General features: G+C 39.2%; 1 protein-coding gene and 6 gene segments (V, D, J or C); all 7 read right to left on the reverse strand.

The window, feature by feature from the left end:
• Nucleotides 1-2,213: 2,213 nt before the first annotated feature.
• LOC120549443 lies at nucleotides 2,214-3,254 on the reverse strand. The segment is given in 2 exon segments: nucleotides 2,214-2,705; nucleotides 3,103-3,254. Coding segments are annotated over 2 exon segments (447 nt in total).
• A 2,522-nt stretch (nucleotides 3,255-5,776) lies between these two features.
• On the reverse strand, nucleotides 5,777-6,480 carry LOC120549444. The segment is given in 2 exon segments: nucleotides 5,777-6,328; nucleotides 6,409-6,480. Coding segments are annotated over 2 exon segments (397 nt in total).
• Nucleotides 6,481-14,571: 8,091 nt separating this feature from the next.
• On the reverse strand, nucleotides 14,572-28,074 carry LOC120548900 (immunoglobulin lambda-1 light chain-like). The gene is made up of 8 exons (XM_039785410.1): nucleotides 28,027-28,074; nucleotides 27,771-27,858; nucleotides 27,276-27,603; nucleotides 17,302-17,360; nucleotides 15,521-15,871; nucleotides 15,379-15,405; nucleotides 14,989-15,095; nucleotides 14,572-14,881 (listed from the first exon to the last, which is right to left on the reverse strand). The coding sequence occupies exons 1-8, from the start codon at nucleotides 28,072-28,074 to the stop codon at nucleotides 14,840-14,842; spliced, it is 1,050 nt and encodes a 349-aa protein (XP_039641344.1). The 3' UTR covers nucleotides 14,572-14,839.
• Nucleotides 28,075-41,450: 13,376 nt separating this feature from the next.
• LOC120549445 lies at nucleotides 41,451-42,761 on the reverse strand. The segment is given in 3 exon segments: nucleotides 41,451-41,552; nucleotides 42,023-42,341; nucleotides 42,447-42,761. Coding segments are annotated over 3 exon segments (372 nt in total).
• A 17-nt stretch (nucleotides 42,762-42,778) lies between these two features.
• LOC120549447 lies at nucleotides 42,779-43,574 on the reverse strand. The segment is given in 3 exon segments: nucleotides 42,779-43,119; nucleotides 43,208-43,254; nucleotides 43,430-43,574. Coding segments are annotated over 2 exon segments (360 nt in total).
• A 6,993-nt stretch (nucleotides 43,575-50,567) lies between these two features.
• Nucleotides 50,568-51,383, reverse strand: LOC120549440. The segment is given in 2 exon segments: nucleotides 50,568-51,117; nucleotides 51,236-51,383. Coding segments are annotated over 2 exon segments (459 nt in total).
• Nucleotides 51,384-69,271: 17,888 nt separating this feature from the next.
• Nucleotides 69,272-69,929, reverse strand: LOC120549441. The segment is given in 2 exon segments: nucleotides 69,272-69,738; nucleotides 69,844-69,929. Coding segments are annotated over 2 exon segments (456 nt in total).
• Nucleotides 69,930-72,089: the final 2,160 nt, after the last annotated feature.

Genomic DNA, 72,089 nt, shown 5'->3' on the forward strand with positions numbered 1-72,089 from the left:
GAAAACTGTCCTTTCTCTACCAATGCTTTCTTTGGATCGGTTTGTGCAAAATTATTCAGCCCCCTTAAGTTAATACTTTGTAGCGCCACCTTTTGCTGCGATTACAGCTGTAAGTCGCTTGGGGTATGTCTCTATCAGTTTTGCACATCGAGAGACTGACATTTTTGCCCATTCCTCCTTGCAAAACAGCTCGAGCTCAGTGAGGTTGGATGGAGAGCGTTTGTGAACAGCAGTTTTCAGTTCTTTCCACAGATTCTAGATTGGATTCAGGTCTGGACTTTGACTTGGCCATTCTAACACCTGGATATGTTTATTTGTGAACCATTCCATTGTAGATTTTGCTTTATGTTTTGGATCATTGTCTTGTTGGAAGACAAATCTCCGTCCCAGTCTCAGGTCTTTTGCAGACTCTTTTGCAGTTTTCTTCCAGAATGGTCCTGTATTTGGCTCCATCCATCTTCCCATCAATTTTAACCATCTTCCCTGTCCCTGCTGAAGAAAAGCAGGCCCAAACCATGATGCTGCCACCACCATGTTTGACAGTGGGGATGGTGTGTTCAGGGTGATGAGCTGTGTTGCTTTTACGCCAAACATAACGTTTTGCATTGTTGCCAAAAAGTTCGATTTTGGTTTCATCTGACCACAGCACCTTCTTCCACATGTTTGGTGTGTCTCCCAGGTGGCTTTTGGCAAACTTTAAACGACACTTTTTATGCATATCTTTAAGAAATGGCTTTCTTCTTGCCACTCTTCCATAAAGGCCAGATTTGTGCAGTATACGACTGATTGTTGTCCTATGGACAGAGTCTCCCAGCTCAGCTGTAGATCTCTGCAGTTCATCCAGAGTGATCATGGGCCTCTTGGCTGCATCTCTGATCAGTCTTCTCATTGTATGAGCTGAAAGTTTAGAGGGACGGCCGGGTCTTCGTAGATTTGTAGTGGTCTGATACTCCTTCCATTTCAATATTATCGCTTGCACAGTGCTCCTTGGGATGTTTTAAAGCTTGGGAAATCTTTTTGTATCCAAATCCGGCTTTAAACCTTCTCCACAACAGTATCTCGGACCTGCCTGGTGTGTTCCTTGTTCTTCATGATGCTCTCTGCGCTTTACACGGACCTCTGAGACTATCACAGAGCAGGTGCATTTATACGGAGACTTGATTACACACAGCTGGATTCTATTTATCATCATTAGTCATTTAGGTCAACATTGGATCATTCAGAGATCCTCACTGAACTTCTGGAGAGAGTTTGCTGCACTTAAAGTAAAGGGGCTGAATAATTTTGCACGCCCACTTTTTCAGTTTTTTATTTGTTAAAGTTTGAAATAGCCAATGAATTTCGTTCCACTTCATAATTGGGACCCACTTGTTGTTGATTCTTCACAAAAAATTACAGTTTTATATCTTTATGTTTGAGGCCTGAAATGTGGCAAAAGGTCGAAACGTTCAAGGGGGCCGAATACTTTCGCAAGGCACTGTATTTTCGCCACTATATAATGCAGATATGACAATCATTCGCACCTCTTTATATCTTTTCTAAAAAGGCCCTCCTATCAGAAAATGAAGGTGGGCGTTGTCATAGTGCATCCTCCTGTTCGAAGTAAAAAAAAAAAAGCATAAAACCCAAGGGCTACTCCATTATGGAAAAAATGAAAATGTTGGTCAATATTGAAATCCCAATTATTTAATGTGATTACTCACTGACTTTTGGAAAGGCGTTGCAATTATTGAACTTAAAAAAACTTCAAACCGTTAAACAAATCAACAGTAAAAAAAAAAAAAAACACCTTAAACTGTGAAATTTCCCCAAATACTTTTTTTTTTTTATTTAACTTTTTGAATTCCCCTTCAGAACACAATAAGAAAAATAAGAGTTTACTTGCAAAACGTTATGTTCAAAATAATCAGTTTTTTTCAATTACATTGTTAGTTGATCAATAGGAGTCAAAATCTGATTAATTGCACAGCCCTAGTATCAGGGGTAAAAAAAAATACACAGACACTTAATGAAAGGATCTATATATCTCAATATAAATAAATGAAACCTATGGCAAAGACCTGAAATGAACAAGCGATGCATTTTTTTTTATATTGATCAATTCAACTTTCTTTATTAAAGCCCAGATGTGAACATACAAGTTCATTTTCATTTATGTGTTGTATTTTTTTCCCACAGTTTGTCAAAAAGAAACTGTCACACGCATCAAGAGATGTGTGGAGAAACACTGCACCCTAACGACGAAAGAAGAATCTAGCTGTCTCAAAGCGAGCCAGCTGTCTTGATATCAGTCATTCACAATGTGGTTTATTTGTCGTTCATGTGGTAAATTGTGTGCTTGTGTAACCGGCTGCACCAGAGAGGGTTTTTGTTAAAGACGTTGGGGTTAATGCAGCACTGTGCTTTACTGGCAGCACAGAAATACACCGCGCTGTCCTCGGATCCACTCAGCTTTGGGATATGAAGACTTGCCAGGCTTCCTCCGTTACCACTCACTTCATACGTGTCTTTGAATGGAGCTTCAACAACTGCAGAAGTGAATTGTACGTAGCCAACTAGGACCATGTCATTTTTCCCAGCAGACTGTTTATACCACTGGATCATATTAAAATTAGTGTTTGAATGGCTGCAGTTCATCACGACGACTTCTCCAGCATGTTTGATCACGGCAGTAGGAGTCTGATGAACACGGTTCTGTGGGAGTTCTGCAGGAGACATTTAAAACAAGTGACGAAAATATACTTCAATGAAAATATTGGTCATTTTTGCATGCAACTAGGACTACAGTTGAAAATTAGCCGACTGGCTAACACTGCCGCATTTACAGAAATGTTGATTAATGTGCATTGTCCTAATCAAATAAATCTAAACACACATACAGTGTGTCATGGATGTAGTGGAAATAAGTCCAATAGTGCAAGGATAAAGTCTAGAGACCAGCATTAAATATGGACAATATAAGAGAATAATGTAGACATAGTAATATACAAACTATAGTAGTGCAAGGATAAAGTTAAAAAAATAAAAAAACGCATTGAATATGGGCATTATAAGGGAATAAAGTAGACCGTAGGATAGACCCAAATCAACAGTCAATATTACCTGTTAAACAGAACGGTAGAGCTGCTAAATGTACGAGGAGTCTAATCATGATCCTTAACGCAGATAAAAACAAAACTATAATGACGACTGCAAACTGAGTAGAGCTGCCTGGATGTAAAGGAGGAGGAGGAGGAGGAGAGGCCGACTTTATGAGCTGTTACGTCTTCGTCTTACGTGATTTTGTACAGTATCCTGCTGTGTTGGCTCACACAGGTATCCTGATGATATCAATGGTGATTTCCTGCCACAGGCTGCAGTAAGATGCAGGTGTGCTCTTTCTTTAGTGTTGAGTTTACGTGGCTGATTATCAGAGAGGGTTTTTGTAAAAGGAAGATTGAAATTGAGTCACTGTGTCTACTAGCTGCGCAGTAATACACGCCGCTGTCTTCTGGCTGTCTGAGTTTCAGTACCTCAAGTTGAGATTTCACTGAGCCATCTCCAGTCACACTGAAATGCAGTTTGAATGGCTCCTCAAGGACTGGGTTAGTATAATGAATATATCCAATGAGTTTAAGGCCAGAGTCAGCCGTCTGCTGCTGGTACCACAATATTACATCGTATGTACTGACTGAATGGTTGCAACTGATGTTTGCTGAACCACGAGGACTTCCTAGAATTGATGATGGAGCCTGATGGACGTTAGTGCTCTGTGAATGACCTGCATTTAAAGAGAGAAAAAACATTAAGAAAACAAACTGTTGCAAAAAAAACTTTTAGCTAAGAGTTTGAATTGAAACCTACAGGAGAGCCAGAGAAGCAGCAGAGTGATCCTGCTGATGTTTCTGATCATGATGTGTTAATCTTCCTCGGTCTCTGCATCGACTGGCAGACTGAACAGACGTTATGGGATTAACTTTGAGGGGAGGAGACAGAATTTGGTTATTTTAAGGCATCACTGTATTATACCATATACCCACTTAATGCCCAATGACACGCAACAACATACTTTCCATTATATTTTGAATTGTCATCTGTGTTTTTCTTCTTCACGTGGGCTAAATGAAGGTATTTGCACGGTAAATTGGTGCATAAAAGTGTATCCAAATACAGGAAATGAAGTTGTTGATGCTAAAAACTTCCCTAAGGGAGGACACCCAGACCCCCCAAACCCCCCCAAAAAAAAAAAAAAAAAAAAAAAAAAAAAAAAAATATGAACTATACCCCCGTATGTTATAATAAAAGGTGATCGGATAACGTTTTTTTCCAAAAAAACATTTACTGGTGCCCACTTCTGAAATGTGAGGACTTTGTGCTGTTTTTATATTACATGTTATATCAGTGTAACTTGAATGTGTTTTTAATAAGCACATACAAGGTGTCACCTTTTGCATTGGGGATTGTTGATTGGGGATTTTCAACTAAATGATTAATTGATTAATCGGGTGTACTTATAGTAGTATTTTCTCATCGAAGGGTTTGAAATGTTCTTAATGTTGAACTTGCAGTGTGTCTTACAAGGGGCCCTTTCCCTTTTCTGTAACTTGGTATTAGTTATTTTTGTCTTTTTCATGCTGTATCTCATTTTGTTTTTCCACTTTTATCACTTTCATTAGTGTCTGTAATCTTGAATCCAGTATGTTAAGCAGCTCATTGTAATTTGATCATTTCAGGCAGATTGCCCCACTGAGTGATGTGTGTCTGTTTTTTGTAGATCTTGACACAGGTTCTGTCTGCAACACAGTGTGCAAGCTGATGCCACAGAAATGCACTCCACTGTCACCCTAGTTCACATTTGTTAATGTGGAAGATTCACTCTCAGCTTGTCCGGGCTAAAATCCTCAAAGTCTGGCTGCCTGGCGATCAGTTTCCTCCCTTTCCTCTGGCAACTGTTGATACCAGTACATCTGATAGTATTTGCTATGAATATCCCGACTGCAGTTCATCTGAGCAGACTGGCCCCTCTGTACCGATCCCTGTGGACTGGTGTACTTCCATTGCTACCTGGAACCAAAACCATAAACCAAACCAAACATCAAAACTAATTCAAAGATGTTAGCAAAAGTATAAAACCTGAAGCACAGAACAGAAACATAGAGAAAATGAGGGCTGAGATCATTTTGATCTGCTGAACAGATGTGACAGATGACAGTGAGGCATTCAACTAGCTGATCTCAGCATCACATCATCCATCCTGTCACATGATAGGGCTATCTGTAAGAAGGTGCATCATCATAACTGTCAGACAACACACACTTGGGATACTTGACAATTCACACTGTCTACTGTAATCGGTCTACATTTATCTCAATTAACATTTGTTGGTAGTCAAACAGTGTATTGAACTGTGCTTGGGTCCTGTTGCTGTGACGTGCAAGTCCCTAGCTTTGGCAGTAGACACAGAGGGAATGGTAGTTTATACAGAACACGTTTTTTATTCTAGATTCTGATTACAGTACAGTCCTTGTAACCATCGAACAGTGGTTCAATGTAGTTCTGCCATGCATGAAAAGGCAAATAGAAATGTCTACAGAAAATAAAGAGAAACCTAATACATGCAGTAAGAAGTGTACACAACTTGACTGTAATTCCAAAGGATGATGATGATAATGAAATCAGCTCAGCACTGAATTAGATACTTGAAATGACTGTTCAGTAGTAGTACAATTATGTTAATTTCACATTTACTGTGACATTATTACTGCTGTAAAAAAAAATATATATATTTAATGTTGCTACTCTCCAGTGTAAAAGCCATGAATTACACTGAATACTGACCAAAAATCTTAACACAGTCTACGTGTCTAGAGCTCCCCCTACAGATAAAGACAGTCTTTTATTCATTGTGACGAATATTAGGATCCAGCCGTAGATTGTACTTGAGGTCCCCCTACAGTACAGCAGATAAATAGACTCACTAATAGAGCCAACGGTGCTCTGGGGTTTTTGTTCAGCTGTTGAATGTGTCTGTATCACTGTGTTCACTCACAGCACAGAAATACAAGCCTTTATCTTCTGGCTTCAGATTGTTCACTGTGAATGTCCCATTCTCAGCTTCAGTCTTGGTGGCTGAGAATTTCTCTTTGCTGAACTCTCCAAAATCATGATCTTTCTTTGGCAGTTGTTGTGAAAACTACTAGTTTCATTGTTTCTCCTGGCAGCTGTCTGTACCAGTACATCTGGAAGTAGCCAGCACCCTTGGTGTGACTGCAGCTTATTGTTGCACTGTCGGTCGTGTTTTTCCAGAGTCTGTCCGGAGTCTGGGTGACATCACTTCCATCAGTTAGACCTGTGTGTTTTACAGTAAAAAGTTACCATAAGTGGACATTTGTTCTCTGAAATAAACTTGCAGATATTAAAGTACTTAACCTTGTATGCAGAGCAGTGATATTAAAAAGCTGAGGCGTCCATGTTTGATAATGTCCATGTTCTAAAACTGAGAGTGTCCTATACTGTCTGTCTGTCGGTGTGGTGACAGAGATATGAAGAGCTGCAGGTGGGAGTGTCTCTGCAGAGTGTGACCTTCTCTGATCCTGTTAGCTGCTCTATCAAAACCCACGTGGTGAATCAAAGTGTAACTGAGTATTTGTGGTCCTTGAGGTCCCCCTACAGTACAGCAGATAAATAGACTCACTAATAGAGCCAGTGGTGCTCTGGGGTTTTTGTTCATCTGTTGAATGTGTCTGTATCACTGTGTTTACTCACAGCACAGAAATACAAGCCTTTATCTTCTGGCTCCAGATTCTTCACTGTGAATGTCCCACTCTCAGCGTTAGTCTTGGTGGCTGAGAATTTCTCTTTGCTGAAATCTCCAAAATCATGATTGTTGTTAATGGCATCAATTGTTGTGAACACTATTACTTTCATTGTCTCCTGGCAGCTGTCTGTACCAGTACATCTGGTAGTACTGAGCACCCTTGGTGTGGCTGCAGTTCATTGTCGCACTGTCCTCCTGTTGTTTCCAGTTTCCAAAGTATGGAGGTCTGGGTGACATCACTCCCATCAGTTAGACCTGTGTGTTTAACAATAAAAGGGTCCATAGTGAACTTTTGTTCTTGGATTCTACTTCTATTCTCTGACATCACATCTACAGCAAAAACATGAAAATAAGTGTATATAAATGTTAGAATTTGATTGCAAGTTACCTGCAGTCCAGAGCACAAAGACTGACAATGTGAGCAGGCCTCGTTTAATGAGATTATCCATGTTCTGCAGGACAGGAGCTACCAGACTCTCATATGGTTGATACATAGAGCTGCAGGTGGGAGTGTCGCTGTATGTGTGATGTCATCCTGTTAGCTGTATAAAAGTACAAAGTATAGATGGTGGTATAAGTGGTACGGAGGATCCCCCTACAGTACGTTACATACTTTCACTTGCATACTGATCAGTATCACTGAGAAGCTGAAGAGTCTAGTTGGATACATTTTATGAAGACAAGACCAACTAGACTCTTCATCTTCTCAGTGTTACTGATAACACTAGATTCAAGTTGGACTGACATAACTAAAAAGTGCAGCAAAATTATAAAAAGTCTGTTTATTACCTAAATCTAGGGGGTTGGGGACAAATCGATACAGCACAGTATTGCAATATTCTTTTGTGTCAACACTGTATCGATACATGGACGCCAAGTATCAATCTTTTATTATATAAATTGGACAGGAGAATTGCATTTTGCAGCAATAACATTGAAGTAAGATAAACACAGAAATTTATCTTATTAGATAACAATGTTAAAGTTTTCCTTTAGGGACATCATTTGTGTTCTGTGACTTTCTTTCAGATCCTACAACTCCTGAACAATAATACATGAATGTAATATTCAAATGCTTAAACAATCTACAATTTCACACCGTGACACAAAGAATGTGTGTTGTCAGTAGTTTTATCCTCAGTGGGTCACACTTGTGTCTTAACAGTAAATGTAATCTTCAAAGCCGCAGGTGTTCAAGCGTCTGAACATGATGTCTCTCTGCAGACAGACTAAGGAGAGTTTTTGTATTGACTTGAGGGGAATCTGCAGCACTGTGCCGACTGGCAGCGCAGAAATACACACCGTTGTCATTTAATGACAGATCAGAAACGCTGAGGCGGGAATGTGAACTGCCAACTCCATCAAAGCTGATTTTTCCTTTCACGTCGTCCTCGAGATTTACAAAATTTATATTCAGATATCCCAGAAGCTTTAGAGCTCCTTGTTCTTCCTGTTTGTACCAGAGAATTTGATCATAATTTGTTATGCTGTGTGAACAGTTGATCTCACTGGCAACCGATTCATTATTTCTCTTAATGATGAAAGATGGCGTTTGGAAGACACTGTTAATGTGAGAGGCACCTGTGGGGGGAAAAAAACACATTTTAGTTATTAAAGTCATTACATAACATTTTACTTTGATTGCTGTATTTTCTCTCACCCTTAATCCACGGCAGATAAGAGAAGCAAAACATGAAGAGCATTAACATCATGTTGAAGACGACGTGACGCTCTGTCACCTTTCTGTTCAGGTCCTGTCAGCTCAGCGCCTGCAGAAAAGAGCACGTCACGGTTACATGATGATGAACAGGGGAGGTGTCTGTTATCTACATCACAGCTATCTTCATTAGCACTGTGTTGATACGGTCTATCAGAGTGCAAGATGTTATCCCCGTTTTGTTTGTTGAAGTATGTCTCCCCCTGCTGGTGTGGAACAAAGTGTTGGTGCGTTCAGTTAGTGAAAGCTTTGTGCAGTTTGACCATAAAACATTTGGTACCACTTTACTTGACGGTATCTACATAAGAGTGACATGACACTGTCATGACACATTTATGACACCTGAACCCTAACCATAACTTGTCATGACAAAACCAAATGACACACAAAAGAAGCGTTATGTCATAAATGTTTGACTTGTTTAATGTTTAGGACACGTTCATGACAGTGTCATGTCACTCTTATGTAGATACCTTCAAGTAAAGTGTAACCAAAAGTCTTTCCCTTGAACAGAAATAAAAACAATATAACATGTACTACGATAGAGAAACTTAAAATGCACGCTTGATTGGTCTGTTGTGTTAGCTCTTTAATATATGAAGAAAAAAACCCTCTAATAGACAATTCAATGTCTTATCCTCTGGAAATGACCTGGAGAATATCTTATTTAGATTTTTATATATTAAGTGTATACTCGATATGCAGTTTTAAAGTATGCCTTAGTAAGTGGCATCTTAAGTCCGATCGTGATTCAAAGGCATACTACTTGAAATCAACTTCCCTGGTTTGGCCCCTGATTGTGTTTTATAGCTGTGACTGTCTGCTGTGTTGCAGGTTTATCCAGCAGATGGCACCCAGACAGTCTGCAGACTGCTGTCTGTCTGTCTGCACGCACCGCCTCCACTCAGCAGTGGCAGGAGCAGAGACAGCTGGAGCTTGCTTATGGTTATAAGTTACGCATTATAAATGTGGTTTGGATTACTTTATTTGGCTTACTTTATCAATTAAATGCAATTTCCTTTTGATTTGATTAGTAACTAATTGAATTAAACATTTTACCTCAGTAATACAACTAAATACAATTAAATTCATTTTGTTATTTAATAACATAATTTCATTACCCGTAACTAGTCACTCCTCAACCTTGCATACATTTTGTTCCAAAATATAGATAATGATGATAATGATGAGTAAATCTCATCAGTGTCAGTGAGCCAATAAGCACGTAGTATTCTTGTTTTATCTTTTAATTTTTTAATTCTTGAAATTGTTTCCGAAATTTGAAGTAGCCTTGATTGAGCCACAGAGTGGAGCACTGCAGCGCTTGCATATGGCTCTGTGGTTTCCAGGTGTTTTTGTTGGAATTGGTTCTTCAAAATGTAGTACTAGTACAGATGACCTTTTTAGAAACTGCTATTATTTTCCATGTCACTGTTATTACAGGTGTGAAATCTATAAACGTGTGTAATCTGAAGTTGTAAGGGACTTCTGAAACTTAAAGTCCAGTGTTGACCATCAAATTGTGTAGAAAAGAAGCTTTCAAACAAATGTCCACCTCAAATTGTTTGGCGACCATTTAAAATACTTGGTTAAAGTAAAGCATTCTGGGAAATGGAGACATTTCCTGTTGACACGAATATCATTCATAGAATATGTATTGCAATCATATCAGATATATACTGTAAAGCTTTATTGTTAAACACATCACTTAAATTATGTATATGAATTTCTTAGAATTTTTATTAAATTGCAATTCTAGATCCTGGTTTTGACATCAATTGTGTGTGTGTGTGTGTGTGTGTGTGTCATACTAACACTTTTCAGCCAAGTATAAAGACAGTTGAAGTGAAATTTAGATGGATTAAAGGTGTGCAAAGTCCCAGTGAAGAGCTGAGCCTGACTAACTGAGTGGGAGCCCCACTCATAGACTGTATAAAAACTTCTACTGTGTGTGAGCATTGTACCGCAACTAGGCATGGGACTTTAAACCTACATTTTTATAAATGTTGTATTGTATTTATTGTATTGTATTAGGCGGGTGTGAGCACTGTAATTTCCATTTTTATGGATGAAATAAACTTGACTTGACTTGGGCCAGTTACCGGTTTCAAGGTAAAAAAAAAAGTCGGTTTCAAAACCACCACAACAAGTTTTTTGAGTCTTCCAGGACAGTAAGTGCAGTTTAGAAATCCCTCTCCCTGCCATTGTGCAGTGTGTTTCAAAATAAATACTCCCCGGCACGGTTATTTTTTGCTATAACCCTAACCATAACCGCCCAGACTGGGGGGGGGGGGGCTGCATAAATTAGCCAGCAGCTAGTGGCTTAACACCACAAAACACCACAGTAAATTTCCGCCTGCATGTATGTTTAAGAAATGTGTGTGTGTGTGTATATATATATATATATATATATATATATATATATATATATATATATATATATATATATATATATACAAATTCCGAAACTGAAAATCGAATACCTACCCATCGAATAAATATTCAGATCCAGCCCTACTGATGCTAAAGGGATTTTGGACTAAACTGTTTAATGTGATGAAGCCAATATTAAACATTTTAAAATAAGTGATCATTCACTGAACCTGGCCTACTGAACCTCTTGTGTTTTCTAGATACTTCTTACTAGATATGATTTTCACATCCAAATCCAGTGAATCTTCACTTGTGACATTACTCCATATCTGCTGTACTGTTTGAACCACTTTTTTATTTAATTTTTAATTAATGTCATTTCTCTGACACGGGGTTGTACTTGATGCAGATTGTCATACAGGGATTTTATCTTTTTATTATTATTTAGCTTGATATAATTATTTGTAATAAAAAACCTGTGTTGGCTTGAATTACAGCATGAATCCTACACATGACAGCACAGGGGTCATTCAACATGACAGTCTCATTCAGCTGCTTAAAAGTAAATATGTGGTGTTTTCTTTGTATCTAGTTACTGAAAGTTATAACCCATACCACTGAAAAATAGTTAATCAAATCTCCATCTTAAAGTGACAAAAACATCGGAAAAAGCGACAAAAACATCGAAAAGGTGTAAGAGTCGACCAAAACTAACGACCAAAAATAAGTTTTGAATTTAAAATTTTGACCCAGAAAAACTAAACGTTGCATGGTCGACGGGAAGACAACCCAAGGGTTAACCACTGCTAATAATGCATACAGCAGGTGTGCCAGACGATAGTATCAGATGATGTCACATATATAGTTATGTTTTTTCAACCTTAGAATCTTTCATAATGTGACGAAATGATTCTACTATTCAGGTTTTCAGTCTTTTTATTGATATACTATATCATCACATGGTTGCTCGCAAGACCACTCTATCAAAACTCGACACCCTTTACCACTCCGCTATCAGGTTTGCAACAAATGCCCCCTTCAATACACACCACTGCACCCTATATTCATCTGTCAACTGGCCCTCCCTTCACACTCACCGTAAGAGTCACTGGTTCACTTTCATTTACAAGACCCTTCTTGGCTGATCACCTCCTAACTTGGGTCACCTGCTGCAGCCAAAGTCTGTTACGTACAATACCCGGTCCTCGCTTCATCTTCAGTTAAGCATTCCCAAAACCAATTCTGCCTCTGGTCTCGCATCTTTTCTCTGCCATTCGCAACTGGAACGCTCCGCAAAAGATTCTCAAACTGTACAAACTAATTTCCATTTCATCCTTCAGAACCACCATATCATCCTTGTTAACCATTTATATGCAGTTGCTTCACTATCATTTTCCCAGCTAAATATTTGAATTGTTCCTTCCTCTCCTACTCACCCATGTACCTGTGCGCTTATCTCGTTACAAGTGTTTGTTTTCTGTGCAGTACTTCAAATTGTATTTTATGTCATTTCTAAACTGTATGTATTTCTAATGTATTTATCATCTAGCCCTCCTTCCCTTTCCCTAAGTGGCCCTAAATGCCACTTGTCAGGCCACCATTGTAAATAAGAACCTGTTCTAGTGACTGATGAAATCACTTCACCCTCATGTCTATAGATGCACCTTTATTTACTTGGTTTAGTATCTATTTATAGTGACATTTATTTATTTTTTATTAAAAGCAGTTGATTAAAACTGAAAACCTGCCTCTTCTATCAACATGATGGCCCAGTCTGGATGCTGAGTTTTCATCCTGCGGTCTTCAGCTCAGCTGTTTAAGTCAAATACAGAATCCTATTATGAAAATGTACAAAATTTGGCATTTCATTAAACTATATGGTATATGAACTTTTTTGTTAGCATGGTTTGACAGAGTGTGAAATTGTAATTTCGATAAAGGATGGAAAACAAGAAACTTCTGTAATCAGGATTTGAGGAGGAGAAAGAGTATAGCTGACTAGCCGATGTCAGATGGCGTGGTTTGTTTGCCTTTGTTGTTTTTTTTTATGAGGGCTTGATTGAGCACAAACATGTTTTTTAAAGGAAACAAATGGAGACAATGTTCCTCAGTTTTTCTGTCCCACAGGGGTCTTTACTAATAAAAAACAAATCTAAATTTGGATGGGAAACAGTTTAGACAGAAGCATTTATCAAATGGCCATGCTTCAATTATTGTAGAGCTTGATTCACATGCAGATTATTTATAGAGATTACAATGAACATTTTTATGATTTTATTCATTAATTAATGGTGATAATTGTCCTTAGTCTGTTACTACAACAACCATGAATACAAAAGACAGTGATTGCATATTAAATGTTGGCAAAAAAAAAATATCTGCAATATAAATGCAGTTATGAGATTATATTTGATTAAATGCATTATTTGATCTCGGAGCTATAATAATCCAAATTCTACTAAAAATCTTAGTTTTTTTTTTTAGTTCCTTGGTTCATGGAAAGTTGTCTTTCGGTTATTACTTTGAATAAAAAACAGAATTGATGAATTGGTAGAGAAATGCAAGGATTATATAGACAACATGAGCCTCTTTCATCTTAGGTTCCAGTTGCAGGAAGTCTAAAACTTAACTCAGGTAAAATGGCTGCCATGAGGTTCCATACTGAATTGGCAAGTCAGAACTACATGTCACATCTACGGTTTTATATCTATGGCAACAGCATTCATTTTATCTCTTATCAACTGCAACATAAAACCATCCAAATGTATTTCTGCCCCAGATGGAAGTTAAACAGCTGTTGCATGAGATATAGGACACATTTGTGTGTGTTTGTGTAGCTTCAGTTGACCCAGAAATGTAAGTTTAGCCAGCGGTTTGCTCGGAGCCTTGCAGTGCGGGGGGGGCGTTGGTGCAGAGCTGCAGCTGCACTCTGCAGCCGGAGGTTGCGGTGAAGAGGAAGGTTGCACCTTCATCACTTCTCAGCAGCGAGACGGCTCTGCAGGCTGCTCTGTGACCACATCCTCTCCTCTGCTGTCGCTCTCTGCTCCTCTTCTCGCTTTCAACCCCCCCCAACAACAGCTCTGACCTTCTTCTGTACACAGACCAGAACGTCTGCTTCCTGTTGTCATGTGGTCGGCTCACACTCTTCCATTTACTCTCCTGATGACGGCGTTTGAACTAAAGGAAGAACTGCTTTATTTATGTAGAGAATGTAAATTGTCGTAAGATTCTCGCACTCATTATAAAGTGAAAAAAAGATAGATATGACTTACCGTATCAGTCAGACCAATACTGTAAATAAACCCAGTTTAACAAGTTCAAATGATTTCTTACAAAGAAAAGAACAGCTTGGTTGATGGAATTGAATCAAATGTCACTGGGGAAACTTTAGTCACCTCTCAGTTTGCTTAATGGAAAATGTTAAGACCCAAATGAACCTGCTGATGAGGTTTCCCTGAGCTGAGATGTTTCAACATGATGTAGCTGAGAAATGACTGATTTCTCAGAAAAGATGCAGATAGGCGAGCAGCTAAAAATACCTGACAGTCTGTGGAAAAAGTGATGTTCACTGCTGTATGTAATCTTTGTCATTTTTAGGACGGATTGCCAAAGTCAAGTCATTTAGTCTTTTAGCAGACACTTGGGGGCAAAAGTTTAAAGGAAAAATGAAACGTGATTGACAAAATCCTCTGACATACTTTTATTGAGTAGAAAATGAAGCATCAAATAGTTCACGACCACAAACATACAAGAGATTATAAAATGATCTACACCAAACTTACTTCCATGCCAGTTTTGGCGTTAAAAAGTAACGAGAATATGCTCCTCTATTGGTAGCAGAATTTGGTTGGCTTATTTATATATGAATGCAAATATGTTGTGACGTACACAGTTGTGGAAATATAACCATATAATATGTTCTACAAATGTTATTTACAGAAACTAAGGTTGGCTCAGACCTCAGCTCTCAGTTGTTCCGTTTTCCGGGCTGATCTCTGCAACAGACAGAAAAGACACAATGTCACAAGCTCTTTTTGTTACACGTTAGTTCACATATTACATTATACAGCCGAGTTTTGGTTTTGGTTTTATGTCAACAAACCTGAAGCTTCCACACCAGAAAGGCCACAAAGGCTCCATAGAGGCTGCTCTTGACGATTAGAAGAGCGTAGGAGAGTTTGGCCGTCTGTGAGATCTTCAGATAATACTCTGCAGAAAGTTCAAACATTTACATACAGTTAAGTGACATGAAGAGGAAACGGCCGGTGCACTTTGTGGAGATCTAACAAGGAACCAAACACTAAACAGTAGAACCGATGCATTGAGGTGTACAGAATCACAGAATGTTTAGATACTTTATTCATCCCGAGGGAAATTGTAGGCATCCAGTAGCTTAGACAACCATAAGACAGCATACACACATACACACATATATCTCACATACATAAAAATCACTCACAGAAATGTAAAGAGTTAAAGACTAAAGACTTACCTCTTGTCATGACGTTTTCACCTTTACCTGATGATGGAAGAATAAGAAATGGATTAGATGAGGACAGATAATCATTTTCCCCAAAACAAAAAGATTCAGATTAGACAATTTCTGAGTTCCAAAAGAACCAAAAAGAACAGACCTTGAACACCCACAACTGTATCTTCATGACTGGTTGTTGCTGTTCCATCGAAGAACTTGACGATGCAGGTGAAACTTTTGCCGGGTGTGAACCAGTCTTCTACAGAGACACTCAGCCTGCTGGTGATTCTGTAAAACTTGTTGCCTTCCCGCAGGGCATCGTTATCAGTCGCCACACCGTTGGTTTCATTAATCCCGTTGACCTTCCATTCAACACTGACATGGTCTGGGTAGAATCCACTGGCCACACAAACGATGGTCTTCTTCCTCGAATCGTCTTTCTGCTTTTGACACTCCTTTTCTGAAGGTGGAAGCACTTTCACTGTTGGTTCGGTGATTTCAAGGTTTGGTTCTGCAAAAATAAAGGACACAAATCATTAAATTAGAGCTGCACAGTCCAAATCCTGGAGATCTACCATGAAAAATGACCAATTTCAGATCTAATAAGAAAAGAAACATGGTTGTTGCAGGTTTTTGTTCTCGTATTACCAACTCTTCTTTTCATTTAAATGTTTGTTTTTATGACGTTATCATACCAAGACTAGACACTGTCAGTCCCTCTCCAAAATCAGCAGAATCATTGACTCGCATGTAAAGAACAGCTGACATGAACTAGCTTGGTTTTTTTTTTACTTTATTTGTGAGTTTTTGTTTTTACTAACCAGCACACATACAGTGAAATCACAATCACCATTTATCTCACAGATGTTTTGACTCAAAGTTTTTTTCTTTTTTCCCCTTCACTTCTCGCGGTGTTGCAAATGAGACACCATTTGCTGTTGTGAACAAGTTTAGTGCAAAATGCCAAATTCCCCAGCTCTAAGCTGATTCATGAACTATACCAACAAAGTCTAGCGCTCGGACCAAATGTAGCGGTTATTGGTCATACAATTTAAAAGATTTATCCTGTGAGATAAATTTGACATTTTCTGTGCCACTTTTGACAGCAAACCTACTCAGCAATCACTGAATAAAACATAGTATTTACTTCACAATAATTTTGCAGATTTAGGTCCAATAAATCTAAGGAGCAACCATTTCTGCTCATGATTTTAGTCATTTTCTTACCCAACACTGTCAGTCTGGTGCCACTGCCAAAGTAAGCAGGATCGTAGTTGTTCACACTGATACGAGGCTACAGAAAAACTGCTCAACCTCTCACCACTGACAGCTGTACACTGACTTTGGGCTCTTTTTTTTTTTTTCAACAAAAGAATTTAACCGTGCACACAAAACTCCTGAAGAAATGCTTTAACCGAATTCAAACTTGACAGTATAATACTGCTGATTTAAGATCCATTTAAGAGCATATGATTTAAAAAGAAAATAACATAACTGGTAGCACTCATAACTTGACATCATTTTCTATGATATTAATGATGATATTTTGATAATGTATGTCAGTAGATATGGAATCATCTTTACTGTCTTACCTAAAACGGTGAGTTTAGTTCCAGCTCCAAAGTAAGCCTCTGACTGGGAACTCACAGTGTCTGACAGCTCTGATAAGAACTGTCTGTGAGAGTAATAATCTGGGCGTAGAGCCAAATGTTTTCTAGCTGCAGCACTTTGACTGGAGAACGTAGACTAGGATTGTTTTTACTGGCACAAACTGTCTTCTGCATCAACTTATTTCACACATTTTAAAATGAGCACACTCTCTCTGTTCACTGCCATCAAATAAAATGTCTATTAAATATATTCTTAATTATTGCCCATAATCTTAGCATAAAAACAAGCTGAGAATCGTGCCCTGAGCGGTTTTGTTGCAGGTTTTCTTACCTAAAACAGTGAGTTTAGTTCCAGCTCCAAAGAAAGCCTCGTTGTAGGAGCACAGAGACCTTCAGCTGGAACAAAACTCTTCCTACTGCCTCTCTTCATCTGGGCCACTTTCAAATTACTCCAACTTTCTCTCTTTCTCTGACATTTAAAGACTTTACTTAGAATCTACTTTAGTTTACAGAAGAGTCTGATCTCCCTTCGGTAACTTTTGCTTCTTAAACATCCACGTGCTTTTGTGACTATTGTACGATCATTTCAACGAGCAATAATCAGCATGCTACAGTATAAACAGGTTCAATCATGGTTTATCAATGGCGGTTGGGAGTCTGTAGAGCCTTAGAGTATCTTTACAGTGTCCGAAACATCTTAACAAAATCATAACTGAACAATATTTAAGATTTTCTTACCTAAAACAGTTAACTTTGTTCCTCCACCAAAATAGCCCCCTCTGCACCCCCACCAGAGTCACAGTGCACCTCCATCAGTGCCTGGCAAAATATGCTGCTTCTACTTTCTATCTTTGCTTTTTTAGTTTTGTACTAAATGTACAGTAACTTTCCTTTTAAAACCAACACCTAAATGAATAAATACAATAGGAGCATCTCTTTTACCAAGGTACCTTACCCAGAACAGTCAGTTTAGTTCCCTGGCCGAAATAGGCTTCACGCTGACACAGCGTTGAAACTTAAGAACAAAAAGCTCTGAGCACTGAGCAGCACCTAAATCAAAGGAACTCACTATAATGGAGTGCTGTGCAATTCTTAAAATGAATTACAATTTTATATTTTCATTTGATTTCTTACCTAAAACAGTTAACTTTGTTCCTCCACCAAAGTAAGCCTCTGCAGCCTGGTTCACAGTGCACCTGATCAGTGCTCAAACCAGCCCAACATACTGCTTTCACGTTTATCTGTGTTTTATGCCCCCAACGTCTCCTTCAAAGGCAGCGCTGCCTGGAAGGCACTAGGATTAGGCAAGGGTTAGGGTTAAGGTTAGGGTTAGGTAAAGTCAATGGTCGCAGCGCTGCCTGGAAGGAGACGGGGACTTACAACACCATTGAGCTGCTTTTACTTTGAATCTTTATTTTCTAGTTCGGTAATGAATTTACTAACTTCCCTATTTTTTTTAATAAGTTACAATACAAACCTCTTAATTAGCAATGTTACCCTTTCAATTGATTTGATATCTTACCTAAAACAGTTAACTTTGTTCCTCCACCGAAGTAAGCTTCATTCCCACCAGAGTCACAGTGTACTCCATCAGTGCTCAAACCAGCCCAACACGCTGCTCTTACTTTGACTCTTCAGTTTCTAGTTTTGTAATAAATGTAACTTTCCTTTCCTGCACTATACCCTGCGTTTTCATGCAATGTAAAACCGTTTCTCTCAGCGACCAACCTTTTATGTTTTTACTTTGCTTACAGGCTTACATGTGAAGACATTTTGAGCGCTTACTTACCCAGAACAGTCAGTTTAGTTCCCTGGCCGAAATAGGCTTCGTACTGACACAGCGTTTAAACTTGAGGACAAAAAGCTCTGAGCAGAGCTTTCAAAAGGTTGGTGCAGTACAGCAGGTTTGTTAAAGAACTATTCCACTCACAATGCTTTTTATATTTGTTCTAATTCTTATCTTACCATAAACTTTAGCCTGTATATGCAGTATATCTTTTCTTACCTAGAACAGTTAACTTTGTTCCTCCACCAAAGTAAGCCACTGTAGTCTGGATCACAGTGCACCTGATCAGTGCTCAAACCAGCCCAACATGCTGCTTTTACTTAGCTTCTTTGGTAAATTAGACTTAAGTACAGTAAGAAACACTCTCATTCCAGTGCTATTTTCATTTGATTTCTTACCTAAAACAGTTAACTTTGTTCCTCCACCGAAATAAGCTTCATTAACACCAGAGTCACAGTGTACTCCATCAGTGCTCAAACCAGCCCAACACGCTGCTTTTACTGAGCTTCTTTGCTTTGTAGTCTTGTAATAAATGTAACTTTCCTTTTTTAAACCAACACCTAAAGCCTGTTTTCACAAGTTGTATGCAACACAAACATCTCACTCATCACCCTCTTAGACTTTATGTTAACTTACCCAGAACAGTCAGTTTAGTTCCCTGGCCGAAATAGGCTTCGTACTGACACAGCGTTGACTTAAGAACAAAAAGCTCTGAGCACTGAGCAGCACCTAAATCAAATGAACTCACTAGAGTAGAGTGCTGTGCATTTCTTAAAATTAATTACAATTTTATTTTTTCATTTGATATCTTACCTAAAACGGTTAACTTTGTTCCTCCACCGAAGTAAGCTTCATAACCAGAGTCACAGTGTACTCCATCAGTGCTCAAACCAGCCCAACAGGCTGCTTTTACTTTGAATCTTTGCTTTTTAGTTTTGCAACTTTAAGGTTTATCGCAAGTTGTATGCAACACAAACATCTCACTCATCACCCTCTTAGACTTTATGTTAACTTACCCAGAACAGTCAGTTTAGTTCCCTGGCCGAAATAGGCTTCGTACTGACACAGCGTTGAAACTTAAGAACAAAAAGCTCTGAGCAGAACTAAAACTAGACTTAAGTGCTGTACATTCTTTAAAGAAACACTACAATTACAATGCTTTTATTTTTTTTCCTCATTTATTTTCTTACCTTGAACAGTTAACTTTGTTCCTCCACCAAAGTAAGCCTCTGTAGTCTGGGTCACAGTGTACTCCATCAGTGCTCAAAACAGTCCAACATGCTGCTTTTACTTTGACTCTTTAGTAAACTAGACTTAAGTACAGTAAGAAACACTCTAATTCCAGTGCTATTTTCACGTGATTTGGTTTCTTACCTAAAACAGTTAACTTTGTTCCTCCACCGAAGAAAGCTTCATAAGAACCAGAGTCACAGTGTACTCCATCAGTGCTCAAACCAGCCCAACATGCTGCTTTTACTGAGCTTTTCTTTTCTTTTTTACATTTAGTTGCTTTTAAGTGTTTAATGTATCAAATATCACTTTTTGCTGTAATGCAGTCTGGTTTTTACAAGATTAATGTAACACAAACTTTCCCCTCAACAACCAACCTGCTTGTGTATGTTGAACTTCTGCTACAGGAGAATGAATGTGAAGATTTTTGGATGTCTTACTTACCGAGAACAGTCAGTTTGGTTCCCTGACCAAAGTAGGCTTCAGAATTGGCACAGCGCTACAGCTTAATATCAAAAAGCACGGAGCTCAACTTAAACTATGAAGAGCCAAGTACATTATGATTCTTATTGAACCACACACATCATACAGCTAATGTTCAGGTTTAACCATCCTTGACTTACCCAAAACGGTCAGTTTGGTTCCTTTTCCAAAGTAAGCTTCGTTTGTGTTGTCACAGTGCAGAGAACTGAGCATGAAACTCTCTCCTCTTTCTCTACCAGAATTCTCTTTAGAAAGTTTTAACTGTTTATACTAAGACTCTAAAGCAATGTAACAATTATAAAAACAAAGTAATAAACAGAAATATTTACCTAAAATAGTCAGTTTGGTTCCTTTTCCAAAGTAAGCTTCGTTTGCATTGTCACAGTGCAGAATTACTGAGCATGAAACTCAAGTCTTTCTCTACCAGAATTATCTTTGGAAGGTTTTTACCAATACTTCTCTTCATACCAAAACTCGTAAAGCAAGGTGACATTTATAAAAACAAAGAAATAAACTGAAATATTACCTAAAACTGTCAGTTTGGTTCCTTTTCCGAAGAAAGCGGGTTCATTGTAGGTCACAGTGTTCTGTCTTCAGCTCAATATTTCAACTTTTTCATATTAAGAGTTTCTACCTTCACTTTCATACCAACATGTCTACTATTGTAAGTTGGTTGCAGTGAACTAAAGCAGTGAGAGATGTTACTTACCTAAAACAGTGAGTTTTGTTCCCTTTCCAAAGTAAGCTTCAGATCCAGTGTCACACTGAATATCTCCTCTACCAAAAAGTCTCAAAACGTTCCATAATCAGCATGTTGAGACACAGTGTAATAATCCAGGGGATGAAGAAGGTTTAAACATGCAGGATACGCCTCATAATGTCCAATTATGTTCGTTTTTGTCGAGGCGAGTGGACGAAGCATCCCAATGCTCCACATTTGAATTAAAAGTAATTACAAAAAAAACATTTTTTTTCCAGCAGATTTTCTGCATAAACATGGACTTTTCAATGCCGAAGTGTGCTGCCTTCAGATTATTGATTTTTCTGCTCTCCCAGCTGTCCCAGGGAGCATGTAGCAGTCTAAACAATGGCTGTTAATGGGAGGAGGTTTTTGTACAGCGGCTCTATGGGATTGTATCACCGTGGCCCCCTGTCCCCACGATGAAAAAGCATCATACAAAAAACGCAAGTCTCTTTGGTTGTCTCCCCTCTCCCCCCCCCAGCCAGCGTCTCCATATCTCAGCCTCCATCTCTCTCTGTGTGAGAGCAGCTGTACAGCTCGGGCTGGCTGACTCCAACCTGACTGCTGCTATTTCTGTGACTGCTAAGAAAAGAAGCAGAACAGAGGGAAGGAAAAGGGAAACTGGTCTTTGTTTGTAGCTGTTCAGAGGGAGTGACATCTCAGCTGGTCACACCTCTTTATCCACCCATGTTCCCTGAGTAACATTCACTACTTCACACTGTAATCATGTGTAGCCTAGTTGATATTGACGACGTTTCATTTCCGGGATTGTTCAGATGCCACTGGAAATTCCGCCGGATGTCCCTCATTTTGGCTGGATGTCTGTCACCTTCCTCTTTCTTTGTGTTGGCGTTCTAAACTCCGGTGGATTTCTGAGGACTATGGTTAACTGCTCCTCAGATCTCTGCAGGGTAAATCCAGACAGCTAGCTAGACTATCTGTCCAATCTGAGTTTTCTGTTGCACGACTAAAACAACTTCTGAACGCACATGTTCCACCAAAACAAGTTCCTTCCCGAGTTTATTCTGCAGTGGCACCCTTGCTCTGTCCGGCTCTTAGCTCTGCCCAAGACAATTATGATTAATTAAAAGAAATGCCAATAAACCAGAGCACGTTTTTCTCCCATCCCGGAATCTTGTGTGGACTAGCCAGACCCTCCTCCGCAGCGATGTGGAGGAAGGTCCGCCAAAGTGACACTATGTAGCCTACTGTGTCGCTCGTCGTGATGAACCCATGAATAATTATTACCTGACTCTGCGGTGCCCCTCAGCTCTACAGTATGATGAATTTTAGTGTTTTTAAGCTCAAGTTTTGGTTTTACAGTGCCACCATCAGTATTTTTGTTTCCAGCTGCGGGCGGCTATTTTCAGTAAAAAATCCCTGATAGATCTGGTTGAGCGTGCGCCCCATGTACAAAGGCTTAGTCCTCGCTGCAGCGGCTGGGGGTTCAAATCGGACCTGTGGCCTTTTGCTGCATGTCGTTCCCTCTCTCTCTCCCCTTTCCTGTCATCAGCTATCCTCTCAAATAAAGTCCCAAAATGCCAAAAAAAAAAATTATCTTAAAGCTATAGTGCGTAGTTTTTCATTTCCATGAGGAATTCTGTAGACCTTTTTGACGGCAGACATGTTGACATGTTATAGTAAGAAAAGCACAGGTGTATTCAAACCCATTACTGATGGCTGCATTCCACTTAGGAGAGGTCCTGGTGTTGTGCACGCTGACTCACTGAAATAGCTCACTGGGAAACTTGATGGAATTGAGCCATCATTAAGGTTATCACTTTCAGCTGAGCTATGACAAGTCAAAATGTCTGCTGTGAAAAAGGTCCATAGTAATGACAACAAAACTGTCAGCGCGTCCACATGATACAAGCCTTCAGTGACCGCGCCCTGCTAATGAGAGAAAAAGCCATAGTAGGTTATTACACTGTTTAACAATATAATCATGCAGCATTACTTAAAAATGTGTTCAATCCGTTATGAAGTGATAACGGCTCATGTAACCTAAGAACTCATTGTATCACCAGATTTTATTAGTTTTTTTCTTCCATTTTTGTAAAAGGAAATGTAGTTCTATTTAATAGCATTGTCTGTCTGCGTGACATCTTCGAACAAAACATCTTCTAACGTGAACCAATGTTTCATTAAACATTTCAGTATCAGATTCTCATCAGCTTATATCTAGATATGTTTCTTCAAAGTTTACATGAAAATATTACAAGTTTGGTTTATTTACTTTGGTTTGTTTAATCTAATGACAAGCTTTGCACATTAACATAGAGCTTAAATGCCATCAATTGTGGCATTTGTTTACTGTGTAATCTTACATAGGCTATCTGTCCCTAAATATAAAAAGAGCTCTTAACAACATTCACTCTGTCCTTTTATTCATTTTGTTTTTAAGCTACTTTAGTTAGACTTTATTTACATCGGGGACTAAATGAATAGTCTGTCCCTTTCATTTCCGAATAAAAGTAACCGCACTATGATACATTATAAGCATTGCTGAGACCATTATATTATGTCATATTTACTCTTTTTACTTTTATGTAAACGGCACCACATTCCGACCACTTTATAAATATATAGCTCAGTATGATAACACTTAAAAGTAAGGTCAGTACAGTATGTAAAAGGGATGGCCAGTCAAACTAGCATATCCAAGTGTAATCCCATATGAACCCTGTAGAGGTCAGTGTATGCTAACTTCTTACTAACTTGATAAACTTAGAAGTAAATATTATAGTAAAGTGTAGACATGAGCACAGAATGACCCAGATGATTCACTGTACACGCCAATATATGTTGTATGGGATGTTTAAACCTTCCAATGTTAACACCTGCTCACTTATCTGAACTGATCAGCTTTGTGGTGTTGCAGGATCATCACTGAGCTGTGGAGAGACACTTCCTGTACCATTCTTTAATGAACTAGTTGAGTTTATCATGCAGATTCTTTTTGACTTGATGTCCCAATTCTTACTTTATTGTCACATTGATGTTAGTCTCGCATTGCCAGACCTATCGCAGCGCTATAGGTCTGGCTTCACCACACTCTGCAGTTCCTGTAACTCTTTCAGCTCCTACTTCAGGGCAGGGTCTTTTCCCTTTTCTGCATAGGAACCCTTAGTGACCTAGCAATGTCTGATACACAAACGGTACATATTCACACAACAGGAACATTCTGATTGCTGGTTTGTTGTTGTATGTGGCGCTAAAGTCAAGTGACGATACTATAAAGACCGTTGCGGTGCTTGCCTCCCCCTTACCCCTCCTACCAGTTCTATGGCCACTTGGCCAGTGCGAATGCAAATGGCAAAACCGGTTTTGGGGGAGAGTAGTTAGTAGAACTGTTTCAAAGTGGACTGTTCCTATAACTACGTTCCTGTAACTACTTGGTCGGAAAGTGGCTATACATTCTGGGATAGGAGGGAAAAAAAAACGTTCTGGGTTGTTTGCATTTCTTTAAACCAATCACAATCGTCTTGGGCGAAGCTCTGGACGCAGAGACAGTGGCTCTGCAAAATAGTCTCGGGAAGGAACTTGTTTTGGTGGAACATTTGCACCCCGCAAAAGAAAACGCTACATACAATATTAAAGTTATCTGTTCACACAACACAGTAATGTGAGCTATTTAAATTAACTGGACACATAGTTAAACCTCATTTGCTCTTTTGTGGGGTGGTGATGGCGCAGTGGATATGAAACATACCTTTGGTGCGGGAGATCCGGGTTCGATTCCCACTGCGATACATCAACCAATGTGTCCTTGAGCAAGCTCTTAACCCCTAGTTCCTCCAGAGGCGTGCGACCTCTGACATATACAGCAATTGTAAGTCGCTTTGGATAAAAGTGTCAGCTAAATGACATGTAATGCTCTTACCAGTGTATCACCTTGGTACTTGGTCCACAGTAATCCCACCAATCAGTCCCAAAACGTCCCAGTTAGAGAGGAAACGTTGTAAACGTTCTTTTAAAATTGTTTACAGTCATTCCCCGAACGAACCAAGCAGGTTTTTGCACGATCAAAATTTTCTTCAAAACGTGACATTTTCAGCGTGTAGCTTGCCAGCAATCTGACTATTTGTTTCATGTCAAACAGTCAGATTATTTGTTTCATGTCAAACAGTCAGATTGCTGCCAGAAATTCTGATTATTTTATTTTTTATTATTATTATTTTTCTCTCTCATTTAGGGCTGGGCACACGACTGATACTTTTAAGGCACCGAACGAATTGCCTCCATGGTATCGAGTATCAAGAAATGCCTTGTCTTTCAATAATCCGTTTCGATACCTGAGTAAATCTCATCAGTGAGCCAATAAGTATGCAGCATGCTTCTACTACGATCTAATAATGCTGGTGATTGATAGATTGTATTGTACATTTTATAGAGTCAGGGACTGTGTTGGGAAAGTTCACTTTCTATATGAACTAGTTCAAAGTTCAGTTCACACATTTTAAAATGAACTAGTTCATTTCATAGTTCATACTTCAAAATTATGAACTAAGTTCACAGTTCCAAAAATGAACTAGTTCATAGTTCTTTTTTCCATATGTTGGTTCAGTTCAATGTGCTGTTTCAGGCTTGCTGTGTATGTGACTGAAGTGCGGATTTTCTTTTTGAAAGCCGGCGGGCAAAGTTTGCACAGAAATGTAAGATTTTTCCCATCCTGACCGACCTTTAACCTTAAAACTTGTTTAAATGATCATACGACGCCTCCTTGCTGCTTTGTCGCCTCCATGCTGCTTTTTGTTTTGATGACGCATGCGGCGGTGAGACACTGGTGGCTGGTGTTGCCAGATTGGGTGTTTTTCCGCTACATATTAAGGCCTGTTTACGGTGTATTTTAGCCGGGTTTTCGCCTGGAAGGCTCTATAGAAATCTGGCACCCTATTGAACGAAGTTAAACTGAGAGAGCGTGTCGTTCACAGACACCAGAATGAACAAGTTCACAGTAACGTTCATCAGGCAGTAATACAGTACGTTCAGTTTACGGTCACCCAAAATATGAACGAGTTCAGGCACAACACTGGTCAGGGAAAACTCTACGTTATGCTCATGTGTGTTGTATTTGTAAAAATGATTTCCATTAAATTAGTATAGAAATAAGTATCGTTCAGGAACCGGTATCTAAGTCACGTTACGGGTACCAAAAACCTTTGATTCCCAGCCCTACTCTAATTATCACATTTAATTTGCCAAACTTGGATGCATAACATATTTGAACTAGCTTTATAGTTTTTGCATGAGGAGCTCATGATAAATCATTAGTTAGGCATCACAGTTAGTAATATAAAGTGTTATCTGCAAACATTGATATAACCATTGTTAGATAGTTACATATCATATTGATGGTTGAAGACAAAAAAGGTGTCTATACCCTAATTTAGCGTTTGCATGACATGATCATTGCATGTGTTCTGGAAATATTTCTATTCGTACGTATACCTCATACATAATATTCGACTATTCGAGAAAAATCAGAAGTGCTGGAAGTCAGTACTGTGAGTACTGGCCCATTTCAGGCACTGGTTGAAGACTTCTTACAGGATATAACCTAAAAAGCCAATATTAGCCCAGAGTGGACTACTTCTTCCATACATATTGTTACAAGTATGCTAGCTCATTCTGGTAGTAGGAAATGTGTATTAGAATGGATTACTTCCTTTATAAATGTAGTTAAAAGTAGGGTAGCTCATCCTGTCAAGTAGGAAATATATATCAGAATGCCCTACTTGCTTTTTAGATGTAGTTCAAAGTAGGGTAGCTCATTCTGTCAGTTGGGAAATATGTATCAGAATATATTACTTTCTCTATAAAAGTAGTTAAAAGTAGGGTTGCTTATTTTGTCAGGTAGAAAATATGTTAGAATGGACTACTTCCTTTATAAATGTAGTTAAAAGTAGGGTAGCTCATCCTGTCAGATAGAAAGTAGCTATAATTGTGTCTTGCCCTACTTTCAGGACTTAATCAATGATATAATTTATTTTTCCACCAATTGAGTACGGTATAAAAAACATACAAGCCACAGCTCCTGTGGCAGGAGCCTATGTGCCACCACCTGTGACAGTTATTTGTATGACTGTGTGGTCTGTGTGCATCACTGTGACTGGCAGCACAGTAGTAAGTGCTGCTGTCATTCAGGAGCAGCCCAGTAATCTGTAGAGAGAAGTTGTTCTTGGATGTTTCCAGAGACGGCTGGAAGCGTCCCTCAGTTTGGTCGTACTCTTTGGTGAGGAACTCCAGCAGTGCTCCGTGCTGGTTTTGTCGATACCAGAGCATGGTGTAGCTGCCCATGCTGAACCCTGGACCCATGCTGCACTCAAAGTTCACTGTCAATCCTGGGAGGGACACTTGATCTCCAGACTGAAGAACTACCACAGTGAGACCTGCAGCACATGAAGAGGATGTTTTATTGCGTCTCACCTCAATGTACAAAACTGTAAATTCACACATATACATACATACAACATATGCCATGTAAATGGGACTGGAACTTGATCATTCAAGCAGCCAAAAGTTAGTACATCCATTATTAATAAATACATAAACCCACCTGAGTGTAAAAGAAGCGACAGATAAAGGAGTGTGCTAAACATGTCAGTGGAGAGCACGTCTTCCAGCTGAATGAGTCCCACGTCACTCTGTTCAGCACCAATATACCATGAGGTCACATGATAGGGATGTGAGACTGACAGTTCTTCTCAATCACGGATGAAATAAGCACAGGGAAGATGATTTCTGTCTTGTGTTTAGACTGAGGTTGTCAGTACTTTGTTTTGTCAGGGTGGAGCTGCATCTGAAACATTTACACCAGGGTTCGAAATGATGGGGGTCTGGGGGGGTCCCGGACCCCCCATAAGTCATTAGGGACCCCCTATAAGAATTTATTTTTAGATTTTGGGGGGTCCCCGACAAATATTTTTAGCATTAAAAATGATTGTGAAAATTATAGGTCTTTAGTGACGTTTTATATTTATAACAATAATTAATGTATTTCCTAGCGCGATTGGGCAGCAATCAGGGCAGCTAATAGCATCACAGATTGGTGTTGTGGTCCTCCGGCGCATACAGTCATTGACATATATAAAAGCATACAGTACAGTCTATGGCGCAGACACGTATGTTTATTGTTGAACGCGGCAAAAACGAAGCCTCACAAAGACTGATTTCCCTAATGAAAATCCTGTAAGTGCTTCGATTATGTTTATATCTCCATAATAATTGCTTATTATAGTAAAATATTTGGAGTTGGTGTTCCTATATCAAAAGTTGCATTAACTAACTTAGATACCCAGTGTAACGTAATGATTAGAAGAGTGCGTTTGTCAACGTTTCTTGCTAGCTGTATGTGTATGAAGCATAGGTATGAAGCCAAATAATCTGCCAGCTAACAGCAGACATATAGCAGTTAGACTAGTTATTCAAAGCTAGCATAACAACCTAATTGTCCAGTCAGTGATTTTGAATAATGAGGTTACTATTGGATTATTGTCATTTTAATGGCTTTCAGTCATGTTAGAATATCTTACTTTTTTTTTTAGATTTTAGTTCAGGTTATAGATTGACTACTTTAAAACAAAGTAAACCAGATAGAAAGATAGACATTTATTGATCCTTTCGGACAACCATCTAATGTAGGTACAGTTTTTATAGACATCATTATTATTCAATCCAGCGGCTAGTTGTTTTACAAATACCATTAACATAAGGGATGAGAAATGCCATTTGTATTTGATCAAACCCTTTGAAGGTGCATGGTGCTGCCATAATGAGTACACCTGGTGGATTTAGGTAACTTAGTTAACTTCCTTGCTCAAGGAAAGAATGACCTGTTATCCACTTTGTCATGTCAGGGATTTATATAAGGTGCTGTAACTTTGTTGCTCCAGAATTAGAGGGTTACCTGTTAGATTATAGCCAATCCACTTCTCCAGACACCACTACAATACTGGGACTAGCCCAAACCATGAAAAACATCCCAAGACCATTATCCCACCTTCAAAATATGTCAATATAATTTTGCCTGCAGTATATAGTGTAGCAAGGTAGTCTTCAGTATTTTTTATAATTACATTTTAGGGGACCCCCCAAGAGTCCTAAGTCATTTCAAACCCTGATTTACACCATTGTGATCGGTGTGAATTCTACATTCAAACTGAGACTAATGTAATATTTATGGTATAGTGATGCTTCTTTGCTACTCAAGATAAACTAGAATGTATTAATGTTTTTTTACATTTATAACAAGCAGTAGAGCATGAATAGTATAATTCCTTGAAACATAACTGAATAATACATGTATGTTGCTTCATTACAGTGATTCAAAGTAATGTAACATAAAGCATATTAGTGTAGTATGTAACCTATATTATTAACTTCCTCTTGTTATGTTATATTTTTAGCCCATGCAATTATGTCATTAGTTTAAAATATGTGACCGATCTTCAGTTAATGTAAATATATATATATATATATATATATATATATATATATATATATATATATATATATATATATATATATATATATATATATATATATATATATATATATATATATAGCTCCAGGAATCTATTTGATATAATTCATTTATGTAATAAAATGTTTTAATCATGATTTTGTTTAGTGCTGGAACCAGAAGTCATGAAGTGTATTTGTTGATCAACAGAAAATTAATTGACGCTGTTTTGATAATTGATTATTCACTAATTTCAGTTCCTGGAGTTCAACATCTTTGTGTTTTGGAGTGTTGGTCAGACAAAACAAGATGTCTGAAGATCTCATCTCGGCTCTAGGAAATTGTGGGCATCTTTCACAATTTTCTAACATGAATGAAAATAATCTGAATTTTTTTTTAGCATTGCACATTTGGGATTTGCTCCTTGGGGATATTTCATGTCATTTTTGATAGTACTCTTTCCTACTTTGTACTGCAACTGCTGCATAACAATTTTCCTCGAGATGAAGATCTATCTTACTTTATCTTGTTATTTGTAGCTCTATACTTAACTACTTATAGTAAAATGATATAGCTAAAACAATAAATCAATCAACAAAATCAACAATTTTATGAATGTTATTTATCTAGAAAAAATGCCAAAAAAAACTAAACCAGCTTTTCCAACATTAAGATTTACTATGTTATTTCCTTGTCAATTGCATAACAGAATATTAGATGATAGATTAAGCGATAATGAAAACAACTATTTACTAACTTCATTATGCACATTTTTGGCTTATGGAATGATTGAGGCTCTCTGTTAATACCATTGGTCATTACCAGAGCCCTTGGTGGAACGTGATTGGTCACAGCCGATTTCAACACATTGCCCCGCCCACTCTGTTTTCAATTGTGAAGAGGTGACCGTCCAACTCCTCACCAGGACAAAGAACAAAATATTTTAGTGTGTTAAACCTTCAGAAAGACTTTCATAAACATTTACTACAGTTTGTATCTCATAAGCGAGTTTACTTCCAACAGTCGGTTATGTCGCCTCAGGACGGCTGTAATGACCGTGTTCGCCACTTTTAGCTGCTGTAGCCTAATGCTAGCTAGCTGGGACGCCATCAACGGTTGTCCTCTTGAAGTCTGAACTTGAGTCTGCTGTTGCCTCTTCTCAAAGACATTACTGCTGTCTAAGATGCCGGAAGTTACTGCTTTTGCCAAGAAGGTAAGCCTTTGTTTCTTGTATGTCATGAGTTGAAGTTTAGGCTGTGTTTTCTTGGTGTTTGTACGCTTGGCTAAGCTAATGGCTGTGGGGCTGCTTAGCTAACGTTAACCTTTTTGCTCTGCTGCTGTTTGGTGTCATGCATGTGTTTTGTGGTTGATGGCTGCTGATTCTTTATTTCTGTGTAATATTAGAATTGACGTTGATTGTGAATTGGCATTATTCATTTGGTTTGGATGCTGGTGGTTTGGTGAAATATGATTCTATGAGTAACGTTTTAATTATGTTTGAACTGATTCCAAACTTTTGTCGTTTTCTCCAGCCTGTCTCTTCTGTTAGCCCCTATTTACGCTCTAGCATGTGTCGCCAGCTGCACTGACTGAGCAGCGTCTGGTGTGCGACAGTATTTGTTAGTAGTTATGTTAGGGCTGGGTATTGTTCAAAATCTTTCGATCCGGTGCCAATTGCCGGTTCCTAACGATAATTATTTTCGATACCATATGTTTTAAAATCCATTTCAGCATCAACAAAAATACATTAAACACAAAGCTTTTCTTTTCCACCTTAATTGTTAATCAAAATAGTTATCAAAAGTGTGTGTGTGTGTCGGTCGGATCTCCGCTCTGTGTCAATATGCAGAGAGGACAGATAAGCGACTAAGACGCTTTTGGAACCGAAATTTTGCACCGAAAGAAATAATTTTTAGATACTCGTAGGATTGGAGTATTTTTTTCGGTGCCATAAAAGTATCGACGTTTTCGTGTAGCTCAGCCCTAAGTTATGTTTTTTTTTTTTTTTTTTTTTTTTTTTAATTTTTTTTTTTTTTTAAAAAAAAAAAAAAAACTTTTCAGTCTCAGGATCTTTGAACATGAAAACAACAGGAAAAAAAAGAGAACAGGGTTTTGGTGATGGGGTGTCACTAAACCACATCACTGTGTACTGGCGGCGCAGAAATACACAGCAGAGTCTGCTGGATCGACACTGGGAATGATCAGAGCTCCTGTTAGGGTGTCCTCTCGTGTAATCTTAAACCGATCTTTAAACTGCTGCTCATAGATGGGGTCACTGCCAGTGTATCCGTGTCCAATTAAATTAATCAGACCGCTGTCTGTTTGCTGGTACCAGAGCATTACATTAAGAGCATTATCATCGTGACTGCATTTAAAATCCACCCTGGACGTTTCGTTGACTATTCTTGGATGAGACGGCTGAAATGTCACACTCTTAGCTTGGTCTGTGGGGAAAAAACAGATTTAAGAAACTTGGTTGATACAGAATCCTCTGTGAAAAAAATATAAGTGCTGTATAAAATGACCTACACACAATTAGTTATTTTTGCAGCAAATTTCATTACATGGAAGCAAGATGAGAAGAAACCCGATCACAGTTGGAGACATGGTCCAGTTTCGTTCTGCTGCAGGAGAAACTTCCTTCAGTGAGAGTCTGTTTAAAGAGACTCAGCGTCTCATGTGAGACCATGAGGGTTTTTAGTGAGGGAGTGGCATTAAACCACATCACTGTGTACTGGCAGCGCAGAAATACACAGCCGAGTGTGACAGGGTTGCTTTCTGTATAATCAGAGCTCCTTTCGTTGAACCGTCTCTTGTCAGCTTGAATTGTTCTTCAAACTGACCCTCGTAGGTTGGGGAGTTTTCATATCCATACACAATGAGGGTCATAGACAGACTGTCCTCTCTTTGCTGATACCAGAGCATTATTATGAGGTTAGCATCATCATGGCTGCATTTAATCTGGACCTCAGTGCCCTCATTCACTATCTGGGGATCAGATTGTTGAAACTTGACAGCGCTCGCCTGACCTGTGGAGAAAGCAGATTTAGATTAAGCTGTTATTGACACAAAAGACAAGGATACAGTATTCCTAATTTCATAGAACATTTTTATTTATTTATTTTTTTTAGCCTTTTAAACATAGCTAATTAATCATAGTTTCACGTAATTTAGGATGGAATTTGAGATCGTACATGAAAGCCAGATGAAGAGAAATGCAAATGTGTGCAAAGGTGAAGAAGACATTGTGAGGCACTGATGTGAGGGGAAGAATTGCTGTGAGAAAAACGAGGCTCAGGGTGAGGAGGGAGGGCATTGTGTCTGGCAGTTCATCATCATCATTCTCTTGATAACCATTCTCTTCATGCCAGGTGCTGTGCCTCCACCTATTGGTTGAATCTATTCAGGACAGTAATGTGCATGACTGCAGTTGGTTACTTTACAGGAAAACACAAACATAGTTTTTTTTTTTTATAACAAATAACCAATAATATATTTTTTATTTTTAGAGAGCAGTTTATTCTGATTGACTTTATTTTTTGCCTTTTGTCCCTTCCATTAAAGGGGTGATAGAATGCAAAACCGATTTTACCCTGTCATAGTTGAATAACGACAGTTCGGTGGGTAAATAGGACATACATAGAAGCTCAAAATCCCATTGACACCCCTTTACTATGAAAATTCATTTGAAACTGCGCTGAAAACGGTATCCCAACAAGCGGAAGTTGACTCAACCTCCCAAAACGGACCTTTGCAGCCCATGGGTGTATAAGAGAACGGTCACGCTAACATTACATAGGCTACAAACGGACCTAGATATAATCTACTAGGTCACGATCCTCTACATTACAAACTCTAAACTTATAGAAACACCATATAAACTCAAATATGGCGCTTTAAAAATTGATGGTATCAATTGACTGTGTGTGGAGTAGGGTGTGGCTGGGTTGCTACACGCTACCGCAGTGTCAGCAGCTGTTACCCGCAATCTTACGCCCGCGGTAGTAATTTATAAGGTAGTGTGTTGAGTTATTTAAACAAACAATCGGGGAAATAAAGTCTTGTCCGGAGTTATTGATACGTGAATGGAGCCATCAATGGACATCCTCAAACAAAAAAAAGAAATAATGACAAGTAATTACACTAAGGAAGTAGACCAGTACATTAATTTAACCCATAAAAAATAAAAGAACATTGGAAGATGTTATATACAACTAATATATTAGTCAGCGGGGTAGAATAACAGCGGTATGAGCACGGCATGTGACCATGATGAAAGTATTTGGTATGGGGTGATGTGTATGCTAAGGTTGGTGCAAGCGCTCACCAATCAGCGCAGCTCATCTAAATATTAACATACCATTTGGAAAAAAGTTTGTACAAATGGCCAAACACAGAGCTAGGCAAAAAATATCAACATACCAAATTGACATAGGAGACCATAAGGAACAGTGTGAAATACCCTATATAATCATTCTATCACCCCTTTAATATAAGTGAAACATGTAGTAAACGTCACTGATATGATCTCTGCAGCGTGGTTGAGTTCCTTTCCTTATTTGATTTATTATTATTATTATTATTATTATTATTATTATTATTAATGTGGGTCAGGATGCAGAACAATAAATAGAGCTGTAACTAGGGCTGGACCCGAATATTCGTTCGGTGGGTTGGTATTCGATTTGAAAATTTGACATTCGAATATTCGTTTTTAAAATTTTTAAATTTTATTTTATTTTGGTTTATTTATTTTCTGCATTTATCTCTCGTTCACATTCCAGTCCAGTTGGTGGCGGTAATGCACATTTAAGTTGGTTTGCCAACCGCCAATAAACTACCAGAAGAAGAAGAAGAAGAAGATACTGTCGTTTACGATGACGCCCACCGAGCATTTACAAGCTGGTGTCTGTCTACCATAGACAGTATATGGTCAATACCGATCCGTTCACGGCACGATCCGTTTAGCGCGTATGTGCAAGATGACACTATGCATGACGTAGGCGCAGATGTTAATGCTGCTTCATGCCACCACCACCGAATACGCGCCCACCAATCTAGCGCAAGATGTCACCATGCGCTGTGTACGAAAGACACTACCCAATTTCCACTACCTCCACTAACTTAACTATACTAATCTAGTATTATAGCTTCCGTTACCTCCACGGGAAGCTAACTTATAGCTAACGTTAATTAACCGTAGTGATTTAGGTTGTTTAACTCCACGAAAAGTTATTTACTAACATAATTGAACCGTACTGACAGCATTAACTTAAACCCCAAAATAAACTGAAATCGTTAACATAATAACATTTCATTCTACTGTCTATAAAATAAAATCACTCAATACTTCTATGAACTGTAAGCTAATTAGCTGAGCTTCCATTATACTAACTTATTTTAACGAATTAGCTGAACCAGCATTATCATCTGCGTCGTCATGCATACTGTCATCTTGCACATCGCAGAAGGAGGGTGGAACGGATGGACAGCTTATATACTGTCTATGGTACTAGCGACGATAACAAGTGCGGAAATGTAAAACTGTTTCCTGTTTTTCCGTTGCAACATTGTGATGCGAAGAGATCGTTTTGGATTATAAAGCTTGGATATTACATTTCCTTGGGCTCTTGGGGATTTATGAAAATCAAGTTTTGGTCAAAATACCACTTTGTTGCTGAAAGGACAACGAAAACGGGTATGCACTCTCGGCTGCGCAGATTACGGCTGAATTGTTTTATTTTCTGTTACTTTGTAACAGTTGTGTACCTGGCTGTATATTTTAAAGATTTAATGCTTTAAAAAAGCTCATGGGTGGAAGTTTTATCGAGGTTACAGCGACGTCCCAGTCACAAAGTGTCCCGTTGACGGGACGGTGATCCGAGGTTAAAAGTTTATTAATTCTGAACGTGTCTGGCCTGTCTATCTATATTGCACCAAATACGACACTGCACTCCCTTGTGAAGTTTTTTGGATGAAATGTTCTCAAAATAATCAAAATGCAAACAGACAGACAGACACATAGAGATTTCTGCCTTTTATTAGAGATAATAATATGTTCAGCCCCCTCTCTCCGAAGCTTCGAATATTCGATGCTCACTACTACCGAAGCTTTGAAGCTCAAAAAATGGTATTCGGACCAGCCCTAGCTATAACAATTCCAAATTTTACTGTAGAATTGTCTCAGAAATAATTGGGATTAACAATATAATTGTCTCTTTCAGTCAAATGAATCAATCAAACAAATGAAAGTTTTGAGTGAATCCCAGAATACATCTTTTGGTTATATCACTGTTAAGTGACCCAGATAATACCACAAGTACCAGTGAAGTGAACTCTTTATTTTCATATAACATTGAATTTTTTGCTTAAATGAACATGAAACCATCAACAGTCATACCCCTTAGTACATGGGTCTCAAACTCGCGGCCCGGGGGCCAATTGAGGCCCGCGGGATGATATTTTGTGGCCCCCCTACATGACATCAAAGTTTAGTGTCAGTGCGGCCCACGCCTTGATCTGAAACGCACCTTTCTGCTGAGTCCTTGCGTGTGCTGCGCTTGCCACGCTTTTATTTATTTATTTTTTTTGTATCACTTACGGGCTACCATAGCTAGTCTCGTGGCGTTTGTTATGAACGGAATATTTTGTTATCGAGCACAGGGGCACCTCTACATGTCTCATATGCACAGAGAAAGTTGAGGTGTATAAGGAATATAACATCAGACGTCATTACTCAACTAGACATGCTGAGGAGTATACAAAATACCAGCGAGATGAGAGAAAGAACCGGGTCTCCAAGCTTAAAAAATGTCTATTGAGCCAACAAGATTTATATAAGAACTTTTGTTGAATACGTGATGCGACCCAGCCTGACCCACACTCTACCTCGAGCGGCCCCCAGGTAAATTGAGTTTGAGACCCCTGCCTTAGGATCTTAGCTGTTAGCAATTAAGCGATGAGACAAGAATGGTAAGAATTCTGTAAGAATTGTTACAGGCCTAACGATAAACGGCCTCTCCCTCTCCACTGCATGTTTATGTCACAGACGTGAGGTCTGTAGACTGGCAGCACACAGATAAACAGGCTCATTCTCCTTCTCAATGCTGTTTTTTTTTTTATGTTTTTGATTTTTGATTTTTTCACCAGACACCACTGCTTCTACTGTGAACTGAAAACCTTCTCCTCTCAGCTGTCCGTAGCAGTGCAGGTTATTGTTAGGCCCCATTATTATGTAGTTAGGCCCGAGTGATCAGCAGACAGAGAAACATCTGAAACACAGAAATCAGAAAAGCTGTTGCCAGCATAATAAACAAATACTTTATCTAACTAACTAAATCACTTCAATATAAGTCATGTGTTTACATGCTTTTTTTATGTGTATATGTATTTTGCTTTGTTAAAACAGTTTAAATCAGTTTGCTTCAGATTAGGGCTGCGCAATTAATTGAAATTTAATCGTGATTATGATTTCGGCTCCCAATGATCACAGAAACGGAATAATCGAGAAACAATTATTTAGCTCATTACGTTTTGCAAGTAAACTCTTATTTTCTCTCTGATCTGAATGTAAAAATTAAATAGGAAATAGGAAAAGTATAAAGGCAAAGTTCACAGTTGTATGTGTTTTTTTCTTTTACTGTTTAACTTTTCCCACTGTTTTTTCAGTTCAATAATTGCAACATCTTTCAAGAAGTCGACGAGTTTAAATATTGACCGAAATAATCAAAATAAAAAGATTAGATTTTTTCCCATAATCGAGCAGCCCTACTTCCGAGGAACAAATGATGAAAATATACTTTATATTAAACACCAAAAAAATTTAACCACACATTTGATGAGGAAGCCACGTTGTGTCGATGGATGGATGGATAGATGGATGGATAGATAGATAGATAGATATTAACTTTACCTGCAGCCTATTTTGATTTAGGAAAATAAAACAATGAGCCAACACTTGAGAGCTGTGTGTGTGGAGTAAATGACATCAGACTCTCTGCAGTATTAAATAGACCAAAGAGAAGACCTACAGAAGAAAGAAGACTGGAGCGCGTGTGTTTGCCATGTTTATGTGCACAACAACGGGCATTTTTAGTCCGTCTTTTGTTTGATTCATCGATCATAATTTGTCTCACGCATTACTTTTATACCTTTTGTTAGTCCTCTCAGCAGGGAAAGAAAACAGCAGCAGTTGAAGTATGCTGCTGTCTTTATCGAGCAGTTTAGGTTTTTGATGCAGGTGCATGTTGCTGTGGGCCACCAGCTTTTTGTAAAGGAGCCAGAGGAGTTGAGACACTGTGCTACCTCGCTGCACAGAAATACTCTGCACTGTCTGCTGGGTTTATGTTGGAGATGACGAGCTGAGCTCGGCCCTGTGAATGGCCCGTCATCTTGAAACGTGCTTCAAAGTTCTCCTCAACGTTTGGGTTTTCGTAATGAAGCAGTCCGATCAGCTCCATGCCCCCCTGGCCTCCTGCTGCCGACTTGTGCCGGTACCAGAGCATGTAGGGGTAGCTGTTGTCTCCATGGTAACAGTCAAGACGGGCTTCTGCTTGCTCAGGTTTTATCAGAGGAGGTGATTGTTGGATCGTAAGCGACGACATCACAATGTCTAGAGTAGGAAAAATAAAAACTGAGGGTTGACACGACAGGTTTATGTCATAATGAGAAATTACACACATCTTGTGACTCGTGCAGTACCTGTTAGCAAAGACAGAGAAAAAAACAAAATGACAAACATTTTTAAATCTTCATCTAGGCATAATATTCACTGTGGTGGCTCACATCTGAACTGGGACTAATAGAGATATGCAAAGGCATTAATGAAAATACATTGGTGTGAAATCATCCTTTTATTGCATGCTTGTAATGAGGAAGGAGGAGCTTACTGACTTCATGTCGGTGTGTTTTCACTGCTCTCTGCTGTTCAGTGTTCTGATTCTGACTCATGCAAAGGTGATCTGAGGCCTAGTACAGACGGGTATTTTGGAAACAGGGTTTTTCCCTCCTTTAGTTCTAACAAAAAAATCCTGTCTGCACAAGCACGGTTTAAAAACAAATCTCAGTCCGAATGACAACACAAAAACCCAATGGAAGCGCTGTCAAGAGCGTGCCAGAACCAGGGCGGTGATATAGGGCTGGGCAGTTCATCAAATTTTGATCATAATTTTGATTTTGGCTCCCAGCGATCACCAAAACAAAGTCATAGGGGAAAAACGATTATTTTGCACCGACATTATGCAAGTCAACTCTTATTTTGTCTTGTGTTCCGAAGGGGAATTCAAAAGGGAAAAGTATTAAGGCAGATTTTTGTTTAACTGTTTCCAAAAATCAATGAGTAATGGTGTCAATATAGTGGAAGTAGGAGTAAATGTACATTTATGTAAAAGTCCTGTTTGCAAGGATAGAACCAGCACTATTTTGGCCACGTCCTCCGTTGCATGAAATGTTGCCTCATTTGGTTATCGTGACTAATATCTGTAGAGTGGAGAGAGCTGAATAGCAAAAGATCTCATTAATCAATGACTGTGAGGATACATATCCGTCTCAGTAAAATTCTCTTTACTTTTACAACCACTTTTCTCTCAAATGTTCATAGGGTTGTATACTTCCCCCCCCCAACTGTAGCCTACATGCTAAAGGAACCTAACTCATCCTAAGCAACCAATACTAATGCTTTTTTGTTCGTTTTGATTCTGTGTCACGTGGTTTCAGTGGTTTCCTGTTGGCGTGCTGTTATCCGCTGGATCATTATTGGAGGTTTTTGTACGAGAGCGTCACTGTCTTTATTACTGTGTATACTCGCTGCTCCAAAATATTCTCCGCTGTCTTCAGGGTGGCTCAGGTTCAGGATGTGAAGATAAGCCATTTTCTCTCCATCTCCACTCACGCTAAAGTGGCTTTCAAACGCTGGCTCAACCGTAGCAGTTTTATAATAGACGTAGGCAATCAGCTTGAGGGAAGTGTCTCCTGCTGAGCGCTGATACCAGAGGATGGTGTCATAGCTCGGGATTTGATGTGTGAGGCTCAGGTTGGCTTCAACGTTGGGTTTCCAAAACAGCTGAGTCGGAGTCTGAGACACTTGTTTTTCTTTACTGAGGTAAACCCCTGTAGAGAGACCAGCACAATATCAAATCTTTGTGCCTTTGGCGTTAACTACACAGTTGCAGTTATTTGAGGAAAAAAGCCATTAAAGTATACAAAACCATTACTATTTAAATACCTCTATTCCTCCACTGGCACTGAAGGTTTTTGAGAATTAATTCCAAATTAAATAGAAAAAGTGGCGTCGTCATGAATGCTCAATACCTTCAATCCAGAACACCGTGATGATGGAAATGATCAGATGAGCTGGCATCTTGTTGAGTGTTGAATGTGAAAAGCCAACTGGGGTCTCTGCAGAGCTTTGTGGAGCAGCAGGGGGGGGGCAGGAAGTGACGTAGAGAAGTCAGAGCACTGGTTCACACTGACAAGCCTTTCTTTCATTCAGTCAGTTTGTCTTCTAGGAGGGAAAACAATATCTGCCTTTTTTCTTTTTGTTGTTTTCCTTCAACGGAACAATGGGAGGAGGAGGATTTTGCTCCATGTTTACAGATGACATATTGAGGCTTTTCTCTCAAGGTGTACTACAAAAGTTTGCCTGCTGACTAGATCCTTCAGTTGAAGAGATTTTTGTAAAGGGCAGATGGGTGATATATACTGTGGCTTACTAAGTAGAGCTGTAACAATTCCAAATTTTGCTGTACAAATAATTGTCACAGAAATAATTGCGATTAACAATATAATAGCCTTTTTTTTGTCAAATTTTAAAAATATTTATTACTTTTTTTAAACAAATTAAAGTTTGGAATGAATTCCAGGATACATATTTTGTTTTTTTTTTTTTTATATATATTTTTTTTTTTTTTTTTTTTTTTTTTTTTTTTTTTTTATATTTTTTTTATATATATATATATATATATATATATATATATATATGAATGAATGAATGAAAGTTATGTGACCCAGACAATGTAATAACACAAGTACACAGCCTATGAAGTAAACTACCTCTTTTTATTATCATAAAACATTTGTTCTAACTGTATCCTCCCCTTGTCATTTTTGTTGCTACGAACTTGTTGGTTATTCTGAAGTCATAGATAAAATGCAGTGTAAAGTTAGGACGGCACCTCTGCTGTTTGGGCTTTCTCACTAAACAGTCACATGAAGGAGGAAGCAAATGTGATGTAGAAAGGAGGTAGGAGTGGCTTCAGTTGCATATCAAGCTGATATCTAGCTATATACGCTCTTCCTTTCACCTGGTTTCCCCCCACACAGATGTTTTGCTTTTGACAGATTTCCTTTTTATATTTTAGAATTGAACTTGTCTGGTTTATTTAGAATAAATAATAGAAACACAGTTGCAGTAACTTTTGATGATATGATTGCATCAAAACCAAAGTTCAACCACACAAGCAGGTGTCTGGGAGCAGTTTATTCCATGTCTTATTATAAACCACTGATGAGAAAAGATTGAGCAGAGTTTTTGTAAAGTGCAGACGGGATATTTGTCAGCGTGCTTCACTAGCTGCACAGTAGTAAACAGCACTGTGCTCTTGTTCTACAAGTTTGATTTTAAGAGAGGCGTTCTTTGCTGTATTTCCCCCCAAATCTCCAATGATATCGAAATGCTCTTCATACGGCTCTTCCTTTGTGGCAGCTTTGTAGTTCAAATATCCAGCATAATAGAGTTTCTTCGTGTTTCGTGTGCAGCGGGTCCAGCAGCGCGCACCCTGTAGTCAGTTTTATCATGGCTGCAGAATATCTCCACTTTGTCTCCAGATTTGGTGATGAGATCAGAGGGAGACTGACGGACATCAAGACCCAGACACACACCTGGAAAAGGAAGGAAAATAGAGAGCTCATTTATCTAAAATGAAAGCATTTCCACATTCATAAGAGATACAGTAACTGTATTTTGAACAAGTTACTACCTGCTAGGCAACAGAGAAAGAGAAAACCGATCATTTTTAATTCCTCAGCATAAAATAGTTGCTCAAAAGTCCTTCCGGCCAATCTCGATGTCACGGTTTTAGGGATGTAAACTGTTGAGATCTGGCATCAGATTACACACAGTCTCACTGTTAGTAATAGAACTATACTGATGGCTTTGCTAAGCTGACTGAGGTCTGGAAAAGAAAGGGAAGTGCTTAAATAACACTTCCTGTACAGTGGCTGGCAAACCTAATGGTGTCAACTCAAGAGCAGCTGGCTGGGAGGGGCCTCTTCAGGTTCTAATTTAAGGTCATACGTGTTGATAGAGGTTGGAGTAGTTTTTGTATGAAGGAGAAAGAAAGAACACTCACTGTGCTAAGCTGGCTGCACAGTAATACACTGCACTGTGCTCTTGTTCTACAAGTTTGATTTCAAGAGAGGCGTTCTTTGCTGTATTTCCCCCCAAATCTCCAATGATATTGAAATGCTCTTCATACGGCTCTTCCTTTGTGACAGCTTGAAAGTTCAAATATCCAATGAGTTTTATAGCCGTGTCTCCAGGTGAGCGCTGGTACCAGAGCATCACCCTGTAGTCAGTTTTATCATGGCTGCAGAATATCTCCACTTTGTCTCCAGATTTGGTGATGAGATCAGAGGGAGACTGCTGGACATCAAGACCCAGACACACACCTAGGCAGAGAAAGATAAATGATATACATTGTGATAGATTATACATTTAAAATAAAGCCATTTCCACTTTCATACAGTAGGATCTAATTGTATTTAAGTGATTACCTGCTAGGCAACAGAAAAAAAGAAAACAGATCATTTTAACTTGCTCAAAATGAATACGTTACTCAAACGCCTTTTATAGATTAGTTTTCCGAAGTATGTATCCTAGAGTTTCAGAGGTGTAAGTCGCTAACAGTAATATCAACCTGGGTCCTGTGAGCGATGGAGATCCAACTGAGGCCTCTACTGAAACGGAAAAGGAAGTGAAGATGAAACGGCATCACTGTATAACGTCTGACAGACGATGGCAGCGAATCAAGAGCAGCTGGCTGGGAGGGTGCTTATCCAAAACCATACATGTTGATCAAAGTTGGTTGAGAGTTTTTGTCTAACGGAGAGGGGATGTTCAGTCAGTGTGCCCTGCTAGCTGCACAGTAGTACACCGCACTGTGCTCAGGGGCCTTCAGGTTGTATATAACCAGAGAGCCGTTCTTTGCTCCGTCTCCACTCATATCTCCAGTGATGTTAAAATGCTCTTTGAAAGACTTCTCCTGCTCTATGTTGCTGTAATACACATGTCCAATGCGTTTCAGAGCTCGGTCTCCAGCAGATTTCTGGTACCACTGCATGACTGTGTAGTCGGTCCTTTCATGGCTGCAGACCAGCTCGACTTTGTCTCCAGGTCTTCTGAGAAGTTCTGGAGGAGTTTGGTAGACTTCATCACCCAGACAAACTCCTAGAAAGGAAGACAGAGGGAAAGAAAATGAATGAACCACATAGAAACTTTAGATCAAGTGGTATTCCTGAGTTATAAAAATGATTACCAATGAGCCAAGACAAAAGGAATAATGTTGGCATGTTGTCCTCCTGTCTGTCTGAATGAACACAGAACAGTTCACTAGACTCTTTTATTAATGCCCTCCTCTGTAACCTGCTACATCATATTTCCTAGTGCTTCATGTGTTGAACTGAAGAGTATTTCTGGAACTCCAGCGCCGCCTGCTGGAACGATATCAAAGCAAACATTTGGTTCCTAATCCACTCACCAAATGTGTTGGCAACCAGTTATTGTTCAGCTGCTCAGACTTGTCACATCACTGTGTTTACTGACGGCACAGAAGTACACAGCGCTGTCCTCAAGCTGCAAGTCTTTCACAGTAAGAGCCCCGCTCTCAGAGTTTTCTTTGATGGCTGAATATTTTGTTTGAGGAGCCCCCCCGTAGTCTGGCTGTCCACCAACAGCTGTGTAGACAACGAGGGTCATGGTCTCCCCTGGACGCTGTCTGTACCAGTACATCTGGTTATGAGAAATATCTTTGTTGTGGCTGCAGTTCATCTCTGCAGATTGGGAAACATAACTCCAACTGATTTTAGGGTGTTGGGTCACATCCTGGCACTGACCTGTGTGGAGAAAATACAACATTAAATACAAGTAGTTTTCCTTCTAGTACATTTCGAAAAGTAATTCATGTACAGGGTGTCAAATTCTAATATTTTAACTATTAGGTTAATATTTTCCTATGCTGGATTCTCTTTAATGCTAATGGTGATTTATCTTTATGCATATAGACAAAAAAATCAGATTTTTCTTAAGTCTGCTATTACTGAATCTTTGTTAGCCCTGATTTATAGTCAGAATTTGAGACTACATGTCTTCATCAGTCTGTTTTCATGTTAGTAAATACATTGGATAAGCATGTTTAGCCTTGTACCTTGGAGCCACAGAGACGAGACTACAAATGTAATGAGAACTTGAGTCATAATAGTGATCCTGTTAACATGAGACGCCGCCACAGCAGACCTGATGAATGTCTGAGGCTGCTTTTATAATGGGAGGTGGGAGGTTAAAGGCATTGCTCTACAGAAAGGACCTCCCATTCTAATTTCAGATCTTAATCAGAGACCATCATTTGACATTGGTTAGACTGGCTTATTCCAGGTGCACGGAGGCACTGTGAGTGAGATACAAAATGAGTGAGATGAGGTTTTTGTACTGAGGAGCAGTGATATGCAGCAGTGTGTAAACTAGCAGCACAGAAGTACACTGCACTGCTGTTCAGGCTAAGTTTTTCAATTGTTAATGTGCAGTTTTGGTCTTTAGCTGCACTCCCTTCTATCTTCACACCCAGACCAGGCTCTGGTTTATCACTGGTTGCTAACATGTATCCCAGGAACTGCAGTTGTCTGTCCGATTGCTTGTACCAGAGGATTTGGTTGTAGTTCTGAATGCTGTGTTTACAGTTGATTTCTAACGTTTCATCAGGTTTGTTGAAGACATCAGCTGGAGTCTGGTGGACGTTGTCACTGAGAGATGAACCTGTGGAAAAAGGATGCATCAGACAAAATAGAACATGAGCATCAACACTGAATTAAAAACCAGACTAATTTTTAAATGTAAAATAATGCGAACCACATCTGAAACGGTAGCAGTATATGATCCTGGCTGTACACAAGCAAATATTTACAAATTGAGAACTTGAATTAAAATCTCTACAAACTATTGTGAGTACGTTACCTGAAACCAGAATAGAGGTACAAGTAATACAAAGGAATGTGATGATCATTGTGTGTTATTTCTGAGTGTTAGGTGGTTTTGGAAAAACTAGATCAAAATAGGAACACTAATTTGTTGTCTCAATGAATGAAGCAGTTGTACTAACTGAGTATTTCCAGCCTCCTCTTTGAGTAAACCCTCCCAGGTCTTTAGGTGGGTGGTGTCATTGTGTATATAACTCATGGTAACTAGCTTTTACACACCACTGGCTCAGCATACAGATCTGAGTAATGATATACTGAGGAAGGAACACAGCTGTGAGGAGGTGTTTGTACTGAGGAGCAGTGATATGTAGCACTGTGTAACCTAGCAGCACAGAAGTACACTGCACTGCTGTTCAGGCTGAGTTTTTCTATTGTTAATGTGCAGTTTTGGTCTATATTTGCACTCCCTTCTATCTTCACACCCAGGCCAGCCTCTGGGTTTCCACTGGTTGCTAACATGTATCCCAGGAACTGCAGTTGTCTGTTTGATTGCTTGTACCAGAGGATTCGGTTGTAGCTGTCAATACTGTGTGAACAGTTGATTTTGGCTGTTTCTTTGGGTTTGTTGAACACATGAGCTGTAGTCTGGTAGACTCTGTCACTGAGAGAGGAACCTGTGGAAAAAGCATCAACAAAGCATCAGACTAAATACAACATGAGCATAAACCCTGGTGAATTGAATGAACTGATTAACGTAAGACATTTAAAAATCCACTAAGACAGCTGACATTGCAGCAGTGTCGGAGTTGTGTAAATTAATTTTGTTGAAAACTTAAAAAAAAAAAAAAAAAATTGAAATGATTTTGATGGTGTTACCTGAAACCAGAATTGTGTTCAAAGTAATGCTGAGGAATAAGATGATCATTTTGTTTTCCAAGTGTTTGGTTATATTGAACAATACACACGATCAAAATCTTGTTGCTGTGAATCATTGTCTTTCCAACCTCCTGTTTGAGTAAACCCTCCTGTCAGCAGATCCTCATGAAGTCATTAGGTGGGTGGTGTCATAGTGGACCCTCCTCCTCTTTACATTCTTAACCATCATCTTGACTACTTTTGTTTTTTGCTATGCTTTTTAAAATAGATTCTTTTCTCCAGAATCATTTTTTTTAACCTATGATTCACCTAAATATTCTCTGTTTATACGGTACAGTCGAAAGTGACTACATCATATCTGTTTCCAGCAAAACAGACGGAAGCAGAAAATGCTTTACAAATTAAATGACTGACTGACGATGCGATGTACATTCTTCTTAGGAAACAATTTATTTTTGGAAATGTCTCCGAAATATATTGTCTCTAGACATAATTGTGGCTAAATAACCTGTGAGACGGTTGTGCCTTTGAAAAGAGCAACGCTGGGAGTGAGGTCTGTGACACAGACATGGATTCAATCTTTAGCCAGAGCGAAGAGGAACAATCATCGTAAGGACGACCCCACTGCCAGAAAATGAGCGCCCTTGCATTTGCAGCCCAGTAATAATGCCTAAAAACAGGGAGGCCGAGACCCCCACTCTTTAAATCCTTCTGCAGATGGGCTTTAGAAATACGAGGAGGTTTATCTGCCCAGACAAATGACAGGACGGCTAAATCCAGTTGTTTAAAAAAAGATAATGGCAAATAAATAGGGAGGTTTTGAAAAAGATAGAAGAATCTTGGAAGTGCAACCATTTTAGCAGCATTGATGCGGCCGATCATTGACAGAGGAAGCAACTTCCAGTATTAGCTTTTTAGTTTATCCATCATATCCAAAAAATTTCATTAAATGTTTGGGGTTTCTGGAGATCTTGAGGCCAAGATACGTAATGTGGGTAGTAACTAATTTAAATGGCAAAGATTTCAAGAAAGTAGGACACATGTTTGTCAATGGCATGAACTCACATTTGTCCCAGTTAGTTGTATACCCAGATAATTTACTAAATGATTTTATATAATTCAGAAGGTTGGGAACTGAGACCACTGGGTCTGATAAACGGATCAATAAATCATCAGCATACAGATTAACAAGGCTTTCAACATCACCAAACTTTACCCCACGAATACCTGGGTGACCTCCTTGTCCTCCATGTCTATTGCAAGTGGTTCCATGGTAATATCAAAAAGAAGAGGAGAAAGCGGGGCGCCCTGCCTTACACCCCGCTTCAACTCAAAAGATTTTGATCTATCTGAATTTGTGAGAATAGAAGATACTGGTTTAAGATAAATTATGTTTACCCATTCAATGAAATTTTCCCCAAATCCAAATTGTTTTAATATCTTCAGCATGTAAGGCCATTCAATCTGATAGAATGCCTTCTGGGCGTCAAGGGATAAAACAGCAGCCTGTGTATTCTTCCCATGCACTGAATATATTGTATTTAAAAGCAAACGGACATTACTAAAAGAAAACTGACCCGGGATAAATCCAGTCTGATTAGGGTGTACAATTGTGGAAATATGCCTACCTAATTTTGTCGCCAAGACCTTAGTTAGTATTTTTAAGTCCCAGTTTAAGATAGCAACAGGTCTGTAACTTGCCGGATCAACCTCATCCCTTCCCCCTTTCAAAAGCAAGCAGATATTGGCTTCATATAATGAACTGGGAAGCGTCTTATTTCTCATAGAATCGTTCACCATTCTCAGCATGAGTGGAACTATTTTGTCATGAAATGATTTATAAAATTCACAGCCAAAGCCATCTGGACCGGATGTTTTTCCCGCGGGGAAGGCTTGAATAGCATTCAAAAGGTCAGTTTTAGAAATTGGGGCCTCCATGTCATCTCTTGCTACACTATCTAATTGGGGATCATTTAAATTGGCAAAAAAGTTACAGAAATCTGATTCAATGGCCTTTACTAGAATTCAGTTCCTTATAGAAGTCCCTGAAGCAAACATTTATCTCTCTCGGATTGGTTAGGAGTCTGCCTGATTTGGACTTTATCCTGTGAATGGCCTGTTTAGCCCTTTCGCCTCTAAATTGGCTAGCTAACAGTTTCTCCGGTTTATCTCCAAGTTCAAAATATTTGTTTAATTTTCAATAGAAGACTACCAACATGCTTAATAAGAATGGTATTGTATTCATATTTTAATTTCAAGATCTTGTTGTAATCAGCGGCTAAGAGGGAAGATCTATAGGTGTCTTCCAGTACTGGAAGCATTTTTTCAATGTCCTTGAGGCGGCTGTTAAGTTTTCTTTTCTTGGCTGATTCAAATGAAATAATGCGGCCCCTCATAACTACTTTGAAGGTCTCCCAACAAAATAGAATCAGAGACCTCTCCATTATCATTTGTAACAAGAAACTCGTCTATACGTGCATTCATGTGCTCAATAAGACTGGTCTTCAAGAAGAAGAGGGTTGAGGCGCCAGCTATATTTTGGACTTGACAAGATATTTTTGAAATTAAGAGAAACTGGACTGTGATCAGATATTAAAATATTATGATAAGTAGAATTAGTAACACTAGGCAGTAATTCAGAAGCTATCCGAAAGTAATCAATCCTAGTGTAAGACTTATGGACATGAGAATAAAAAGAAAATTCCTTATCTTTCAACCATATTCCTTGTTTTAATTAAATCATTCAGAATTCCCACTGAGGTTATTGCAGGAGGCGGTTTTGTAGAAAGTCTATCTAGGACCGGGTCAAGATAACAATTGAAGTCGCCTCCAATAATAACATTAGAGGCAGAAACCGGTATCAAATCAAATGCTTTACGGAAGAAGTCAGGATTGTCAATATTCGGACCGTAGATGTTAAGCAGCGTTATCGGAAGGGAGTTTCTATGCCCAGATATCATCAAATACCTGCCATATGGGTCTGCTGTCATACAATCAAGGTGAAATCACCTCTGGCGTGTAGTCCGGGAAAATAAGCACCTTGTTGCCTTTGTACTTCAGTTGTCGTTCCCTCCGGAGGCGAAGTATGAGCTCCTTCTCCCGATAAAAGTGGACCCTGGCGATGATGGCGCGAGGTTTAGCTCCGACTGTGGGCAGCGGCCGCAGGGTACAGTGCGCCCGGTCAATAACGACCGGTGACTGAAACCCGTCGTCGCCGAAAACCTTCAGAATCAATGCCTCGACGAATTCTGTTGGTTTGCCCCCTTCTTCCTGCTCAGGTATGCCGATAATCTTAATATTGTTGCGACGCGACCGGCCTTTGAGGTCGTCCACTTTTAGTTTGAGCGCGTCGTTCTCGTCTTTGATGCTAGCGACCGTCTTCTCCAAGCAGGTCATGCAGTTCTCATGGTGCAACATTTGCTCTTCCACCGACTCTACCTTCTCCAATAGCTCCCTTTGCGAGCTTTGCACCTCCTGAAGTGTCTGCTCTAATTTATCAAACCTGCCGTTGATGTGGTCAAGGATCTTGTCGGAAACTTTCTCCCAGATTAAAGGCAGATGCTCCGTGTTGCTGTCGTCATGACCTGGCAAGCTACCGCTAGCACTGTTAGCATTAGCGTTAGCGGAAGCTGAGGATGGTCGAGATGACTCGACGTTTTTGACCGGCTTCTTCGGCATATCGTTGCATACACTTTAAGTTATTCCCAAGGCTGATAAAATTAAGTACGAGACTGTCAAAATAACGATTTTAAATATTGGCAAGGAGGAGCCCCTGAAAGCACGTCTACTCACTACCGCCCAGACCAAAAACAGAATATTTTTAAAAGTATAAACGTTACCTGAAACCAGAATAGAGGTACAAGTAATACAAAGGAATGTGATGATCATTGTGTGTTTTTTCTGAGTGTTAGGTGGTTTTGGAAAAACTAGATCAAAATAGGAACACTAATTTGTTGTCTCAATGAATGAAGCGGTTGTACTAACTGAGTATTTCCAGCCTCCTCTTTGAGTAAACCCTCCCAGGTCTTTAGGTGGGTGGTGTCATTGTGCATATGAGGCTGCTTTTTATAATGGGAGGTGGGAGGTTAAAGGCATTACTCTACAGAAAGGACCTCCCATTCTAATTTTGGATCTTAATCAGAAGAGAGACCGACATTGGTTAGACTGGCTTTTTCCAGGTGCATATAAAGAATGAGTGTGATAAGGAGGTTTTTGTACTGAGGAGCAGTGATATGTAGCACTGTGTAAACTAGCAGCACAGAAGTACACTGCACTGCTGCTCAGGCTGAGTTTTTCAATTGTTAATGTGCAGTTTTGGTCTTTAGCTGCACTCCCTTCTATCTTCACACCCAGACCAGCCTCTGGGTTTCCACTGGTTGCTAACATGTATCCCAGGAGCTGCAGCTGTCTGTCCGATTGCTTGTACCAGAGGATTAGGTTGTAGTTCTGAATACTGTGTGTACAGTTGATTTCTAACGTTTCATCAGGTTTGATGAACACATCAGCTGGAGTCTGGTGGACGTTGTCACTGAGAGAGGAACCTGTGGAAAAAGGATGCATCAGACAAAATAGAACATGAGCATCAACACGGCTGGATTAAAAACCAGACTAATTTTAAATGTATAATAATGCAAAACACATCTGCAACAGTAGCAGTATGTGAGACTGGCTGTACACAAGCACATCTTTACAAATTTAGAACTTGAACTAAAATATCTTCAAACTATTGTGAGTACGTTACCTGAAACCAGAATAGAGGTACAAGTAATAGAAAGGAATGTGATGATCATTGTTTGTTTTTTGAGTGTTGGGTGGTTTTGAAAAAATCTAGATCAAAATAGGAACACTAATTTGTTGTCGCAATGAATGAAGCAGTTGTACTAACTGAGTATTTCCAGCCTCCTCTTTGAGTAAACCCTCCCAGGTCTTTAGGTGGGTGGTGTCATTGTGCATGTAACTCATGGTAACTAGCTTTTACACACCACTGGCTCAGCATACAGATCTGAGTAATGATATACTGAGGAAGGAACACAGCTGTGAGGAGGTTTTTGTACTGAGGAGCAGTGATATGTAGCACTGTGTAACCTAGCAGCACAGAAGTACACTGCACTGCTGCTCAGGCTGAGTTCTTCTATTGTTAATGTGCAGGTCTTGTCTTTATCTGCACTCCCTTCTATCTTCACACCCAGGCCAGCCTCTGGGTTTCCTCCAGTGGTTGCTAACATGTATCCCAGGAACTGCAGTTGTCTGTTTGATTGCTTGTACCAGAGGATTCGGTCGTAGCTGTCAATACTGTGTGAACAGTGGATTTTGGCTGTTTTTCCTTGTTCGTTGTACATATTAGCTGGAGTCTGGTGGACTTTGTCACTGAGAGAGGAACCTGTGGAAAAAGCACCAACAGAAAAGCACATTTGTATGAGTGTGAGTCCTCATACAGGTAAAAGAACAAGAGTTTTAGATAATAAACCTGTAAAAAGATTTTTTTAAACTTACATTACCTGAAACCAGTATGACATTGAGGGCTATGTAGAAGACTACGATCATCTTGTTGTGTTTAAAGACTGAATTTTAGAACCTTGTTATCCGTACTGTGTTTTCATCACTGCAGTTCTACTGAATATTGCTGGATAAACCCTCCCATCAGGAAATCCAACTTTTTTTAGTCTGGGTGGGCTGATAATGCATTGTCCTCCTCCTGAACTGACACTACATACTGTACTGCCACCTTATGACAGGAAACAATATGACCGAGACCTGAAATCAACCCTGAAACCCAGGCGTAACTGTACATTTGAGTTTGTCTGTTAGTTAGAAGTAGAGCAGAAGTTTGGCTTTAATGGAGGAAGCAGTGCACTTTTATTTCTTTTTTATTTTGTGAGAATGTTAAGTTTGCCCCGACTAGAGCTGCACGATATGAGGAAAATATCTAATTGCGATTATTTTGACTGATATTGCGATTGCAATATGATTCACGATATTGAAGGGAATGATCATGTTTGTATCATTATTCTCATTTTCATTTACTAATATTAAATCTTAAAAATTAAAATTATTATGGTGTGATTTTTGCGAGGATCTGTACCAAACCAAGCCTAAATCCTGCCTGCAGTTGAACACATCAAAAACAGTAGCAAGGTTCTTCACCAAGTCCCACAGAAACGGCAGTGTTGAGCCGAATGTTTTAGTGTTGGGGGAAAGGCTGCAGATCGTGTCAGAATACAAATAGCTGGGGTTTTAATTGATTCAAAGTTGTCATTCAACCTCACTAACTTTAGATACATTCGTCATCAAATGTCCACACAGGCAGCAAAGATGTGCATGCATTCTATGATCTTCTCACATATCACTTACTGTTTACCCATTTGGTCACAAGCTAGTGTTACATCTCTGAAACCTCTGCATTCACTTCACAAACGAACTGTTAAAATCCTGGACAACAAACCAAGCATTTTTCATCATTGTCCAATATTACAAAAACACAGATTACTTAAATATTCAAATCTATGTCTTCTCTATAAAATTATTTACGGTTTATCATGCCCTCCTCTCCACCAGTTTGTCAACATCAGAACAGCTGATCACAGCAGAACCAGAGGTGCAGCGAGGGGAGATTGTATCATTCCATTTAGGAAAAATGTATTTTGACAAACTGCTTTTCCTGTTCGAACAGCTATTGAGTGGAACCTCACCCCCATAACAATCAGAAATCTAAACTCATACAGTACATTCAAGATCCAGTTTAAGAAATGGCTCATTGATAATTAGGACTGTCAACATTACCATTAACCTCTTGACCTGCTCTTGCTGCCCCCTGCTGGCTTCTTTTGCCTTGTGTGTGTGCAGGTGTTCATGTCTTTGTCTGATGTTTGTCTGATTGTTGGTCTGTTATGTTTCCATTGTACATTTTAGCTAAATAGTACTTTTTACTAAATGTATTTAATTGTAATTTTGTTATGTAAATATGTAATTTTACTTTCTTTTAGGGTGACTTTTACCATCTGTCTAGGGACTGCAGATGAAAAATAGCCTTCTGGCTAACTCTGGCATATTGACAGAAATGTTTATTAATATGCACTGTCCCTGTAATAAGTAAATAAATAAATGTACTAGGGCTGGGCGATATGGAGAAAATCAAATATCACAATATTTTTGACCAAATACCTCAATATCGATACCGCAACTATATTGTAGTGTTGACTATCGGTGCTTTCACAAAATATTTACACAATGACATTTTGGATAAATAATCATCAGTAATGTGGATATAATGACTAAGTGGGTAAAGGCAGATAATAGAACAGTTACAAGAGTCTGGTAAGTTCAGAAAATGACATCACTTTACTGTAATACAGCCTTTAAAAGCAGGAAAAGACAACAATTATGCCATATTACGAATTAAATCTAAGACAATATCTTGTCTCATATCACGATATCACGGTGTGATTTTTCCGGTTAAATCCGGAAATCCGGCTTTTCCGACCTGAAAATGAGACTCTCGTAAGCTTAGGATAGCAGATTGGTCAGGGGATAAGACCTGAACAAATCAGATTACGTTACCTTGCGTAAGCATGGACTCCGCCTGGCCAATAGTAGTGATTGAAGGGCAGGTCTTGGCGTAGGAATCGTAATTTCAAAGCCGGGAAAAAGAGCTCTACGCAGCGAACACAGATGTGCTGGGCGAACCGTCGGTGGAAGCTAACAGAAGCTAGCTGGCATAAACTGACAGCTGACCAGGTGTTGGATTCCGTAGGGTACAGATTTGATCATTGGCAAATTATCAAAAGATGTTTTATCAATATTAATAAAGTTATGCATATGGTTATTAATAACTGTATCAAATCGACAAACAATCAAAACGGGGCACCACCCTGCTTGTCAGGGACCAATAATCAAACTGTGGAACAGTCTCATTTCTGTAAAAATCCTTTAAAAGGAATTAAAGGAAGGGGTGATTTCGAGCGCGACCCGTTCGACCAGCAGTTATCACAACAAATACACAAATAATCACCAGCAACTGCTAATTAAGTATAATTGAATTTATTAACGTCACAATTATCAGTAGCCAATCAATAATCCTTCAATAATAAAACGTATATACATTTTACAATATCACAACCAAACAAAGCAAAAAACAAAAGCAGCGTGTGTGTGTGTGTGTGTGTGTGTGTGTGTGTGTGTGTGTGTGTGTGTGTGTGTTGTGTTGTGTGTGTGTGTTTGTGTGTGTTGTGTGTGTGTGTGTGTGTGTGAGAGAGTGAGTAAAAGGGGAGGGCGGTGTCGAAATGTAGTTCTAATACAAAACAACTCCAAAAATGACTACTCCTGTGAGCTACACAAAACCATTTAGTCTCAAGAGGGCGGTAGTGGTGCTGAGTGCACGGAGGGGCTGAAGAAGCCGAGGTGGGGTTGCTAGGCAACGCCGCGCGTTTATACCATATGCTAAATCACACATTAGCTCTATACAAATCCCACGTGGTTAAGTTAGCGGGTAGCTCGGGAGCTCCGTGGTTAGCTTTTATGTCCGTGTGTGGGTTAGTAAAAGGAACAGAATAAAGGAGGAAAGAAAAGAAACACTCTGATCTTAGTTATAGATAATGCGCCAGCTCCCTCAGCCACCCAGGTCTGGACCCACGTGTAGTTAGGAGAGACTGAGACTTTTGATTTACCGAGGGAAACGGCCACTATAACCACTCTAGTGGCTAACAGCTGATTCACCGCGATTATCTCGCGGACAGTAACTAAACTCCGTGAAAAGCGCTTACGGTTTTAACCCAGCTACTTAACACAACAAAAATCAAACGGTATAATGATCGGTTATACATTCACAGCAACAGATTAGTAACCAGATATGGCCAATACATGATTACAATCAGATCACATTAATGGCACAGCAGTCGCGAACCCTTTGCTCATTAATAACAAACCAAAACGCACTTGTTCTAACATCTAGACCCAGAACTGTGTAAAGCCTTACGGTGTGCGTTGTTTGTCAGTTAAATCTCTCGCCAGAGTTTAACTATCCGTTTCGTTCCAGAGCAGTGGACGAGCCGTAATCCATGTCGACAAGCAAGAAACGGAACGCTGTCCTTTTCTTGAATCCAGGCTGATTAAACCCGCTGCAGATAGAGGGAATACCTTGCCAGTATTTCCTCGGATCCCCTTTGTATATCAGACAGATATAAATTTGTCCCAGCTCAAACTCGACCAGCGAGGTGATGCTGGCTAGCTAGTCCGGACTAGAGTGCTTCCTGTAGTGAACTGGGTCACCGTGGAAATAGCGAAGAAACACACAGTGCCGACAGCTTTTATCCTACCTCCGCCTCCTAGTGGCGGGGTGGTGCATTCAAAGACCCGACAGCCAATGGGAATGCGCATCCTTCTCACAGGTGTGAAGCAGTTCTTTGTCTCACCACCAGTCTGCCTTGCCTAGCATCTGGTGAAGGTAGAATCTCCATCTTGGAGACTCTGCCTGTAGGAGTTTGGTGAAACTGGCTTTGGGATTCACATGTAGGCCAAGATCCTTTGTCTTGGCTTCCCTGTGTCTCTGCAGTCAGCTCAGTCTGAGCCAAATCACTGTTTAACCAGCTTCTTGGTCCCCAACACAGGTGTCTCAAAGCTACCAAGTGATCGGCGGAGACAGGGGGTACATGTACTTGAAAGAGTCCGGCAATCGTGGCAGACGAAGGTCCAGTTGGGAGTTTGGATGGAGAGTCCACTGAAGTCCACTGTGGTCTGAAGAGATAATCCTTGCTAGATCACAAGCTTGCGGTAACAGTTAGTCAGGAGGGTGACAGCTAACGTCAGCCAGCTGAAGCTAACAGTTGATCGACGGTGAGTAACGTAGCTAGGCTACACAGGCTGGCAGCAGCACAAAGTCCATAATTGATAAGTCACAGCAGGGGATAGAAAGGTGTTGAGAATGACCAACACCTAATCTGAAACTTAGGGTACTTAATTTACTAGAAAACGCAACAAAATATCAATTTTGTGGATTGTGAAGCGGCGATATTCACGTCAGCGTCCTCACGTTCCAACATAATTTGTTTTTGAAGTGGTAAATAGCTACGTGTTTGAGTATCCTCAATGTATATGGACTTTTAACCCTTGTGTTGTCCTTGGGTAAAATTTGACCCTTTTTTGAAAAAGTTTTTTATGTAAAAAATATGGGTTTCAACCAAATTGCAGAAAATTATCATGGATGCATGGATATGTTTTAAGGGTTCCATACAACATTATATGCTAGGGATGGTACGGTTCATGAAAAAACACCCGAACCGCTCGGTTCGCTAGTCTCGGTTCGGAGCGTGTGTGTACCGCACGGTTCGTCAGTACACTGTTAAGCTGCACTAACCTCTTACTGCCGTAGTGCCCACTTTATACACCTATGTTAAAACACTAACTGGAAATGACGAGCGGGATGGGCGTGACAAACGCAACCCATGGCAGCTGATTGGACGATCGCGTCACATGGGTCTGGCTGGTCCCTAATTTCAAAACAGACTGTCATGGCGGCTCGTTCAGAGTACGATCTCATATTGTACTAAAATAGTTCACCGAAACGTGTTTCTGAAAACATTTTAAGCGAGAAATAGGCCATGCAGTTGCTGAATCGGTCTTCATTTCAGATCGACAAAGGTCAGTTTAAAAGATTTTCGTCAGATTTTGAGAGACACCGAGCCGACCGCTCCTCAAGTGGAGTGGGGCGCCGCTGCAGGTCACGTCACGTTACCTGCAGAAATGTCCAGTGGGAGAGAGGCTGGCCAGAGCTGGAGGATGCGCCAGCGTCGTTTATAGTCTGGTGTGTGGGAACATTTTGGATTTCATGGTACCTATGATGAAATAAAAACAATATATAGAACTGCCACTGTGTGCATGTTTTGTGCAACATGCATTCAATATGCTAATTTTAGCTATATATCATATGCTGAAGTATATTCTGGAGTGTTAACGATTAAAAGAAAAAATAACAAGAACCGTACAGAACCGAAAACCGTGACCCTAAAACCGTGATACGAACCGAACCGTGGGTTTTGTGAACCGTACCACCCCTATTATATGCAGGTAAAATTAATGATAAATTGCATTGAATTTTGGTTTGTTATATTCAATTTTATAGCATTTAAAAAAAAAATGAAATGGTTTTAAAACAGTATCCTGACTAAACTTTAACATACACCAGTCTGTGATCCACTCAACATCCTCTGATCTTAACTGTTAGTCAAAATAATTAATAATTTCTGCGTTTTTACCAAAAAAATAGGTATAATGTCATAAACTTTGGTTTATTGACCATGAATAAAGAAAGCTTTGAAAGCTTTTTTGACAAAACCTTTATAAAAATAAAAAAATCGCAAAAAGCAACAAACAGGCCAGAAAAAAACGCTAAAAAAAGTTTGCAATTTTGACCGAGAAGGACAAGGCAATACAACACAAGGATTAAACGTGACAATGACTAAGACAAATAGTTTAAAGAAAACTACAGTAAAACGTGATCATGTGAAATTGTGTATATATACAATACCTTGGCCACAATTTCTGAAGCTTCCTTTTCAACTAAAACAGTTCATTTTATTATGTGGTGCTAATGACATTTTTCCTCAGGTATTTGGAGAAACTAGCAAAAATCAGTATATTCTCAAATAGTATGGTCTTAGCCACTATTAGTTGTTTCCAGACAGTGTGAAGATATTCAGATCAAATAAAGAGTTTAAAGAGTTTTAATTTTGCCTAAAAACCTACAACCTAAAGGGCCTGTATTTGCTAAATACTCCTCCACAGGCAGACATGAAAATCGCTCACCTTTCGGCGAAATTTGCCATTTTGATCAATCGTGTAGTCCACATGGGATTTGTTTTGATGTGCTGGATTTAACCAATCATCGAACTTCCACCTACCAATGAAACGAGTTCTAGCCAATCAGATGCAAAGTAGGGCGGGTCTTTGCAGAAATGTGAGTGCGGTACGGTGTGGTCTCCGTGGTAATGCGGCAAAAAAAAAAATGGAGGCAAAGTTTATCAAACCTGGAGCATGTAGATCATCGGTCTCAAACTCGCGGCCCGGGGGCCAATTGAGGCCCGCGGGATGATATTTTGTGGCCCCCCTACATGAAATCAAAGTTTAGTGTCAGTGTGGCCCGCGCGTTGATCTGAAACGCACCTTTGTGCTGAGTCCTTGCGTGTGCTGCGCTTGCCACGCTTTTATTTATTATTATTTTTTATCACTTACGGGCTACCATAGCTAGTCTCGTGGCGTTTGTTATGAACGGAATATTTTGTTATCGAGCACAAGGGCACCTCTACATGTCTCATATGCACAGAGAAAGTTGAGGTGTATAAGGAATAAAACATCAGACGTCATTACTCAACTAGACATGCTGAGGAGTATACAAAATACCAGCGAGATGAGAGAAAGAACCGGGTCTCCAAGCTTAAACGATGTCTATTGAGCCAACAAGATTTATATAAGAACTTTTGTTGAATACGTGATGCGACCCAGCCTGACCCACACTCTACCTCGAGCGGCCCCCAGGTAAATTGAGACCCCTGATGTAGATACAGCTTTAGTTGAGAAAGTAGTTAAAATAAATGTCGCTCAGCATGAATAGAGGACAAGAGGAAAAGGGTGGAGACAGGAAGCCGTTTAGCACTTGGTGCCTCAAATTGGGTGCTTGCTTCTGCAGCGCATGTTCAAGGAAGACACTGTACGGCAGCAGCGGTAAGACAGGGCTCGCTAGTCACAAAGCTTCGGTCCGTGCACTCTGTAATACGAGTACGTTACCGGCAACGACCGCTACCGTTGCGACTGTTCCTTTACTGACTGACCGTGATACAAACAATATGTGTGTGCACGTTCATAGCGGAACATGATTTGTTATTAACGATGGCCACTGTGTAAAAGCTATCTGAAGCCCAAACTGTTTTATTTATTGTTTATATTTATTTATGTATTATTTATTTATTATTAAATTATTTAAACGTAACGGCCTTGTCCCAGAGTTTAGACGTCTAGCTATATGAAAAGATAAACAATGCGACGTTTTTAATAAATGTAAATAAAGCAGCTAATATCAACATGGACAAAATCATGAATGTACTAATTTGCTTTTTTGATGATGACCTGGCCAAAGTAGTAAAGTTTAGTTTTCAGTGATTCATTTTAGGATTATGATATTATTGCAATATGTAAATCCACATTGACTCTTTATTTAACATATGGTTGGAAGAAGTAAAAATTGATCCAAAATGTTTTAGTTTTTTTTAAATTATGACTTTTATTATTGTGTAATGTCAGAAGGACTTTAACTGTTTTGCAAGTCAAATTAACTTTAATGAGTGCATATTGAAATATTACTGTTGGTTGGCAAAAAATGCATCTCAGAATGCATCAGATTGATGCTTTAAAATATGGAATATTTATTATTCCGGGGGAGCATGCCCCCGGACCCTCCCAGAGGGGTAATATCCTTCTCACCTTTTTCACCCCTGACCCATTTTCATGCCTGAACAGTACTATTACACATCTTTTAAAGAACGCATGCTGAGTATGCAGCTTAACAGTCTGGCAGATTCATTCAGTAAGTCTTCTAAATGACCACACAGTTAAATGAAAACATCTCAAAGAAAAACAAACCGTATATAGCCTTCCTAAAAGGATAGGTTGGGGGGGGGGTGCGCCGTCTATTTTCCTGCTTTCTTGTCCTATGCCAATCACACCTATGTATATTGCCCAGCTCTACTTCAAAGTAAATGCAGCTGGCTGGGAGGAGTTTTCCCCCCCGAGTTAAGAATCATGTTTAATATTTCTGTGAATTGTGGCAATGCATGAACACTGTTCTAATCTACAGACTGTAATGTAAAACCGATTTATTGACGAGCTACAAAACCAACAATGAGATGGATCAAAATAAACTTGGCCTGAATATCTGCATCCATGTGTTTTTAATGGGGGCGTAACGAATAGGGTTGGGTACTGTTTGGATTTTTACAATTCCGATGCCAAACCGGTACTTTTAAAACAATTCCGATTCCTAAACCAATTATAATAATGCTTGCGAGCCGGCCAAAGAGTAGTACGTACCTGCAAACTAGTCGCTTTTCGACGAAAATCGCAGTTTTGAATGGGGTCCAAGACCTGGTGCTAATACGGCACCGGTGCCTTAACGACGGTTATCTACCAGACCAAATAGCAACGCGGATTTCGGTGCCTTATTTAGGTGCCACTTAGATGCGTACGCTTCTTTCTGATGCTCCGAAAACGGACGTTAGAGGGAACTGAAACATTGCCGCACAGGAGGCCAGTCAACACTACACTTAGCAGCAGGTAACGTTAGCCTACGTTAGCTAGCAGCTGGATTAAACACGGTTAAAATTTTCCAGCTAAACGGTGTAAAGTGTGTCTGTATTTCACTGGAAGGACTCAACATTGGACTGTAGCTGCCGTTGTCTGAAAAACACAGTCATGATGTCATGTTGCTCGCCTCGCCAGCCTCGTGGGTGCATTCACTGTAATTGTAAAATACCTTTTCCCATCCAGTGGTTGTTTTCACCGTTTGTGCTCCTTTTTTTTTTTTTTTTTTTTACATCAACTTTTTATTGTTTTATATTTTTGAACAGACAAATACAATTGAACAAGGTGCTCCTTTTTTAAATATATATCTATCTATCTATCTTTCGGTTCAGGCACCGTTTTAAAAGTATCGTATCATGTTGATAAAGCATTAAAATGAGAAAAAATAATGGGACAAAAAGAAATCAAGGGACATTTAAATTAGATAAAAATGTGCGATTAACTGCGAGTTAACTATGACATTAATGCGATTAATCGCGATTAAATATTTTAATCGTCTGACAGCACTAATAAGTAAACCTAAGTCACCTAACTCATAACTACAATAATTTAACAAATAACAGTTACACTATTAGACAAGTAACAAGTAACAACAAAATAAATGCTGAGTTGGTATGCCAACCAGCTTCAAACTTTAGCAGTTCTTTTGCAGAAAAATGACTATATTTTCCTTCTCTGGCAAGATACTACACCTCTCCTGACTTATGGCACAGGAGAACACTCTCTCAGACGGTGTCCAAGAGGTCTGTACACACACAGGTATGAGTTTGAAAGGGCAGACAATTTGGGGAGTCTGTCCTGCCTCCCCCACCACCAGGCTACAGGCTCTTGTCCTGAACGATAGACTAGCAGAGCAAGTGTAATATGTTTACTAGTGATCCCGTGCAGTGAATGGTTAATATGCTTTTACGTCCATTTTGGTGAACCCAGAGGGAAAATATGCCATTTTAAAAGTAGCCTACATTTACGGTGGGTAGCTAACAGTAGACTACAGAGAAAGTGTGATATTTTTACGTCCGTTTTGGAGCGTGTATAAAAAGCCGTCTATCAGCAGTGATTGTATTGCATGTCCAAGAATAGCGCGGACACGTGCTTCACACCGCGAGCGGGCACGTGCGCCACTCTGCAGAAAAGAGAGAAAGGAAAAAAAGAGTCTGCCGCTGTCCGGAGGGACAGAGGGAAAATATTTCAGTCGGAACCGAAATGAGGAACCAAAATTTGCGTTTTAATCCGGTCCGAATACTACCGTTTGGGTAGGAACCGGTTCCATAGTGGAACCGGGTTTCGGTACCCAACCCTAGTAACATATACATCGATCTAGATCAATATATGGACTCAATCCTCAAGGATCCAATATTATCGATACAGATCGTCATCATTAAGATGCACCTTTATTTTGAAATTCCCACTTTTATATTTAGTATTTTTATTAAAAAGAGAAGATTGTCTTTAATTTAAATGGGCTTATGGTCTCGTAAATCAAATCATATTGTGGTAGACTTTGTGATATCAATAAATATCGTTGAAGAAGAATCAATATAGTTTCTGTGAGAAAACGTGCATGCACCTTGATGCATTTTCATATAAATAAAGTAGTGATGAGAAAGTGTTTGTGCGACTACTGGTGACATATATAAATTGACTGACGATGCAATGTACATTCTTCTTAGGAAACAATTTATTTTTGGAAATGTCTCCGCAGTGTTTCCTTTAGGATTTTTTTTTTTTTTTTTTAAGCAGTGGGGGCAGGTTCGCAGGTGAAGAATACAAACAACGAACATCACCAGTTAACTTAATTTAAATTTGCAAGACCAGGCTTAAATGAACTGACAACATAAGTTATACGACTTACAGTTCTCAAGGACGTACACACACGATCTCAACTGGCTAGTTATCCTTGCGTGTCCGCGCTATTCTCCGACATGCACTGTTACCAACGTTGTATCGCTGACGGACGGTGTTTCCGCACGGATCATTATTACTGTCGCACACCAGACGCTGCTCAGTCTGCAGCTGGCGACCAAGGGGGTAAGCTTTGCTTCAGAACTCGAACCTCCGATAGCGCCATTTTGTTGCTACAAAGGTATCACCTCCTGTTAGCATTCCACTGACCGCCATTTTTTTTTTTACGTCACTTGACTGCGAATAACGTTACATCTGAAGCGTTTAAAGACTCTATTTGTCCATTGTTTATTTCTAAAGAAACACGACAACGTATAAAAGGCTCCATTACCTTGCACCTCTAGTTATGGCTCCGTAGCAGACGTCTCTGTAAAAATAGGCTACCGATTGTGTCATAACCAAGTGACTTACTGTCGCAAAGTAGAGGAATTACCGTATAATACAGGAGAAGCTTGAAGGCAGTTTCGACTTACATTAGCTGTTTAGGTTTAATTACTAATGTTAACTAGCATGTTAGTTAGCAATAATTAGCCTGTGTCCATGTTATCTCCTTACATATACCTACATTCTCCGTCTCTGTAAGATTGGGAATGATTGAGATTTCTCTTGGCACAGCTACCAGAAGACTTCCAACTTTCAGACAGGTTGCTCACGTCACATGTACGTTGTCTCTGTCAGTTGGAGGCTGCGCAGTAAAGCAAGAGATCACTGGAAAAGTGCTTCTAATATCCTTCACTGGTCTCCGTCCAGAGCAACGGGGTCTATTGGTCCATTATATATATGTCAATGCTGGCGACACGCTAGACGTGTTCTCAACTTTGTGCGCCTATCATTATCCCTCCACAAATATTAAGGTAAAATATTAATGATTACCCCAATATGCATATTTTTACTATTGTATCAAAATAACAAAAACAAAATTGAATCAAAAACACATGTATCAGTATCAAAACAGTAATAAATTATATATATTTCATTTTTTTTTTAAAAATCAACCATTTACATTCAAATTAAATAACTCACCAACAAACTATTTATAAAACAAATATAGGTATTACAAAAGCTGCGCATGTTCCAAAACAATGAATGCTGAGGTTCAATCTTTAAATAAAATTATATTATTATATTTAAACTCCACACTGCAATTAACAAACAAATTAAACTTAACTGTACTTATCAGGTAACTGAAGGATCACACACACACACACACCACACACACACAACACACAAGTATTTTGGTGATACAAACACTTGAAGAACACACCACCGAATAAATAAGTTTAGCTACAACCTTTGAAAGTTAGTAGAGCCCTTTTTAATGCTTAGAAAGCTGGTTTATCCCTGTCTTAAGTATATAGCAAAAAACTGAGAACACCCCACAGCTTTTCGATGTGAGAGTCCTTACAGTAAACAGTGACATCACTGCCTCTACGCTTCCATAAGAAAGTTTTAAAACACCAAACACAACCCTAACTGGGATTTATGAACAGCTACTTTGCCAAACAACAACCACCGTAATCTCCCGTCTTCTTTCTCTCTTTCTCCGAAATGAGCTGCTTCAGTACAGTAGGAAACGTTGTGTTTAATAAACATTGACAAAAGTGTTACGTTAAATATAAAGTCTACTTGTCTACATTGGGGGTTACAAGACAACAGGACGGGCGCTTTTTTTATCTGACGCTCACTAGTAGCTCACTATTTAAGATATTTACTTATAGGCCGAGCTCGCAAACAAAGCTACAAGCACAGAGAATTAGGATAGTCTCTATGCTGTGCTGTAAACTGGCAGCTAATGTTGAACTACTTATTCTTTAGTAGTTTAAGTGTAAACATGTATTGTTATTGTGAATCTTTGGTTTAAACTAGCTTCAAACAAGCCCCAAGGGCACCTCAACCCTTTCCAAAATATTGCTACCCCCATCATCTTCTGAACCCCGTGCGGTACTCGTTGAGAAACACTGCGCTAGAGCGTAAATAGCGAGGGGCTAAGAGAAGAGACGGGCTGGAGAAAACGACAGAAAGTGTCCAAAGTTTGGAATCCGTTCAAACGTAATTAAAACGAAAACTCTGTACAGTGTGTCTACTGCAAAATGGAACTAGCTTACCACAATAATAGCACGACGTCAATGCTTTAGCATCTCAACAGAAAACACGGAGTCTAACTTAATCTCTTAAACTCTCTCACTCTCTCTCTCTCTCTCTCTCTCTCTCTCTCTCTCTCTCTCTCTCTCTCTCTCTCTCTCTCTCTGCGGAGAAACAGCTGATCAACGATCTAATAGCACAAGTGTAACAGAGCTGTGTAGCTGTAGTATAACTAATATTTACATATTGGCCTATATACAGATCAGTCTCAGGATGAAACGTGTAGTTCTGAAAGTTAAGTTGCACAACTTAATGTAATGTTTATGTATGTTTTAATGTATGCCTTATTAGTTTGAGGTTGATATCATTTGAAAAAAAAAGTTCTTTAAAAAACAATGTAATATAGCACTTAAATGCACTTAATAGGTTTAGTTTTTTGAGATATTGGAAGCAATGTAGGCAATAAAAATGTAGCTTTTTCCGAAAATTTAACAAAACTATTGTTAATTATTGCTCTTCAATAAAACAAAAGTATTTCTTATCCGATTACTCGATTAATCGATGGAATAATCGGTAGAATAATGGATTATTAAAGTAATCGATAGCTGCAGCCCTATTTCTGATACCGTGGGGGGCAGAAATGTTGCTGTGGGGGGCCGCCATGGTCAAATCAACATAGAGGAAACCGAATATATTGTCTCTAGAAGTGTATTATTCAACTTTTGTTAAAGAAGGAAAAGAAAATCCCAACACTCCATACTATGGAACCACAGTACTTCTACAATCCCAATAAATGAAATTCGCAATACAAATCGAATCGGCACTTATATATCGTCAAAGAATCGAGTCGGGACAAAGCCATATCATCCCAGCCCTATCAACTACCCCTACACCCAGATATACTGCCACCTAATAAGGGGGGGGAGAGAGACAGGGTGAGGAGCTGTAATACAGAGATAAGAGAATGTGTGATAAGGAGGTTTTTGTACTGAGGAGCAGTGATATGTAGCACTGTTTGTTTATTATTTAGATCCCCATTAGCTACTCCATTAAGCAGCAGCTATTCTTCCTGGGGTCTTAACAATTATTACCAAAATACTAACATCAAAGCTGTACAACAATGAAGACATATACAGAAGTGCACCCAACATCTGCTACATCAACTAATAACAAACATACACACAGCACAACATAACACATACACACTAAACATAACAACATAACCATATAACAATATAAGCTCTTCCATGTACAAAATATTACCCCTCACAGGGTATAAAATAAAAATCACATTTCAATTGCCGTAGCTCATTATACAGTCATTATTAATAACATGATTACAGTTACTCCAAAGTAAATAAATAGTCTCAATCTTTTGGAAAAACTTACATTGTGCCTCTCTGAAACCAAAAATAACGGGAACAAGTTCCATGCCACCATTGCTCTATAACACGATGTTCTTTGCAGTTGATTTGTTCGACAGACAGGTAACAAGAAACGTCCTTCACTTGATTGGCGAGTGGAATAAGTATGAACGTCACTGAGGAAAGACTATCTTTTATAAATAATTTCTGGTGCTTTTGTAATAATTATTATTATTCTTCTCTGTAGTTGCAGTCCAAATGATGGAACAATAGTCCAGATGACACAAAACTATTGATTCCACCAAAATTTTCAGTATGCGAATCGGTATGCATTTCCTGCAATGGCGAACTACAGCCATACTCCTGACCATTTTATTCAATATTAGTTTTATCTGAGCGTTCCACGTCAACCTTCTGTCCACAATCACGCCGAGCAATTTGGCCTCAGCCACTTGTTCAATGATCAAACGACCAACTGACAAGTTCAGAGCAGGGGAATCTTTTAAAAGGTGAGTAGATCCCAACATACATTTACTCTTCGCAACATTAATAATTAACTTATTTTCTCTATTCCAATTTTCAATTAATTTTAGTTCATTATTTAATACAGTATTAAGTCTGGTAGAGTCATGACCAGACACAAAAATAGTCAAGTCATCTGCATAAAGAGCAATAGTGGCACACCCCAAAATAAAAGACAGATCATTAATGATCCTTTTTCATGATGATGAAAAAGGATGAACAAAGCATCAGACCAAATAAAATATGAGCATTAACACTTGTAAATTGAAAAACAGAATTTTTTTTTAAATATATTTTATTTTAACTTTTTTAAACTTTTACAAAAAATAGAAAAAACCTACATACAAGATGGGTATACAGCATCTGACATTTTTACATGAAGTAAATGAAGTAATAAAAAGACAGAGGCTATATGAGAATACATACAATAACCAAAGTAGTCCAGTGCTTCTTGTCTCATGATACCGTCAGGAGTATAAATAGAAAATAAAACAAAACAAAAAGAACAAAGGGAAGGGAGGGTCGATGTCCTTTCAGAGGAGCCAAAGATTGACAGGTTACAGTCTGGTTGAATGGTTATTTTATATTGTTTAGAGAACCAATTAAATATGTCACTCCAAAAGTTGTTCAGTACTGGGCAGTACCAGAATAAATGTGAAAGTGACCCTTAAGCTCCGCCACATCTATCACACATGGGAGACACTGAATCAAATATTCTATTAAGTTTAGTTTTGGAATAATGCAGTCTATGTATGACTTTAAATTGAATTAACCGATATCTAGAGTTTATAGATCACTTCTGTATACCGGACAGGCCCTCGTTCCAGAATTCCTCTGACAGTGGAACTCCCAGTTCTTTTGCCCATGCCTCCCTGAGATGACTGGTACTTGCTGGTGTCTCAAAGGCAGTGATAAAATGGGAAATCGTGTGTTTGGAGTTTGGTTGTAAGAGAAGTGTATCATAAAAATTATAATTGTGTGGTCTATTTGGGAAATTAGAAACATGTTCCCTAACAAAATGTCTCACCTGTAAATAGCGATAAAAATGTGACTGAGGGAGGTGATATCTAGCCTGGAGCATAGGGAAAGAAGCAAAATTGTTATCTATGTAAAAATCTGAAATGCAACATAGGCCACGCCCTCCAGTCCAAAAAAACAAACATCCATCAATCCTGGTTTGAACAAGTGATTGCCTGTTATTGGGGCATTTACTGAAACATTTGGTAATCCAAGGAATTTTCTTATTTGATTCAATATCTTCAAAGAATTACTAAGAACATAATTGTGGCTAAATAACCTGTGAGACGGTTGTGCCTTTGAAAAGAGCAACGCTGGGAGTGAGGTCTGTGACACAGACATGGATTCAATCTTTAGCCAGAGCGAAGAGGAACAATCATCGAAAGGAGGACCCCACTGCCAGAAAATGAGAGCCCTTGCATTTGCAGCCCAGTAATAATGCCTAAAAACAGGGAGGCCGAGACCCCCACTCTTTAAATCCTTCTGCAGATGGGCTTTAGAAATACAAGGAGGTTTATCTGCCCAGACAAATGACAGGATGGCTAAATCCAGTTGTTTAAAAAAAGATGGATTCAATGGCCTTTACTAGAACAGTTCCTTATAGAAGTCCCTGGAGCAAACATTTATCTCTCTCGGATTGGTTAGGAGTCTGCCTGATTTGGACTTTATCCTGTGAATGGCCTGTTTTAGCCCTTTTGCCTCTTAAGTTGGCTAGCTAACAGTTTCTCCGGTTTATCTCCAAGTTCAAAATATTTTGTTTAATTTTCAATAGAAGACTACCAACACGCTTATTAAGAATGGTATTGTATTCATATTTTAATTTCAAGATCTTGTTGTAATCAGCGGTTGAGAGGGAAGATCTATAGGTCTCTTCCAGTACTGGAAGCATTTTTTCAATGTCCTTGAGGCGGCTGTTAAGTTCTCTTTTCTTGGCTGATTCAAATGAAATAATTTGTCCCCTCATAACTACTTTGAAGGTCTCCCACAAAATAGAATCGGAGACCTCTCCGTTATCATTTGTAACAAGATACTCGTCTATACGTGCATTCATGTGCTCAATAAGACTGGTCTTCAAGAAGAAGAGGGTTGATTATATATTGATATTTTGGACTTGACAAGATATTTTTGAAATTAAGAGAAACTGGACTGTGATCAGATATTAAAATATTATATAAGTAGAATTAGTAACACTAGGCAGTAATTCAGAAGCTATCCGAAAGTAATCGATCCTAGTGTAAGACTTATGGACATGAGAATAAAAAGAAAATTCCTTATCTTTCAACCATATTCCTTGTTTTAATTAAATCATTCAGAATTCCCACTGAGGTTATTGCAGGAGGCGGTTTTGTAGAAAGTCTATCTAGGACCGGTTCAAGATAACAATTGAAGTCGCCTCCAATAATAACATTAGAGGCAGAAGCCGGTATCCAATCAAATGCTTTACGGAAGAAGTCAGGATTGTCAATATTCGGGCCGTAGATGTTAAGCAGCGTTATCGGAAGGGAGTTTATATGCACAGATGTCATCAAATACCTGCCATATGGGTCTGCTGTCATACAATCAAGGTAAAATGGTAAATTTTTTCGGAAAAGAATAGCAACCCCCCTAGACTTAAGGGTAAAAGGTGCTTGATAGACTTGGGAGATCCAATTCGCTCTCAACCTGCGCTGCTCATTTACACTAATGTGCGTTTCCTGAAGAAAAATTACATCTGGCTTTAATGACTTGAGATGCGAGAAGACTCGACTCCTTTTAACCACATGACCCAACCCCTTTACGTTCCATGAGACCAATGTAAACTTATCATTTATACTGCTGTGGGTTATGCTATCGGATACTGACGTCATCTCTGGAATAAAAGCAATATGCTTTTAGACCCATAAAGAACCTACCTTGTAACCTGAGGTAACAATCTCAAACAAACCCATGAACCTGAACATGTCCCCTACCCACCCACAAGCACTTCCCCAAATGAAGCACAGACATCCCTTCATGCCCGGGACCACTACACGCACGGCTGAAACCCTCTTTCAAACCTGTAACTCGCTATTAAAGCTGTGATAGCTAACTTAGCCCGGCTCCCTTGCCTAGCATACCTGACCGAAGTCAGAGAAATCAGAATGACTCTAAATGTTGAACACAGTTATCTAAATGAGAAAAGCAGCATCAAAATAGTGCTATTAGCCCTCTGTGTAAGTATACACTAAGGGACCAAAAAAAACTAGATCAAAATAGGAACACTAATTTGTTGTCTCAATGAATGAAGCAGTTGTACTAACGGAGTATTTCCAGCCTCCTCTTTGAGTAAACCCTCCCAGGTCTTTAGGTGGGTGGTGTCATTGTGTATATAACTCATGGTAACTAGCTTTTACACACCACTGGCTCAGCATACAGATCTGAGTAATGATATACTGAAGAAGGAACACAGCTGTGAGGAGGTTTTTGTACTGAGGAGCAGTGATATGTAGCACTGTGTAAACTAGCAGCACAGAAGTACACTGCACTGCTGCTCAGGCTGAGTTCTTCAATTGTTAATGTGCAGTTTTGGTCTTTATCTGCACTCCCTTCTATCTTCACACCCAGACCAGCCTCTGGGTTTCCACTGGTTGCTAACATGTATCCCAGGAACTGCAGTTGTCCGTTTGATTGCTTGTACCAGAGGATTCGGTTGTAGCTGTCAATACTGTGCGAGCAGTTGATTTTGGCTGTTTCTTTGTGTTTGTTGAACACATGAGCTGGAGTCTGGTAGACTCTGTCACTGAGAGAGGAACCTGTGGAAAAAGCACCAACAGAAAAGACATTCGTATGAGTGTGAGTCTTCATACAAGCAAAAGAACAAGAGTTTTAGATAATAATGTTTTGAAAACGTACATTACCTGAAACCAGTATGACATTGAGGGCTATGCAGAAGACTACGATCATCTTGTTGTGTTTAAAGACTGAATTTTAGAACCTTGTTATCCGTACTGTGTTTTCATCACTGCAGTTCTACTAAATATTGCTGGGTAAACCCTCCCATCAGGAAATCCAACTTTTTTTTTTGTCTGGGTGGGGTGATAATGCATTGTCCTCCTCCTGAACTGACACTACACACCACACACTGACCTACTGTGCTGCCACCTTATGACAGGAAACAATATGACAGAGACCTGAAATGAACTCCGAAACCCAGGCGTAACGGTACATTTGAGTATGTCTGCAGAAGTTTGGCTTTAATGGAGGAAGCAGTGCACTTTTATTTCTTTGTTATTTTGTGAGAATGTTAAGTTTGCCCCGACTAGAGCTGCACGATATGAGGAAAATGCGATTATTTTGACTGATTCAGGATATTGAAGGGAATGATTGTGCTTCTATCATTATTCTCATTTTCATTGACTAATATTAAATCTTAAAAAAATAAAATTATTATAGTGTGATTTTTGCGAGGATCTGTACCAAACAAAGATGTTTACTGTAGTCTGTAGGATAGGATATCAAGATATTTTTGACCAAATACCTCTATCAATACGGCAACGATATTGTAGTGTTGACTATCGGTGCTTTCACAAAATATTTACACAATGAGATTTTTGATAAATAATCATCAGTAATGTGGATATAATGACTAAGTGGGTAAAGGCAAATAATATAACAGCTAGAACAGTCTGGTAAGTTGAGGAAATGACATCACTTTACTGTAATGCAGCCTTTAAAACCAGGAAAAGACAACACTTATGCCATATTACGATATCCAAAATCTAAGACGATATCTAGTCTCATATCACGATATCGATATAATATCGATACATTGCCACACACACACACACACACACACACACACACACACACACACACACACACACAATTCAATTCAATTTTATTTATAGTATCAAATCATAACAAGAGTTATCTCGAGGCACTTTACAGATAGAGTAGGTCTAGACCACACTCTATAGTTTCCAAAGCCCCAACAATTCCAGTAATTCCCTCAAGAGCAAGCATTAGCAGTGGCTATTGCGACAGTGGCGAGGAAAAACTCCCTTCTAGGAAGAAACCTCGGCAGACCCAGACTCTTGATAGGCGGTGTCTGACGGGGCCGGCTGGGGGTGTGATGAACAGTGGCAATAATAGTCATAATAAAGATAATGGAACAGTGACTACAATCGCTACGCTCTGCGATTCCCTGCAATGTCCGGCTGAAGAAACCTAAGAAACACAAGGACTCCGGGGAGTAAACTCCCCAGAGCTAGGTTAGTAACAAGCATTTCTGGGACAGGATGCACACAAAAGGAAACCAATGAAAACAGAGATGAGAGAGCAGCTCAGTGTGTCATGGGAAGGAAGGAACTTCCCCGGCAGTCTAGAATTATAATAGCATAAGAGAGGCAGGTTAAACACACACACCCACACCCACGCCGGCTCGACGCACACACCAGCGCAAAGTGTAAACATCAGACCACTTCCGTCCGAACTTCCTGTCGAAAGCATACTGTTTGTGTTTAATCCAGGGTCTGACTTTTAATAATATTAACAATTTTAATAATTGTGTTTTTCCTCTGAAAACATTGTCTGCCTATTGACATTGACTGATACATTGCCCTCTGGTTGACAGAACATTTACAACTTAAGTTTGATAAAAATATAGGTATTACTTAGGGCTGGGCGATATGGCCTAAAAATAAAATCCCTGATTTAAAAAAAAAAAAAAAAATCCGATTTAAGATTTAAATCGATTTTTTTCTCCCTCTACTTAAAATCAATCTGCAGATGACAAATAAATTGTTCAAAACAAGTTTTATGGGGCATGTACCATTATGATTATTCATGCCAATTTTGTGGAAATATAAATTGGTTTAAGGTTGTTTTTTTTTGGGGGGGGGGCTATATATTCAACAACAAAACGGATGCGTGAGATAAAGCTGTTTTCACACATACAGGTGGTAATTCACTTCTCGTTCCTCGCTAAAAGTTCAAATCATTTTAACGTTATTGCGCAACCTTGCCCCTATTTTCACCTGTTGCTGAGTAACGTACGTTAACATCCCATGGTCTCTTGAATGTAGCATACCTGTAGCAAGCTCCTTCGTAGCGATAAAAACAAACGTCGAAGCAGAGCCCTCCTACGCAGAGGGGCGATTGCAAG

This window comes from Perca fluviatilis, chromosome 20 (genome assembly GCF_010015445.1).
Source record: "Perca fluviatilis chromosome 20, GENO_Pfluv_1.0, whole genome shotgun sequence".
Taxonomy (NCBI): domain Eukaryota; kingdom Metazoa; phylum Chordata; class Actinopteri; order Perciformes; family Percidae; genus Perca; species Perca fluviatilis.

Coding starts and splice junctions, on each gene's coding strand:
- LOC120548900 (XM_039785410.1), bottom strand. CDS start 28,074: ATGGGGGGTCCGGGACCCCCCCAGACCCCCATCATTTCGAACCCTGGT. Junction 27,859..28,026: donor CCATCATTTCGAACCCTGGT/GTAAATGTTTCA, acceptor GGTGCTGAACAG/AGTGACGTGGGACTCATTCA. Junction 17,361..27,275: donor CATACAAATAACTGTCACAG/GTGGTGGCACAT, acceptor TTCCAGCTGAAG/GTCTCTGTGCTCCTACAACG.